The sequence below is a fragment of the Anomaloglossus baeobatrachus genome, chromosome 1 (genome assembly GCF_048569485.1).
Source record: "Anomaloglossus baeobatrachus isolate aAnoBae1 chromosome 1, aAnoBae1.hap1, whole genome shotgun sequence".
NCBI lineage: Eukaryota > Metazoa > Chordata > Amphibia > Anura > Aromobatidae > Anomaloglossus > Anomaloglossus baeobatrachus.
In genome coordinates this window covers 85,204,620-85,276,708 of record NC_134353.1, presented here as the reverse complement: position 1 = coordinate 85,276,708, position 72,089 = coordinate 85,204,620, and positions in this window count along the sequence as shown.

Below are 72,089 nucleotides of genomic sequence, written 5' to 3'. Positions count from 1 at the left end.
CTGCCACCCCCCCACCTGCGGTGCAGACGGCCCCCTCCGGAACTTGAGGATGCTCAACAGGGGTGATAGTCCATAAAACAGTCAACGTTAAACTTGAGGGTAGCCGTCCATGCTCCGCTACCACCGCTGCTGCCGCCACTCCCAGTACGGGGCATGGGTTCCGTGCTCTGCCTCCTGCTCAGGAGCCAGGCCCACTCGGATGCCCTCGGCGCCGGCTACAACTGGCCTCGCTAACTACCGAGGGCTCCATCTCTCTCTGGCCTGCTCCTCTCTGCAGGTGCACTCCGGCTGTTCCACAGCCGAGACGGGGTAGCTGGGAGCGGCTGGCACCACATCTGGGGCAGACTTCGGGTCGGGTGTCACCTCCGCTGCGGCCAGGCTGACTGCCGGGGCCGACGTCATCACCGCTGTGGCCGAGCGGACTTCCAGAGCCGACGTCATCACCGTTGCGGCCGGGCGGACTGCCGAAGCCGACGTCATCACCGTTGCGGCCGGGCGGACTGCCGGAGCTGATGTCATCACCGTTGCGGCCGGGCGGACTGCCGGAGCCGGGTGACCTGTCATCGGGGTTGCGGCTACTGCTTCCAGGAACCAGATGGGTGCAGAGTCCTGGCGTCCTTGCTTTTATGGCCTCGGATTACATGCGGCCGGACACCATCCATCCCCCCTTGGTCTTTTCTCAGCACCTCCTCTTCAGGGGGCGGGGCTTCACTTTCGCGCCTTCCTTGCTCAGGGAAGACGCTCGAGTGGGAAAATCTTCGCGCCCAAGATGGCGGATTCTGAAATTTTTCGGCCGGACACCGCCGGCGGGACACGAGGCGCACATCTACCAGCCGGTAGAACGGTAAGATCCTGTTCGTGACGCCAAGTTTGTCGCGGGCGGCGGGGCACTGCGCTCACCACACTCGGGTCCGGCGCTTCTGCCATACCATACGATACCATAAGTAACGTACTCCACCGCAATGGTCTCCGTTCCAGACGAGCCCGTAAGGTACCTTTACTTTCAAAGCGTCATGTCAAGGCTCGTCTACAGTTTGCTCATGATCACTTGGAGAACTCTGAGACAGACTGGTTCAAGGTTCTCTGGTCTGATGAGACCAAGATCGAGATCTTTGGTGCCAACCACACACGTGACGTTTGGAGACTGGATGGCACTGCATACGACCCCAAGAATACCATCCCTACAGTCAAGCATGGTGGTGGCAGCATCATGCTGTGGGGCTGTTTCTCAGCCAAGGGGCCTGGCCATCTGGTCCGCATCCATGGGAAGATGGATAGCACGGCCTACCTGGAGATTTTGGCCAAGAACCTCCGCTCCTCCATCAAGGATCTTAAGATGGGTCGTCATTTCATCTTCCAACACGACAATGACCCAAAGCACACAGCCAAGAAAACCAAGGCCTGGTTCAAGAGGAAAAAAATCAAGGTGTTGCAGTGGCCTAGTCAGTCTCCTGACCTTAATCCAATTGAAAACTTGTGGAAGGAGCTCAAGATTAAAGTCCACATGAGACACCCAAAGAACCTAGATAACTTGGAGAAGATCTGCATGGAGGAGTGGGCCAAGATAACTCCAGAGACCTGTGCCGGCCTGATCAGGTCTTATAAAAGACGATTATTAGCTGTAATTGCAAACAAGGGTTATTCCACAAAATATTAAACTTAGGGGTTGAATAATAATTGACCCACACTTTTATGTTGAAAATTTATTAAAATTTAACTGAGCAACATAACTTGTTGGATTTAGGCATCTGTTAATAAATCCTGCTCTTGTTTGAAGTTTGCAGGCTCTAACTTATTTGCATTTTATCAAACCTGCTAAGTCTGCAGGGGGTTGAATACTACTTGTAGGCACTGTATATCTGGGGAATGTCACTTTGGTGGCCGTTGCCCGGTTCCGTGCCCTTGGTCCTTTTTAAAAGGGCAATATTTATAAGGAAATTAAATAGTGTTCACACATGATACCACTTGCGGTGTTGCAGCTATGTAGAAGGAGTCGGTGCTGCATAATGTCCACTACTAGGGCTGGTGTTAATGGCAGCCTGGATGTTAGACCCTCCACAAGCAGGGCCGGGCCCCAGAGGGTAGGTGAAGTGATAGGTGTCGGAAAAAAGTAGTCCACACAAGGGGTTCAGTGCGACTGGTTCTTTACTCACTTTCTGGTGGTAACTGGTCACTCGAGGTCGGCTGGTTTCACCTTCAGGTCCCCTTTGTCCCAGTACCAGTTTAGTAATATGGTGTCTTCTTCCCTGCACCTGTCTCTGGTTGGTGGGTCCCCGAGGCGTAGAGCAACTGGGAGTCCCCAGCCGCTGGTTTTCTACTGCAGTTCGTATGACGGTAGCGTGAACCCTGTGGGGTTGGAGTCTCTGGTCCTGTCCCCAGTTCTCCCTTTGCTACTGAGTCTCGGATATTTATGGTCAGCGAGGTCCTTGATGGTCTCCTCACTGTGCAAGTGTTATCAGGCCTGCCTGGAGCTTCTGCCTGACCTAGGGTCCTGTACCACATCGGTGCGTAGTTCCGGAAGTGTTCCACCGCACTCCACCGGCAACTACCCTCCAGTGGCACCAGGTTACTGTTCACTCCAAGTCAGTGCGTATCCTCACGTCCACCATCACTGCTTCACTCCTCTGACTACTCTGACTGACTACTGTCCACTGTCTTCCCCTCCCACCTGGTCAGCTAGTGGACTGGACTGGCTACACCTCTAGGTGGCCATCCATTGGTCTGACCCTAGCTTTGTACCACTCTATGGGGGGATTGTTGGGGAAAACTGGGATTAACTGGAGTCTTTGTGTGTTACCAGCACTGGTCTTCTCGGGCCCTAGGGTGTAAACCCTATATCCTGGAGGGCATGCAGAACTTTGTAGCTCCCTGATGGCTTCAGGATTTCTCAAGTGCCCAAACCGTATCAAACACTCGGAATCCCGGCCCGAGTCAGGGCATCTTTGAAACCACATTTATCCAGACTTTTACAGTCCGGGTCTGCCCAGCCCTAGTCTTGGTGCTTACAGAATGCTGCTGTACCCTTTTGTTTGTGTTTTAAGCAGGTTAATACCATAATCTGATGTGACAGGTTTCCTTTAACAACAGCATCAAAATTGGCCAGTCAAAGAAAAGTCACCTTGCCGTGGTTGATGGGTTCACAAGAATTAGCCAATTTTTGCACAAAGAACCTTCAGTATATTTCAAATAGCATTAATGCAGTTTAAATGTCATATATTCTGTTTGCATATGTCTTGGCGCTTACAGAGTGCTGTGTATCCCTTTGTTTGTGTTTTGTGTATGTCGCAGGCATCGGGGCGCTGTGCTCACCACGCTCAGGTCCGGCGCTGCTGCTGCTGCTGCTGCTGCTCGGTGGCTCGAGCGGTGGGCCGGATCCGGGGACTCGAGCGGCGCTCCTCGCCCGTGAGTGAAAAGGGGGGGTAGTTCGGTTAGGGGATTTGGTCCGTGACGCCACCCACGGGTTGTGGTGAGGTTGGGCACCACCGCTGCTATTGACGGGGATCACGGGAGCGATGGCAGGGAGCAGCTGGGATGTTTCTCTCCCCTCCGTGGGTAGGGGGTTGGTGGTCCCGGGGCCCGGTGAGGTGATGGGGTGGCAGGGTTGGCAAGGTGCAGGGTCGCTTGGACTGCGCAGCGCAGTGCCGGATGGCATGGTTGTACTCACTCAGCCACAAAGATATGCAAAGTCTCTGGTAAAACAAACGACTGGATGGACGGGTCCCGCAGCCGGCTGCAGTGTTTTTCCCCTGACCCCGGGTTGGTATTGTGAGTCCTTTCCTGCACCTCCTTGTATGCTCTTCCTGTGCTCTGGTTTCCAGCTGGTTCCCCGGTTCGGTACCGGATGGGCCACCACCCTGTCCCGGCTACCTACGGTTCCACCAAGACTGTCTTCCCGGCTCCCGCAGACGGCCACTACCGTCTGCCTGACTGGCTACACGAGGGCCCTAGGCTCCTACCTAGGCTCCAGACTGCGTCTGCCTCTCTGCAGACCTCTCTCTTCCTCTGCCTGGACTTGTCTGAACTTGTTTCCTGCCTCAGGCCAGCTAGACTCCTCGGTGGGCATGCCTATCTGCTTAACTCCGCCCACCTGGTGTGTCTGTCTGAAACCGAGGGAAGAAATCAGGTCTCACTGGGGATGACTGCTGTGAACTTCTGGGGGTGGGGGTGTGTGTGTGTTGTTACCTGTGACGACCTGGCTAGTCCAGGGCGCCACATTCCCCCTTGGTAAAATGCAGACCGTCCGCGGGCTGCCCGTCCATCACCGGTTTTATTTTCTTTTTAAACTGCAAAAAGATAAAACAAGCATATTTAGAAATCTTCCCTTAACGGGAGGCACATTACTTCAACTTTAAACTGTTCTGCCACCCCCCCACCTGCGGTGCAGACGGCCCCCTCCGGAACTTGAGGATGCTCAACAGGGGTGATAGTCCATAAAACAGTCAACGTTAAACTTGAGGGTAGCCGTCCATGCTCCGCTACCACCGCTGCTGCCGCCACTCCCAGTACGGGGCACGGGTTCCGTGCTCTGCCTCCTGCTCAGGAGCCAGGCCCACTCGGATGCCCTCGGCGCCGGCTACAACCGGCCTCGCTAACTACCGAGGGCTCCATCTCTCTCTGGCCTGCTCCTCTCTGCAGGTGCACTCCGGCTGTTCCACAGCAGAGACGGGGTAGCTGGGAGCGGCTGGCACCGCATCTGGGGCAGACTTCGGGTCGGGTGTCACCTCCGCTGTGGCCAGGCTGACTGCCGGGGCCGACGTCATCACCGCTGTGGCCGAGCAGACTTCCAGAGCCGACGTCATCACCGTTGCGGCCGGGTGGACTGCCGAAGCCGACGTCATCACCGTTGCGGCCGGGCGGACTGCCGGAGCCGATGTCATCACCGTTGCGGCTGGGCGGACTGCCGGAGCTGATGTCATCACCGTTGCGGCCGGGCGGACTGCCGGAGCCGGGTGACCTGTCATCGGGGTTGCGGCTACTGCTTCCAGGAACCAGATGGGTGCAGAGTCCTGGCGTCCCTGCTTTTATGGCCTCGGATTACATGCGGCCGGACACCATCCATCCCCCCTTGGTCTTTTCTCAGCACCTCCTCTTCAGGGGGCGGGGCTTCACTTTCGCGCCTTCCTTGCTCAGGGAAGACGCTCGAGTGGGAAAATCTTCGCGCCCAAGATGGCGGATTCTGAAATTTTTCGGCCGGACACCGCCGGCGGGACACGAGGCGCACATCTACCAGCCGGTAGAACGGTAAGATCCTGTTCGTGACGCCAAGTTTGTCGCGGGCGGCGGGGCACTGCGCTCACCACACTCGGGTCCGGCGCTGCTGCTGCTCGGTAGCTCGAGCGGTGGGCCGGATCCAGGGACTCGAGCGGCGCTCCTCGCCCGTGAGTGAAAAAGGAGGGGTAGTTCGGTTTGGGGATTTGGTCCGTGACGCCACCCATGGGTTGTGGTGAGGTTGGGCACCACCGCTGCTATTGACGGGGATCCCGGGAGCGATGGCAGGGAGCAGCTGGGATGTTTCTCTCCCCTCCGTGGGTAGGAGGTTGGTGGTCCCGGGGCCCAGTGAGGTGACGGGGAGGCAGGGTTGGCAAGGTGCAGGGTTGCTTGGACTGCGCAGCGCAGTGCCGGATAGCACAGTTGTACTCACTCAGCCACAAAGATATGCAAAGTCTCTGGTAAAACAAACGGCTGGATGGACGGGTCCCGCAGCCGGCTGCAGTGTTTTTCCCCTGACCCCGGGTTGGTATTGTGAGTCCTTTCCTGCACCTCCTTGTATGCTCCTCCTGTGCTCCGGTTTCCAGCTGGTTCCCCGGTTCGGTACCGGACGGGCCACCACCCTGTCCCGGCTACCTACGGTTCCACCAAGACTGTCTTCCCGGCTCCCGCAGACGGCCACTACCGTCTGCCTGACTGGCTACACGAGGGCCCTAGGCTCCAACCTAGGCTCCAGACTGCGTCTGCCTCTCTGCAGACCTCTCTCTTCCTCTGCCTGGACTTGTCTGAACTTGTTTCCTGCCTCAGGCCAGCTAGACTCCTCGGTGGGCGTGCCTATCTGCTTAACTCCGCCCACCTGGTGTGTCTGTCTGAACCCGAGGGAAGAAATCAGGTCTCACTGGGAATGACTGCTGTGAACTGCTGGGGGTGGGGGTGTGTGTGTGTTGTTACCTGTGACGACCTGGCTAGTCCAGGGCGCCACATTCCCCCTTGGTAAAATGCAGACCGTCCACGGGCTGCCCGTCCATCACCGGTTTTATTTTCTTTTTAAACTGCAAAAAGATAAAACAAGCATATTTAGAAATCTTCCCTTAACGGGAGGCACATTACTTCAACTTTAAACTGTTCTGCCACCCCCCCACCTGCGGTGCAGACGGCCCCCTCCGGAACTTGAGGATGCTCAACAGGGGTGATAGTCCATAAAACAGTTAACGTTAAACTTGAGGGTAGCCGTCCATGCTCCGCTACCACCGCTGCTGCCGCCACTCCCAGTACGGGGCACGGGTTCCGTGCTCTGCCTCCTGCTCAGGAGCCAGGCCCACTCGGATGCCCTCGGCGCCGGCTACAACCGGCCTCGCTAACTGCCAAGGGCCCCATCTCTCACTGGCCTGCTCCTCTCTGCAGGTGCACTCCGGCTGTTCCACAGCTGATACGGGGTACCTGGGAGCGGCTGGCACCGCATCTGGGGCAGACTTCGGGTCGGGTGTTACCTCCGCTGCGGCCAGGTGGACTGCCGGGGCCGACATCATCACCGCTGTGGCCGGGCGGACTGCCAGAGCCGACGTCATCACCGTTGCGGCCGGGCGGACTGCCGAAGCCGACGTGATCACCGTTGCGGCTGGGCGGACTGCCGGAGCTGATGTAATCACCGTTGCGGCCGGGCGGACTGCCGGAGCCGGGTGACCTGTCATCGGGGTTGCGGCTACTGCTTCCAGGAACCAGACGGGTGCAGAGTCCTGGCGTCCCTGCTTTTATGGCCTCAGATTACATGCGGCCGGACACCATCCGTCCCCCCTTGGTCTTTTCTCAGCACCTCCTCTTCAGGGGGCGGGGCTTCACTTTCGCGCCTTCCTTGCTCGGGGAAGACGCTCGAGTGGGAAAATCTTCGCGCCCAAGATGGCGGATTCTGAAATTTTTCGGCCGGACACCGCCGGCGGGACACGAGGCGCACATCTACCAGCCGGTAGAACGGTAAGATCCTGTTCATGACGCCAAGTTTGTCGCGGGCGGCGGGGCACTGCGCTCACCACACTCGGGTCCGGCGCTGCTGCTGCTCGGTAGCTCGAGCGGTGGGCCGGATCCGGAGACTCGAGCGGCGCTCCTCGTCCGTGAGTGAAAAAGGGGGGGTAGTTCGGTTTGGGGATTTGGTCCGTGACGCCACCCATGGGTTGTGGTGAGGTTGGGCACCACCGCTGCTATTGACGGGGATCCCGGGAGCGATGGCAGGGAGCAGCTGGGATGTTTCTCTCCCCTCCGTGGGTAGGGGGTTGGTGGTCCCGGGGCCCAGTGAGGTGACGGGGAGGCAGGGTTGGCAAGGTGCAGGGTTGCTTGGACTGCGCAGCGCAGTGCCGGATAGCACAGTTGTACTCACTCAGCCACAAAGATATGCAAAGTCTCTGGTAAAACAAACGGCTGGATGGACGGGTCCCGCAGCCGGCTGCAGTGTTTTTCCCCTGACCCCGGGTTGGTATTGTGAGTCCTTTCCTGCACCTCCTTGTATGCTCCTCCTGTGCTCCGGTTTCCAGCTGGTTCCCCGGTTCGGTACCGGACGGGCCACCACCCTGACCCGGCTACCTACGGTTCCACCAAGACTGTCTTCCCGGCTCCCGCAGACGGCCACTACTGTCTGCCTGACTGGCTACACTAGGGCCCTAGGCTCCAACCTAGGCCCCAGACTGCATCTGCCTCTCTGCAGACCTCCTCTCTCCTCCTCTGCCTGGACTTGTCTGAACTTTTTTCCTGCCTCAGGCCAGTTAGACTCCTCGGTGGGCGTGCCTATCTGCGTAACTCCGCCCACCTGGTGTGTCTGTCTGAATCCGAGGGAAGAAATCAGGTCTCACTGGGGATGACTGCTGTGAACTGCTGGGGGTGGGGGTGTGTGTGTGTTGTTACCTGTAACGACCTGGCTAGTCCAGGGCGCCACATGTAGTTTTAGCTTTTATCACCTATTCACAATTGCTATAGTTGAAGATGCAGTTTTTCGGGGGGGGGGGGGGGGAGGGGGGTTGCAGGTTATTAGTACTAGTTAAGTGCCCTTAAACCACATGCACACGTTGAGTGTTTCGTGAACTTTTTACCTCAGTATTTGTAGCCAAAACCAGAGGTGGGTAGAAAATACAGAAGTGGCGCCCGTGTTTCTTTGATACTTTTCCTCCGATTATTCCAAACCCTTTTTTTTTCTACAAATACTGAGGTAAACAACTGAAATACTCAACGTGTGCACATGGCCTGAATAGGTTCAGCCCTTTTGGCTTTTGTTCATTTACATCATCAGGGATTTGATTGTCTTTGTTCATCAAAAATATTATCTCATGACCCATCTTCTCTATAGGTGGCCCTGCTGGATCCACAGAGCCCCCTACAGAGATATAATCCATTTTCAGAGGTACCATGATATATCCCCCAGGCACGCATCGGTTAAAGTTTGTTTTGACATTTTAGATGGGCTGAAAGTTGGAAGTAATTTCAAGTCATTCATCTCAGTCAACACGTAAAATTAAACCTGAAACGGTTCAGCTCATGGGAGAACCAAGCTGCTCGCCAGTGGTGAAAAGCCCGGAAGAGAATAAAGTCAAAGAATGGTTTTATCGGAAAGTAGAACAGCACACAATCCACTTTATATACGGTACTTAGAGAAATACCAATCGCCAGGAGTGGATTCTATAGAAACTATTTGGCTGAAGACCTCTGGTGTTTTCATGGAGTAATATCTCCTAACATGAAGATATTAATAATTTACAGAGGTCATACACAGCGTTTCCATTAGAGATGGCGTGCGGTGGAGAAGAGAATTGCTGGCAGGAGTCCCTGAGTGTTTCTGACAAGGTCATCGTGTGTCTTCTTTAGCAGCATCTTGAGGTTAACCCATTAGGATAAGCTGGAGCTATTATACCTATTTTCTTATTAATAAAAAAAGAACAGTTAAAAAAAGATGATAGACTATATAGTAAATAAAGATAAAACAGATGTCAGATATAGGTAAATAAATAAAGATGTGTGTAGCTATATAGTGTCGCGGGCGGAGGGGCCGCGCTCGCTATGCTCGGGTCCGGGGCTGCTGCTGCTCGGTGGCTCGAGCGTTGGGCCGGACCCGGGGACTCGAGCAGCGCTCCTCGCCCACGAGTGAAAAGGGGGTGGTTTGTTTGGGGAGATAGTCCGTGACGCCACCCACGGGTCATGGTGATAATGGGCACCACCGCTCCTGGTGACGGGAATCCCGGGAGTGATGGCAGGGAGCAGCTAGGATGTTGGTTCCCCCTCCGTGGGTAGGGGTTGGTGATTCCAGGGCCCGGTGGTGATACGGGGAGGCAGGGTAGCTGGGGTGCAGGGTTTGCGGAGGCAGCGCGGCGCGGTGCCGGATGGCACTGTTGTACTCACTCAGGCACAGATTCACAGAGTCTCTGGTAAACCAAACGGCTGGATGGACGGGTCCCGCATCCAGCTGCAGTGTCTTTGCTCTCCCCGGACTGGTTGATGGTGGCTGTCTTTCCCTGCACCGTCGTGTATGTACTGACTCCGATGGTCACCCAACGGTAGTCCGCTCCCTGGCGTGTATGTACCGAAGGAGCCCCTTTTGCCCGCAGGCGCTGGCTCTTGGATCTCTAGCCTATGGCGGTGGCTTTTTATCCTCACTGTGTGGACGGTTGCCTTCTGTCGGGTCTTGGGTGTTAGGAAACCCCTGGGGTTCCGGTTACTCTCAGATTTGACCGTTGTCAGCGGCTCCTAGCCTAGTCGGGGTCCGATGGCCCTGCCTTTGTGCTTGGTGCAGATCTGCTCCCCGGCTCGGTACCGGCGGGCCACCGCCCGTCCCCGGTCCTACGGTTCCGCTGACTTGCACCACCTCCTGCAGACGGCCACCACCGTCTGCCGACCTTGCTGACAGTGCCTAGGCTCCTACCCAGATACCAACAGTTTCTGTCCTGTCACTTTCAACTCCAACTCTAATCTACTGCTTTTCCCGCCTCCAGGCCTGTGAACTCCTCGGTGGGTGGGGCCAACTGCCTGGCTCCGCCCCACCTAGTGTGGACATCAGACCCTGGAGGGAGGCAACAAGGGTTTTGTTTGACTGATGTAGACTATCCAGGGGAGGGTGTGTGTGTGATGTTATGTCTGTGACTACCTGGCTAGTCCAGGGCGTCACAATAGCTATATAGAATTTTTTATATATATATATATATATATATATATATATATATGCTGGTATTATAGTGTATGTATTAATATACTCACCTACTTCTGCTTTCTTCGGTATCCAGCACAGTTCTGCTCCTCTTCTCAGTGACGTCACGGCTCTGTAGACTCTACAGGTCACAATGCACGCTTCATGATCTGGAAGTGGCTTTTACAATGTAGGTATATAGAGCTTCAGAACGAGGCTCCATAGATTTACATTGTGGAAGAAACCCCATGCTCATACATAGGGTATGTCAGAAAGCCTGAATAGCGATGACATCCCTGAGATGAGAAGCAGAACAGGGCTGAGTCCAGGAGAAAGCAGTGTCAGATGCTATATGCTGCTGCGAGTGTGATCCGTGTCATCTGCTGTGATTCGATTCTCTTGCATGCGAGAGTCAGAACAAAGGTGAGGAGAAGGAGAGAGATTAATGTCTACATCTTCTCCATTGCCTGTCCTTGCGTATATTGCATTGCACTTGGATGTCATCTGAGTGCAGTCCCATGTTTCACACACACCCATAGGCTTGTATGTATGCATGTGACCCGAGATACGATGCCAAGTACAGCATGCTGCAATTTTTTTTCTCTTGCTGGGTCTGCATGAGAAATACACAAATATGTGAACACTGCCTTATTGTGTAACTAACCATGTATCACACGGTGTCCTTATTCATCTAGAGATGTGGCTATGTGAACGTGGCCGAAACTAGAGTAAGGCCTTGTGCGCATGCTGCTTTTTTGTGGTGCAGTTTGTTGCCCAAAACTGTATCTCTTTCCTTCCAAAAACAACTAACCAATATCAGATAAAGAAGAGATCCAAATACCAATTCACAATCAAAAAATCGCTTTAAAATTTTAATTTTTAATCATGATCATTAAAACACTATAAGTGCATGTACAAAAAACACTCCATAAAAAGAGAGTGGACTAGAGAGTAAATGCAGGTGAAAAAAAGGAAAATATTTATCAATGTACCTAAGAGGCCCTGATGTTACCCCTAAAATTTCACCCTGCCTTGCTGCGGAGGTCGGCGCCCTAAATATAACGCAAATGGCGCCCCCACTCACCGAAGACTCACCCTCAGAGACCCTATGGAGTCCTACAATAAGTCCAAACAACACAAGTGATATCCACCACAAATAAATAAATAAATCATTCTGACCAAAACGTACAAAAACCTGACTCAGACACTGATAATCTCAAAAATTATATCTGTACCGCCCCCGTGTCAGCGGCCGAGCCGTTCGGATTCGGAACCGCAGTGGCTCGAGGGGTCTCTGGACCCGGGAGGGGGGTTGTGCGGACACTCGAAGTGAAAATGGGGGAATTATGTACAGGGGAATTGGAAGTTTGTGACGCCACCCACGGCGCGTGGTAAGATGGAGTACCACCGCTGCTGTTGGGAGCACCCGGTGGTGGTGGTATGGAAGCAAGGTGTTTAACCCCTCCGTGGGTAGGGAGGTTTTTGCCCCGGGGCCTGGTGATGGTAGTGAAGGGGTGCTGTTGGGGAAGGAAAGGGTTTCTGCGTACTCACTCAGTCCATGAATACTGACATTGACAGCTTGTAAACCAGAATTCTGAGCACCGCTGCAGCAAGGAGGGAGCACGCTTGGATCCGTGCCCTTGGTGTTGCTTGTTAACCTGTGACCTTTTCCGTCACACCTTCTTCACTATTTGGACCCTGTAGTGTGACACTAGTCAGGTCCCGCTCACCCGTATGGCTAACGGAGTGAGCTTGCTCTCAGGGTTCACGCTTGGGATTTTCTGGACTGCGTTTTGGGAAAGTCCTATCCCCTCGTTGCGCTAGTACCCCGATTTTGGAGCGGGTGAGGGATGAATCTTGAAGACTTCACCCCCGTTGGGTAAATTACCAGGACGCTTGAAGCTACTTCCCGGCCTAGGGTCCACGTACCCCGTCGTGCCCTGGCCCCTGCCCGGAGATGGCTCAAGGCCACCGGCTGCCCTCCTTGGCAGATCCGTGCCCCTTGACACAATCCCCTGCAACCGGGGTTCCAGCTCCGACCAGGCCCAGACCAACGTCTGCCACCTAGTAGTCTCAAGAAGCCCTGCTCCCAAACCAATGACCTCTCACTTCGAGAGTCACCACTCCACACTCCTCTCCTCTTCACTCTCAATGGGCAGCCCCATTACCTTCAGGCCCCCCAATGGTGTGTCTGGTGGGTGTAGTGCAAAGTGTTCCTAGGATTTTGACTGGCTCTGCTCTTAGCAACACCAAAGGACAGGGATCCGTAACCAAGGAGGATGTGGATACTGTGCAGAAGGGCAGGTTGCACAATACCCTGTGACGACCTGATAGGTCAGGGCGTCACATATCCACTAGCCACATAATATGGTGAGCCCTAATAGATCCAGCATAAAAAAACAAATCCAGACCGCTTGGGCTACTGGTGTACACCACAGTGCCCAGCAATGAATGGAAATGAAAATCTTTATTATAAATTTACAAGGTTTGGGTATCAAGATTGGGGGAGACTGCACGTCAGTTTTTAAAATTATTTATTTAAATAATTAAAAAAAAAAAAAAAGCCACATTCGGTTCCTCTTATTTTGATACACAACCAAGTTAACCGCATGGCTGGGGGCTGCAGCCTGTAGCCATACAGTATGTTTTCTCTGTGCTGAGTGTCATAATATGCCCTATACCAATGTATTCATTCATTTATTTATTTATTTATTTTTACAATACAATATAGACACACATAGCATCTGTGATTACAAACAGTCAGACACGCTACCACTCAGGGTGAGAGCACTGTCTGACTGCAACCAATCACAGACGCCCGGAAACCAGTGAATATGCAGGAACCTAATGAGTGGCCCCGAAAGAAGAATGAGCGGCTGTGGGAGCAGTTACAGCTGTGCCAGAGGCTCGTTAAGTATAACGCACTTGCCCCTATTCCCCTATCCAGCGTCGGACTGGCTACCGGACGAATCTCCAGTGATGGCAGGCCTGGATTCAGGTACCTGCGTTGCACTCCGGAGCTCTCACCTGAACTCCGGCGTGCAGACTAGACTGTACCGCGAGCGCCGAGTGATTGATTCCCCGGAGATTGCGGTTCAGTTCATGGCAGCTGCAGACAAGCCGGGCTGATCTCCGGAGTTTAGGTGAGAGCACTGGAGATCACCCCGTCTGTCTGTCTGCAGCTGACGTGAACTGCACCGCAATTGCCGGGGAATCAGTCACTCGGCGCTCGCGGTACAGTCTAGGCTGCACGCCGGAGCTCAGGTGAGAGCTCCGGAGTGCAATGCAGGTACCTGAATCCAGGCCTGGCATTACTGGAGATTCCTCCGGTAGCCAGTCCGACGCTGCCTTCTACTACCATTTTTAAGTGCTGGATTCTGGTTCCGGTAGACTTATATACGGACCAGCGTCCAGCCAGATGCCTGGGATCAATTCCAGGCTAGAACCGGGGTTTTTTTCAAACCTGATTAGACCTGCCGATCCTGGGTATCAGTGAACTTGCCCATCACTGATTACTAAAAGAAAAACGCACAAAAAAAGTATGCGTCTTTGGATGCGCTTTCAGGCACAAGCTGCATTTTTCTTCCAGAGGGTGTGTTTTTCGGTGAAGGCATAAAACTGCAGCGTGCGAACATAGCCTAAAAAATGTTTGTGAATTTTGCCTGAAATGTCTCTTTAAAGAAGATTATTAAAGAAATTGAATAGAGTAATGTCTTGTTTAGAACAGTCCCAGTTATATCAATATGTGCTTAATATTGAGCTTTCACAGATAACGACGATGAAAATGATGGCAAAACCCATAGTTATGTTTACCATTAATCACAGACATTGCTTTTCATGATTTTTTTTTTACATTCCCACATAAATCGGATTTTAGTTTCTATGCGCTTTACAAGTGGTTATTGATGAGAAAGATTTATTTCTTCTTTTCAGATCATTTTTTCAGTTGTATGTTTCTGTCTCAAAAATCAATGTCCTCGTTACTAAACAAAAGCTGCAGACAATGACTATAATCATTTTGTTCTGAGGCATGTGAATACGCACTAATTCGTTTTCAGATTCGCGATCCTTAAAGGGTTTTAGAAATGGAATAAGCGTGAACTTTAAGACAAATTCTACAATAATTGAAGATTACCGGTGTGGCGGATGATTGTGTATGATTTGATGGAATAAGAAAAAACAGGCATGTTTAAAAAAAGAAATGACACGTAAACCGAGCAAAAAAAATAATGGTAAGGGTCCACTCTCTGTGATTCCCTCATGCCACAGAATCGGATGGATTATGGAAATGATGCCCAACTCAAACTCTGATCTGAGTGTCATTCACTGTGCTCCGATTCTTCCGCATGCGAGAGTCATATAACAGGTGAGAAGATGATGGGGAATTTAATTTCTCCATCTTCTTCATTGCATGTGTTCTTGATAATTGGCCTGAACTTGAATGACATCCAAGTGCAGTTCAATGTTTCACACTCACCCATAGACTTGTATGGGTGCACGTGATTCAAATATTGGAGCCACTCACAACATGCTGAAACGGCATGAGAAAAAAAATCGCAGATCTGCACTGCCCTATAGTATAACACTGATCGGAGTGTTATACGGTAAAATATCGCTTGGCACTCGGATTTGTTATTCACCAGTATGAGTGAGCCCTGACATTCACATTGTTAACATAGGGTATAATTAGTGGGATGCCAAATGAAAGTCTTTAAGCTGTATAATCACAATGAGCTTTTGTGATTTTTTTTTATATTGTAGAATTTCTGCACCATTTCGGCATCTATTATGTAAATTTGGTTATTTGCAATTTTTCATTGTGTTTTTGTGTGCATTGTTTTACATGCCTTTTTATCACTTTGTTTATGCTGTTGTTTCTCTCTTTTTGGTATGTTATTTTTTAAAAAGCTGCTATTTTTATAATTTTTGGTATTTGTCTTTGACAAAGCTTTGTTGATATACAATCATGGCCAAAAGTGTTGGCACCCTTAAATTTGTTCCATAAAATGAAGTATTTATCCCCAAAAATTATTGCAATTAGGACGGGGTCCCACTTGTGTATAGCATTTAATGTGAGAGCAATGAATGCCATATGCTAATGACCCTCGGCTCAGACTCTGCTGCGAGTGTGATCTGAGTTTCAGGCAAGGCAAGGTCATCGACCTTAATCAGACCAGAGGCTTTGAGTTTAAAGCCGAAGATAAGACCGGGAATAGAGTTGAGCGCAGTTCGCGGGTCGAGTGATTTTGGGGGCTGTTCTAGATCGAGTTAGAACTCGAGCTTTTTGCAAAAGCTCGATAGTTCTAGATACGTTTGAGAACGGTTCTAGCAGCAAAAAGACAAGCTAATTACTAGCTGGCTTTCCGCTGTAATAGTGTAAGTCACTCTGTGACTCACACTATTATGACATTTCAGTGTATAGTGTGCGGGAACAGCGCATTCAGATCACTGCTGTTTGGATAATGGCGATCACCATTTTTTTTTTTTCCTTGTCTTCCTTCCCTAAGCGCGCGCGTGTAGTGGGGAGGGCCAGCATGTCAGCCAATCCCAGACACACACACAGCTAAGTGGACTTTTAGCCAGAGAAGCAACGGCATGTGTGATAGGATGTCCATGTCACATGTCCCTGCATTATAAAAACGGACATTTTCCTCCAGCACGCCATTATCTGCCTTCTGCGTCTTGGTGTCAGTCACCGCTGGCGTAGCTCCTGTCTCCGATACTGCTGTGTACGCTCTATACACAGCGCTATACAGAATAGGGATAGAAGTTTCTCCTTGTAACGGCTAATACCGGCAGGGTCAGAGCCATAGGTGACAGTCAGGTCCGTGAAAACAGAGTTTAACAGCTACACAAGATGACAGCGTCTGTGTAGCTAAGGTCAGGGATTTCCTCGCTGCATTTCCCCATTAGGAGGGATAGAAAGGCAGGCTTCCTGTCCTCTACCCAGAGACCCACAACCCTGCCACTGTACCCTCCTGCCCTTTGCACACTCAAACTCATTGTTACTAAGCCATTATACTAGCAAACACTGAGTAAACTTAGTAGCATCCTAAAAGTGGCTGTTGGACTTCCATTAGTGTCCCACTGGTGCAAAGCTATTTGCAGCACCTCTGCATTGCACACTCAAACTCATTATTACTAAGCTATTATAGTAGCAAACACTGAGTAAACTTAGTGGCATCCTAAAAGTGGCTGTTGGACTTCATTATTGTCCCACTGGTGCCAAGCTATTTCTAGCACCTCTGCATGACACCCTCCTGCTCTGTTTTTAATAAGCTATAATAATAGCAAAAAATGCTGCCATTTAGTGGCATACAAAAAGTGGCTGTTAGACTTCCATTAGTGTCCCACTATTGCAAATCTATTTCCAGCACCTCTGCATTGCACATTCAGACTCATTGTTACTAAGCCATTATACTAGCAAACACTGAGTAAACTTAGTGGCATCCTAAAAGTGGCTGTTCGACTTCCATTAGTGTCCCACTGGTGCAAATCTATGTGCAGCACCTCTGCATTCTACCCTCATGCACATTTTGCTACGCTAATTTTATAGCAAACTCAGGGAATTCCTTGCTGCACTTGATCATTCGGAGGGATAGAAAGTGAGGCTTCCTTTACTGTCCTGGTACCCACAGAACATGGCCACTGTACCCACCTGTCCACTTTTGCCACGCTATTTAATTTGCCCAAAGAGCTGACTCTTTTTCTGCCTTCCTAAAATTGTCTGTAATACTAAGTTAGTGTTCCTTTTCTGCCACGCAAGGTACAACACATGTGCATTCTACACTCCTTTCCATTTCTGGAATGCAATTATTAAATGCAGGTAGTCCATCCAATCTGTGACGAAGGTGCAGGCGTGGATATAATGTAGCCTGCATCCAATGTTGGTTTTCTCGATGTCTGACAGCTCAACAATACCATCTGTTTCCACTTCCAAAACAAGTGATGACCTGCCAATCACACTCCCTGTTGCATGTAAAGGGGTGGAAGTTCAGTGTGAAAAACCATGTGAGACTGCTGTCCCCACAGTCACAGAGGATGAAGAGCACGCAGATGCACTTGATGGGGCAGGCGGTGGTTGCACAGGCACGCTAGGCCGCATTGTAGCACAGTGAAATTCACATTGCGACTTATGCTTCATTTTAAGTCATGTACAGGGTGGGCTCCCCAGTATGCAGCAAAACCAGGCAACAGGAAAAGGACTCTAGTCAGTTGGGTTGATAAATGATTGTTTAACTTTACCAAAACAAACAATAAGAACCATGCATACAATTTAAATAATTGAACAATCTATTCTGTTGCCTACTACCTGCTAATCCCTCTGCGTAGCAGTAATTGTGTGTTTGTGCGTGTGTGTGTGTGTGTGTGTGTGTGTGTGTGCGAACACGACTTACCAGTGGCGCATCACAAGAGCTTCCCAGTTATCTACCTAAACATAGACAAAACACATTACCCCCCCTGAATACCCTTGTTAGCTGAAGCCTCACAGATAAGGCAGATGATAACAGTGTGAATGCAAACCACACAGCTCTGCAACACAGTCATGGAAATCTTGAAAATCAACAGTCAATGCAAACATGTGTCGCTGTCCCTCTATGATTTAAACTGTATGTGACAATTTGACAGTGCAGAGGCAGCAAGTCTTATTGTCTATAAATAGTCGACCTACCCAGAACAGATATGTGTTTTGCTAATAAAACAAAGTGTTGCGTGCCCGCATTATTGTCTGGGCACAGCCTACCGTACCCGGGTACTGTGATGTCCAGTTGCCAGAAATACAGACTTTACGCTCCTCTCACGGTAAGCAGTATAGACAGCACCGTAAGAATGTTGGTCTGTGGCACAGGATGCTGCTCACTGGTGTTACGGTACTCCTCACCAAACTCCAAAATGACTCCCCTCACAATTGAACGAAGTGTTTCCGCGGTGGCTCCTTGCTGTAACACACACCTTTAGCTTTTCCTTGTGTTCATAGACAGCATCTCCAAGTCCACACCCGAAGAGCAATTTCTCCTCCACGTCTAAGTGTGGAGAGGCAGCTAGTGCGCATGCGTGTGCCGATTTACCTAACTAACTACCTAATTACCTAACTACAGTGTTTCGCCTAGTGAGTATGCTCAGCCTGACTGTGCCATTCCTGAGGCTAAGTCTTCATTTTGGGATACAGCGCATGCTCCCCCACTTAGTGCGAAAAGCCTCTTTGCACAGGTACTTGCACTCCGTGCCGGGTCTAAGTCCTGTTTTGTGCCTAGACACCTTGCTAAAGCTGATAGTCTTTTTTCAGAGACTGTATTTCATGCTACTGAGCATGCTCAGGCACTTACTGCATCAGAGACTAGGTCCGGTAATGAACTCTTTGGCCCTGCCCCTGATGTGGGGGGCCCATATAGACCACAGGGCATCAGGTGTCCTGACGATGTGGCCAGGCCACTCCCAAATGGCTTGCAGAGGCCCGCCCCTATGACTTGTCACCTCATTATTGATGGTCAGACGATGACTGGTGAGGTGTTTGTGTCGTGGCAGCCATGAGGTCATTATTGAAGTTGCGGTTCCAAATAGGACGCTGGTTATGCCACTCATGACGTGTCACTCTGCTTTTGTCTCCAGGAGGTGCATTGTGGTCCACCCTGGTTTTGGGCGGACCCAGGTTATAAAACGGGCTGGAGCCAACAAGGAGGTGCGCAGTCTTCTATTATGCTCCGAAAGAGCACACCTCCATGTATTGAACCCATTGCGGCTTTAGGCCAGAGGTAGGCAGGGATAGGGCGTCGATGCAGGCCGCCACCACAGTTGGTAATGCAGAACGGTTAAGACCAGCTCCTGTACTACCAGTCCTGCTTGTGCAGCCCAGTGGCATTAACAGGCCTGCTGCTGCTGATGCGCCTGCTGTCCACAGGTGTGGCCCCAATGCACATGGTCAGCTTACTCAATGGCCCCTGTGATGTTAACAGGGAGTTCCTGGGCTGGGTGGGCGTGTGGACCCTGTGACGCTAACAGGGCTCCCAGTCTCCAGATCCGAGTGGCGTCTAACTCAGTTCAGGCTACTATTAGTTTCATAGCCACACAGCTCTATATCCTCCACCGAACCTTCCAGTTGCCAACCTCTCCTTTTCCATCTGGGAGCACGGTGGACACTGACTGCTGATGGGGATATATACCTTTCTCTTTCTTTTCTTATTAATTTTCGTTATATAGCGGTAACATAGTATATGCCACCTTATCCAAATCTGCCAGTCCCACCGTAACAGATGGTGTTTCTTCAGCAAATGTTACTTTTGCTTAACCACCAAACCCACGGACAAAAACTTTTTTCCCCTTTCCAACACACCTGTTCCCCTTTCCACCAGCATCTGTCCTATTTCAACTCATTTTGTATATGACCAAAAGTGCAACTCTGCAGGGACACCGTACTCAATGCCATCTCAGCACAGCAGCCAGCCCTCGGTCCCTCAGATGTGGACAAGTGAAAGACCATTTCCTCCTATCCATGACAAAGCGTTGAGATTCACTCTGTGCAGCACTGGTGTTTAGTGGAAAAGCAGATCTAAGATTGCGTACCACCTTTTGCAGATACTCCTGTATACGTGCGTCCCTTTCTATGGCAGGAATTATTTCGCCAAATTTTGTCTTGTACCGGGGATCTAACAGTGTGGCAACCCAGTAGTTAGCATTACTTCGAATTCGTACAATCCGAGGGTCATGTTGTAGGTAGTGGAGCAAGAAGGTGCTCATGTGTCTTGTGCATCCAGGAGGACCAAGTCCTTGGTGTTTTGGTGGCAGAGAGGTGAGAATCGTGCCTCCTTCCTCTGCCCTCTCCCCCCAACCTCGCACAACCGAAATGTGAGCAAGCTCTCACTCATCTGCTGAGTCTTGCATGCCCATCGCCAGTTCATCCTCCATTTCTTCATGGGCTCCTGCACCTTCCTCAACACTTTTTGCTGATACTATGCGCCCTTGTTAATCCCTCTCCCCCACCATGACTGCCGCCTAGGTGCCGCTGACCATCTGGACCTCGTAGATCTTGTTATCCTTTCCGCATATGACTCCTCCTGTACTTCCTCCCCTTCCTCTTGTCCCAACATCTGACTCCGAATAATGCTTACAGTGTGCTCCATCATGTAGATGACCAGAATTGTCACGCTGAGAATGGCATTGCCAGTGCTAAACATCTTCGTCGACATTTGTAAACTATGTAGAAGGGTGCATAGGTCCTTGATCTGACACCACTCCAGCAGAGTGATCTGCACCACCTCTGGATCAAGTTAGGCCAGGCTATATGTCATAACGTATTGCAGCAGGGTTCGGCGGTGCTGCCACAAACGCTGCAACATGTGCAGATTCAAATTCCTGCGTGTCGGCACATCGCATTTCAGGCGTTTAACCACCAGACCTAAAGACTTCTGGAGCGACGAAAGTTGTTGAGCTGCTGTGTGCGAACGATGGAAGTGAGCACATAGCGAGCGTGCCCTCTGCAGAAGGCCATGTAGGCCGGGATGGTGTTTTAAAAATTGCTGGAGAATTAGATTCAACACGTGAGCCACACAAGGCACGTGTGTCACATTGTCACGGCGAAGGGCCGCACCCATGTTTGCATCATTGTCACACCCGGCCTTCCCTGGCTGCTGGTTGAGTGGAGACAACCATTGATGAAATTTGGTCTCCAGAGCTAACCGTCCACAACTTCTCAGCGGTGTGACTCACATTTCCCATACATGTCAAAGTAAACATTTGACCGCATGATGGCATTGAGCTCTGCTGCCAGCATAGTAAGGAGGTGTGTGGTTTTCCTTGTGCGCAGTTACAAGGAAGGGTGCCCTGACCACACAGGGTTTGGGCCAAGGTGAAGGACCCACACGAGGTTGAGGAGGCAGAAGCAGTGTATTAACTTCTACATACAGAGGAAGGATTGATACAACTTGTGGGGACAGCAAGACTTGTACAGCAGACCCTTCTCCATCTCTCCCCATAGTAACCCATTGCCCAGTCAGCGACATGTAACGCCCCTGTCCATGCTTACTGGGCCAAGTATCTGTGGTGAAATGCACCCTGTCACACAGTTTCTCAAAGAAGCGGTGATGTTTGGTGCGACATGCTGGTGTAGCGCGTGCACGCCTTTGTTGGAGAATGAGTGGCGCCTGGGCATTGGCTCTTGGGGCACTGCGATGGGCATAAGGTCTCGAAAATCCTCGGTTAAAAAGGTTGGAAAGGAAGCATTTTGGTAGCCAACAGTTTCCAGATGCTGAAAGTCAAGCTCTAAGCCATGTCATGCCCTTCTAAAAGCATGTAAAACACAGCAAGGGGACTCCAACCACAGTCTCCCTCGTTTCCACTAATTGGGCCACACACACCCCACTTGACTGGCATCAGTTAACCCCATTTTCAAGATGAAAAAGATCCTTTGCATGAAGCACTCTCAAAAATACGCGTGCCTTTCGCCTCCCCTGGCTGAGCCATGACTTGTTCATCTTGGTGAACGTTAGTCTGTCCACATTGTCAGTGGACAGATGCGTGTGCTTAGCTGTCAGCACACCCCCAGCAGCACTGAGGACACGTTCCGAGAAAACGCTGGCTGCGGGACACAACAAGATCCCCAAGGTGTACGTGCTGAGCTCAGGCAATTTATCCAGATTGGAAGCCTAAAATGAGCAGGGCTCAAGTTGCACAGTAATGGCATCGACGTTCCCTTGCATATACTCATATCTGTGTCTCCTCCTCTTTTTCCTTGTCCAGCTCCTTTGTTTTCGCATGAGTATATGTCCTTGTCACTTTCCCATGTGTTTGTGTTGTGCTGTGAGTTGTTTGTCACCTTTTGGACAACTTTGAGGGTGTTTTCTAGGTGTTTTTATGTGTTTGTGATTGCCTGCCATTGTTTCCTATGCGGTTCGAGTGGTTCGTCGAACGTTCGCTGAACCGAACTCGAACGGGACCTCTGTTCGACGAACCGAACTCGAGCCGAACCGCGACCGGTTTGCTCATCTCTAACCGGGAACCTTGTATATGTTAATCGGGCCATGATAAAACTGGATACTTTCCCCGCTTGTCAACAGACCCTGTATGTGGGGAAATGGTGTTGTTCATGTGCCTGTGGTGCCGCAAGGGGTGGTATGCGTTGGGGTTAACCCAGTCCGCCACTGAAGAGGAGGTCGAGAGGTGGGAGCAGGAGGCCGAGGAAAAACAGCAAAGCCGGGGACACAGGAGGACCCTGTCTGTCAGCCGCAGGGTGACCTCTCGGCAAGAGGAGCCTGTAGCCCCATCTCCAAGGATCTCTGGATCCAATGTGGCCAAACAGGTTTACCAGCAATCTGCCGTCCCTATCAGCACTCTTCCCGGTACTACAATAAATGTTTCCGTGAACCAGAAGGCATAACTATGTTATACCGGCACCAACATTCTCTGAGATGACTGTGTCCAGAAAGAATACTCGGACCAGCCGTAGTAATGGGTCAGGCCCCCATCCTCTAAATCCTGGGAGACCTAGAAAAAAAAAAGGGGTCTGAACCGGACAGATTACCCCTGTCTGTTCTACTGATTGCCAATAGTCAAGTTGAAAATTTAGCTAGCTACAGAGCCCTTTTGTAAAGGAAGGACTGGGGCCAGTCGGGCCGCCATCAGGACCCTCGATTGGGCAGGATGCCACGTTGGCCAGAAGAGGTCGTGAGATATAGGTTTTTTTTGGCGTGCTGTTGTCCCCCCTTTCAAGATTTGCAATTGTTGCGCCTTCCTCTGCTGGATTTGAGAATTTGTAGGAGGATACCCCCTCAGACAAGGACTTGCCCCTTGTAGCTCTCAGGAACTGTGCTCCAAACTGCCATTTGAAGTTTGCCCCCATGGACTTTACCCATTTACACCATGTCCCTATGGATTTTGCCCTAACCAACCTCTGAGAGACCATGGCCTGTCCCGTGAATCGTGAGTGGAGGGAGGTTGGATGGATGACTGATGTACCGACCTGGATGGGAAGTGTTTTATTCTTTATTGATGAAGAGTTTTAAGGACTATACCACCACCATTGCAGCAGGTAGGAGACATGGACAAAACCACTTGGTGGTCTTCGTTACGGCATCTGGCGAAGGACTGTGACTTTGGACTAGAAGGGTAACTATTGGCCCACGGGCCTGTTTTTTAGAACACATACTTTGTTTTTTTTCCAGAGATTTAGGCCGGTCGGGCCTGAAGAATGAAACGATGAGACCCCAGAGAAGAAAAAAGTTGATAGAGATTTTATGTCGATGTGGAGCCCCATATTGCCTTCAGGTCGCCTCAGGGTCTTCAGGGACTCCATGTGCTGGGATTCTTCTGACAACAGGCAGGTCAGGTTAACTTCTATGGGAATCGTGACGCCACGCTCGGTATTTGCGGTCAGGGGGTGACCGCCACTGCAGTTTAGGGAGCGCCTGGGGCTGATGGTAAATGCATTCAGTTGTTGTGGCCTCCCAAGAGTGAGGCTGGCCCCACGGCCCAGTGTAAGCGTGTAGTACCACAAGTCGCAGAAGAACTCACACACAGGCAGCAATGTCTTTCAGGGTTTTTACTCACTTTCAGATGGTAGCTGTGAGTCAACCCGGGCGATGCTATGATTAACCAGGTGGAACCAGGTATCCCTTCAGCTGATGTAGGGGTGACTGCTGACTCACCTTCCTAGCCCTTCTTGTTTGGGGTGACTCCTTACTTGTAGTACTGTGGGGTTCATCCAGGGAAGTCGCAACTGCCTTTCTCCCCTTTCTGGCCCGTTTGCTGGCAGCGTGGACCAAGGATAAGATGGCTCCAGGCTCAATCCTCCTTATGAGCCCCCTCGTTGCTGCTGATGCTCCGGACTCTGTGTGGTTTGGCGAGGCACATACAGCACCCTCACCAGAAGGTTTAGCAGGCCAAGTAAATGGGTTCCTGCTCTGGGGACCTGTTTCCCCGTGCTGGCTTGGTCTACCGGTAGTCTCCTTACTCAGCCACCTCTGCACTAGGTGGATTTCAGGCAGCACCACTCGGTAGCCTCTTTCCCTCGCCAGCAGCCACTACAGGTGCACGGTCTGACAGGGTCCTGCTCCTCTGTTCTATCCTCCAGACGCAGCTCATCCACTCCTTCTCCTTTGGCTGCCACTGCACAACTCCGTCTCCAGTCCCACTACCCACCACTAGCTGGGATGCGAGGGCCACGCCCCCTCCCTGGGTCTGCCCAGGGGTCCCCTCTAAGCTGTGTGTGTCCTGGTTACTTCGTGTCTGTGTGTCCACACCCTATTCAGCCTTCGGGATTACCTTTTTTGTACTGCCCCAGCATGGGTGCAGTACTCAGTTGTGCCTGACCAGGTCAGGGGCGCCACATCAGCTTTATTGCTTGATTTTAGTGTTGCAGATTTCCACATGTCCGAAGATGGCCACGGTTAAAGAGGGGAGGAATATAGGAAGGTGGACTATGACCACCAACCACATGAAGACCTCCATGTTTGTATTTGTGGAGCCCCGCATTACCTTCAGGTCACCTCAGGGTCTTTAGGGACTCCACGTGTTGGGAATCTTCTGGCCGCAGGTAGGTCAGGTTAACTTCATGGGAATCGTGACGCCACTCTCGGTAATTGCGGTCAGGGGGGTGACCGCCACCGCAGTTTAGGGAACGCCTGGGGCTGATGGTAAATGCAGTCAGTTGTTGTGGCCTCCCGAGAGTGAGGCTGGCCCCAGGGCCCAGTGTAAGTTTGTAGTACCACAGGTCACAGAAGAACTCACACACAAGCAGCAATGTCTTTCAGGGTTTTTACTCACTTTCAGATGGTAGCAGTGAGTCAACACGGGCGATGCTATGATGAACCACGTGGAACCAGGTTTCCCTTCAGCTGATCTAGGGGTGACTGCTGACTCGCCTTCCTAGCCCTTCTTGTTTTGAGGTGACCCCGACTTGAAGTCCTTCAGGATCACCCAGGGAAGTCACTACTGCTGTTCTCCCCTTTCTGACCCGTTTGCTGGCAGCGTGGACCAAGGATAAGATCCTTCTTATGGGCCCCCTCGTTGCTGCTGATGCTGCGGACTCTGTGTAGGTTGGTGAGGCACATACAGTACCCTCACCAGAAGGTTTAGCAACCAAGTAAATGGGTTCCTGCTCTGGGGACCTGTTTCCCCATACGGGCTTGGTCTATCGACAGTCCCCTTACTCAGACACCTCTTGCTACTGCCCTAGGTGGTTTTCAGGCGGCACCACTGAGTAGCCTCTCTCCCCCGCCAGCAGCCACTATAGGTGTAGGGTCTGACAGGGTCCTGCTCCTCTGCTCTACCCTCCAGACGCAGCTCCTCCACTCCTTCTCCTTTGACTGCCACTGCACAACTCCCCATCTCCAGTCCCACTACCCACCACTAGCTGGGATGTGAGGGCCACGCCCCCTCCCTGGGTCTGCCCTGGGGTCCCCTCTAAGCTGTGTGTGTGTTCCTGGTTACTTTGTGTCTGTGTGTCCACACCTTAGTCAGCCTTTGGGATAACCTGTACTCAGTGGTGCCTGACCAAGTCAGGGGCGCCACATATTAAGTGTATACTGTATATTTATATGTGTAGTAATGATAAGGTTTGCTATCAGCAAAATGCAGCAATGTTTAAAACGTGTGTTCAGTAAAGCATTTAAAGTTTGGAACCGTTGTGGAATCATCTGTAGTAACGCTGAGTATAACATCACAGAGTGTGAACAAGATCCAGAAATCCACACCCACTGCAGTACACACTCCACTACACACTCTCTCTGTTCCGTCTGTAGTGTGCCAGGGCTGGATCAGGACTGCATCTGTGACACCCTGGACTATGCAGGTCGTCCCAGGTAGTCACACACAACACCACACCCTCTCCCGATTAGGTGACATCAGTCAAACTAAAACCCTCCAGGTTTGATGTCCACACCAGGGGGGGTGGAGCCAGGCAGTTGGCTCCACCCACCGAGGAGTTCACAGGCCTGGAGGCGGGAAAACACGGAGACTAGTTCAAGGTTGTGAAGAGAGTAGTCTAGAGGAGGGAGAGAGCAGTCAAGTTCGCGGGCAGTCCTGTGTCCAGGCCTGCCAACAGACTACCAGGTGGCTGGGTCGGAGCCCAGTCACCATTGACAAGGAGGCAGACGGTGGTGGCCGCCTGCAGGAGCTGGGATTACAGCCGGTGGAACCGTGGGGACCGGGGTCGGGCGGTGGCCCGCCGGTACCGAACTGGGGAACCGATTGGAAACCGGAGCACCAGGATGGGTACTCAGACCCAGTACAAAGCTCTGAACCGACAGGGCTGACTCAAATCAACTGATTGCGGACTGGACTTTAGGACCTATCCCACATAAGCCCCGTTAGAAGACAACAGCCCAACCATACAGGGTAAAGCCACTGCCAAGGCATAGAGACCCAAAGGGCCAGCGTCTGCGGGCAAACGGGCTCCTACGGCATATACAAGTCGGGGAGCGGACTACCAGTGTCTAGACATAGGAGACAAACATTTACACACAGAGGTGCAGGAGAAAGGCGGAAACCACCAACCTATTCTGGGAGAAGCTGCTGCGAGCCCCATTCATCACTCCGTTTGGTTCACCAGAGACTCCGGTGTCTTGTGTCATAGTGAGTACAACAGTGCCATCAGGCACCCCACCGCACCGCAACACTTCACCCTGCACCCCGGCCCTCGCCAACCGGGACCCGGGACCAACACCCCCTACCCACGGAGGGGTCAACACCTAGCTGCGCCATTACACCTATGGAGCCCCCATACCTTCACCGCAGCGGTGGTGTCTATGTCGCGGGCGGAGGAGGGGACGCTGCGCTCTCCCACTGCTCGGGTCCGGCTGCCGCTGCTGCTGCGGCTGCTGCTGCTCGGTGGCTCGAGCGATGGGCCGGATCCCGGGGACTCGAGCGGCGCTCCTCGCCCGTGAGTGAAAGGGGATTGGTTTTTGGGATTGTTTATTGTCCGTGACGCCACCCACAGTTGTGGTGATTTTTGGTAACACCACCGCTGCTCTGTATGGGGATCCCGGGAGCGGTGACAGGGAGCAGCAGAGTTGTTAATTCTCCCCTCCGTGGGTAGGGGGTGGTTGTCCCGGGGCCCAGTGATGAGGTGGAGGATGAGGGATGGCATGGCCGGTGCAGGGCTTGGATAGGTGCAGGGTTGCGGGGGCAGCGTTGTGACGCACGGCACGGTGGTACTCACTCAGCCTGAGACGATGACACAGTTCTCGGTAAAACACACGGCTGGAAAGACGGTTCCCACGGACGTCTGCTGTTGCTTTTCCCCGGTAGTTAACGGTTACTGTCTCTTTCCCTGCACCTACGTTCACTGCTGGTAGCGATGGATTCCCACCGGTAACCCGCTCCCCGACTTGGATATGGGCCGGAGGAGCCCCTCTTTGCCCGCAGGCACTGGCCCTGAGAAACTGGTGCCTTGGCGGTGGCGGTGTCTCTCTCATACGGTTGGACGGTTGCCTTCAATCGGGACTTAGTTGTTTGGAGACCCGGAGGTCCCCTTCTCTGACGGATTTGGCAAATTCACGGCGACTCCTAGCCTTGCCGGGATCCGAAAGGCCCCTGCCACTGGTGCTGGCTTCTCCTTGTGTACCGGTCCGGTACCACCGGGCCACCACCCGTCCACGGTCCTTATGGTAACTCCGATCAGCCTCCACTGCAGACGGTCAGTGCCGTCTGCTAACCTTGCTGTCTCAGTCCGGGGCACACACCCGGACCAACTTCAGGCTCCTCTTTTACTACTTTTCCTCCTACTACTTCAACCTCCACAACTAATCTGCCTGGTTTTCCCGCCTCCAGGACTGTGAACTCCTCGGTGGGCGGGGCCAACCGCCTGGCCCACCCCCTGGTGTGGACATCAGCCCCTGGAGGAGGGCAACAAGGATTTTTGGTTTAGCTTAGATGTGCCTAACCGGGGTGTAGGGTGTGGTGATGTCATTACCTGTGACCCCTGGCTTGCCCAGGGCGTCATATTCCCCCTTAGGAAAATGCAGACCGTCCGCGGGCTGCCCGTCCAACACCGGTTTTATTTTTCTGAAAAGATAATAAAAACACAATACAAATAAAATAACATCATCCCACAACGGGAGGCACTTTTCTTAAACGTTTCAAATGGTTTTAAACGGTTACGGCTTCCGCTCTCACCCACCCAAGTAACCTGGCCCTGATGCTGCCCCTAAGAAAACAGGCAGCACCCCTTGACCCCAGTCCTGCACCAAGTTACCCGAGCGGGATCTGTCCTTTCCAGGGGACCCACGTCCATGGGGAGCCCCTGGAACCCCCAGAGGGTAGCCACCGGTTCCTGTGGTGGCTGGGCCCCAGCCTGCTCCCCTGCGGGCCTTCCCTCCAATCTGCCTCTCCGGAGGCTGCAGCGGTAAGCTGCAACAAACATATTTACAACCCACTAACGTTTGTGGTTGCCCTGCAAGTTCTCGGGCCTGTTCATAGGAGTTCCTATGCAAAACTTGAAAAAGGTGTCCCAACGGGGACCAGTTGCCGGCTACGACCGGTTCCAAATCAGTAGTAGTAAATCAGGTGACTTTTTCACGGTAATCATTGACTTATCATTCATTTTCATTTTTCACAACTTTCAGAACTTTTGAACTTGTACACACATACTTCCTTCCCCCTTTAAAGGACGGTTTCCCTGTACCTAAGTGGGGGTCTACCTAGGTTGGGACGGGTGGACCTCCGGGGTCCGGTGTAGGTGGGGCTAGGCAGTGGGGCAGAGGGAACAATCAGCTCCTCCTCCCTGCTATCGTGAGAGGCAGGCGGAGGCATAGGGGAGCTGGGTACAGGTTCATCCCTGGGCACTGGCACTGGCTCATGGTTGACCGCCTCCATCACTTCTTCATCCACGGGTTGTGGGAACAGTATCACTGGAAGAATCACCGCGCCGTTCTGTGTATGCCAGTCCGCTGGGAAGTCACCCATCACGGTGTGGATTACTTTTTCTGCCTTCTCCGCTGGTGGAGGAACCGGAACTTCAGCTGCTGCCCTCAATGCTGGTGGGCACCTCTTCAGATGGTCCCGGGAAACTGTGGCCAAAGTGCCCCCTTGGTCACGACTGATCTGGTAGGCCTTTCCATCTTCCCATCCTGTGGGCTGTATGACGTATGGAGTTTGTTCCCATTGGTCATCCAGCTTGTGGGTCCTCCTTTTCCGCTTCAGCACTACATCTCCAGGCTGGAAAGGGCCAGCAGACGCCCTCTGATTGAAGCGCTGCTCCTGCTGTTCCCGACTCCGACTCAAGTTCTTCTCTACATATTCTTGAATCTGCCGGTATTGCACCCTCCGCCGAGTTTCCCATTCAGCTGTCAAAGGGAGTGCTTCTGGGGCCTCCAATCCCATGTCCAGATCCACCGGTAGCTGACCGGGCTGAGCCCTCATCAGGTATGCTGGGGTGCACTTCTTTGAGCTGGAAGGGATATTGTTATACATATCGACCAAGTCGGGTAGCTTCTCCGGCCACAGGTTCCGCTCTTCCAGCGGCAACGTCTTGAGGAGTCCCAGGACCAAGTGGTTCATCTTCTCACACATGCCGTTGGTCTGGGCATGGTAAGGGGTGGTCCGGATCTTCTTGCAGCCGTACAACTGGCAGAACTCATGGAACACCTCCGCTTCAAAGGCCGGGCCTTGGTCAGTAAGCACCTTCTCAGGGTATCCATGTGGTCGGCAGAAATAAGCCTGGAACGCTCTAGCGGCAGTACGATCAGTTAGGTCCTTGACTGGGACAACCACCATGAACCTCGAATAGTGGTCTACTATGGTCGGAGCGTAGGTGTACCCACTTCGGCTGGGGGTGAGCTTGACATGGTCCAGGGCGACCAGCTCCAGCGGCTAATGTGTAACGATCGGGTGTAGGGGTGCCTTCTGGCTAGCCTCGTCCTTCCTCCTCAGCGTGCAAGGACCGCACTCTCGGCAACAGGCCTCTACAGACTCCCGCATAACACTCCAATAGAACCGCTCTCTCAACACCATCTCCAGCTTCTTCCATCCGAAGTGTCCGGCACCATCATGGTATGCCTGCAGAACGGTGGGCACATTAGCCTGGGGAATCACCAACTGGCAGATTTTCTCATGAGTCTTCGGGTTGATCAGCTCACGGTACAACTTCCCTTGATATAGATACAGCCGGGTCCGTTCCTTCCACAAGCGTTGGGCTTCAGCTGGGGCGGCAGGGTCCATCCCAGCAGCGCCTTGCTCCACCAGGGTCTTGACTAGGCGGACAGCGGGCGCCTGATTTTGAGCTTCCTGCCACTCCTGACTGGGCAGCGGGTCCAGGTTCACCCGTTGTTGGTGGACATGTACCTTCTCAGTTGGCGGCTGGTGAAATGCAGGCAACTCGATCTCTTCGAGGTTGTCATCCTCGCACCCTTCTTCTGACAAGTGGGGCATCCGAGAGAGTGCATCAGCATTAACATTGACACGACCGGCCCTGTATTTGATTGTGAAGTCACAGTTGGCTAGCCTGGCCACCCACCGCTGTTCCAATGCACCTAACTTGGCCATGTCCAGGTGGGTCAGCGGATTGTTATCCATGAAAGCGGTGAATTTTGCTGCAGCCAAGTAATGGCGGAACCGCTCGGTGATAGCCCACACCAGCGCCAGGAGCTCGAGCTTGAAGGAGCTGTAGTTCTCAGGGTTCCTTTCGGTCGGTCGGAGCTTTCGGCTAGCATAAGCAATCACTTTTTCCTTCCCGTCCTGGACCTGGGATAGGACTGCCCCCAAACCCACATTGCTGGCATCAGTGTAGAGGATGAATGGGTGGCTGTAATCAGGGTACGCTAAGATCTCCTCTCCGGTCAAGGCCGCTTTCAGCTGGCGGAAGGATTCCTCATGCCTCTCTTCCCACACCAGTGGGGCTCCGAGGGGTCTTCCGCCTTTGGTCTGTCCCACGAGGAGGTCTTGCATGGGGGCAGCCATCTTCGTGTATCCTTTGATGAAGCGACAGTAGTACCCTGCTAGACCCAGAAACTGCCTTACTTCCCTCACCGTGGTTGGCCTCGGCCAGTCTTGGATGGCAGTGACCTTCTCGGGGTCGGGGGCGACACCTTCTGCTCCCACTACATGCCCCAGGTACTGCACTCTGGGTTTCAACAGATGACACTTGGAGGGCTTCAACTTCATCCCGTACTTGGCAAGAGACGCGAACACCTCGGCCAGGTGTTCCAGATGGGCTTCATATGTCTGTGAATACACAATTACATCATCCAGGTACAACAGGACGGTCTCAAAATTCAGGTGCCCCAAACAGCACTCCATCAGCCGTTGGAAGGTACCAGGGGCATTGCACAGCCCGAACGGCATACTGTTGAATTCACAGAGTCCCATAGGGGTGGTAAAGGCAGTTTTCTCTCGGTCTTTGGGCGCCACGGCCACCTGCCAGTACCCACTGGTGAGGTCAAGGGTGGAGAAGTAGTTTGCAGTCCTCAGCGCGGACAAGGACTCTTCGATACGGGGCAGAGGGAAGGCATATTTATGTGTGATCTGGTTAATCTTCCGGTAATCCACGCACATCCGCATGGTGCCGTCCTTCTTCTTAACCAGCACCAACGGGGCGGCCCAGGGACTACAGCTGTCCCTGATAACCCCTGCCTCCCTCATGTTCCTCAACATGTCCTTGGCGCACTGGTAGTGTGCAGGGGGAATGGGCCTGTACCTCTCTTTGATAGGGGGATGTCCACCGGTAGGGATATGGTGTTGGTCCCCTTTAATCTGCCCAAAGTCTAGGGGATGTTTGCTAAAAACTTGCTCATACTCCCGTACCACCCTGTATACCCCTTCTTTGTGATGTGTAGGGGTGTTGTCAGTGCCTACGTGTAGCTGTTGGTGCCACTCGTCAAACTCTCCTTTGGGCGGGTGAGTGCTGGTAGCAGATGGTGAAACTGGAGGAGCTGCCTCGTGGATGGTGTGGGGATCTAGGGTGAGCAACTTGGCAAGTGTAGCATACCGGGGAAGCCTGACTTCTTCCTCCCCACAGTTCAGCACCCTCACGGGCACTCTCCCCTTCTTTACATCTACCACCCCTCGGGTGGCCATTACTGTGGGCCAGTGTTCGGAGGGCATGGGCTCTATCATGGCAGGGTAGTCAGGCCCTTGAGGCCCTACTGCTGCCCTACACCAAATCATCATCTCACTCCTAGAGGGCACAATCAACGGGGCAACATCCATCACTCTCACCCCACCAATCTCTCCTCCCGTCGATTTTACATGCTGGCGGTACATCAAGGCTCGGATCTCACGCTGCACAGCTCTCTGTCGGCTCCCCGCCGCCGTGGCGGCCAGCTGCTGCAGTAGGGTCAACACATCACTCATACAGTGCTCCATCACATTGGTTCCTAGCACTATCTTCGGGTTATGATCACTGGGTTCATTCATGATCACAATCATACCCTGGTGTTGCAATTCAGCTCGCCCCACAGTCATGGCCACTTGTTTATATCCCACTTGAGTCAGCGGGAGTCCGTCAGCAGCAATCAGTGTTATACTAGCATCTGGGGGAGCCAGCTCGTCTGTCCCCCAATACCGTTGGTACAATGTGTATGGTATGGTAGTTACCTGTGATCCAGTGTCCAAGAGAGCCATCACCGGTATGCCGTCCACAGCCACGGGGATGATGGGCCGGGCCCCGATATACCGGTCCCACCAGTCTGGGGGGCCACAGGGTTCTACTCCTGAGGATTGGCCCGTGGCCCCAGGGGTTGCTCGTTTAACGGGCACTGTCGGAAGTAATGGCCAGGCTTGCTGCACTTGTAACAGATTGGAGGTCTGTTCCGCGGATCATTAGCCCTTCTCCGCTGCATCCAGGGAACATCCTCAGGGCTGTCGGCGAGCTGTATTTTTGCTGGAGGCTGGGATCTGGTCAGAGGCTGGAGTGCGGCGAGAATCTTGGCGAGGTCTCCATCCATGCGGCGGACCTGGGCAGCCAGTTCTTCCATCGTAGTGCTTGGGGCTGTAGGTACTGGAGACGCTGGTAGGGCAGGGGCCACCACGATGGGAGCCGTCTCAATTGGACATGGGGCTGGCTCCAAGACTTCCGAAGCTGGGGGTTGCAGAGCTTAAATGGCCCGCTCCTTTAACACGGCAAAGTCCACATCAGGGTATTCCAGGGCCCACAGCCGGAGTTGTTTGCGATCCTCGGAGGACCTCATCCCCTGCACAAATTGCTCTACTAACATTTTGTTGCTGTCCGCCTCATTGATGGGATTTACCGGCTTCAGTGTGCGGAGTGCGGTTTGCAGATGTAAAGCATAGTCCCGAATACTGTCCACAGGTCGTTGCCGACATTGGTAAAACTGCATTCTCAGCTCAGCTCCGGTACGGGTCTCAAAGGCAGTCTGTAGTCTCTCAAAGATGGTGGCTACAGAGGACCGGTCCCCCTCGGCCCAGGTCTCCGCCTCCTGCTCAGCCGCGTCGGTTAGCTGCCCCAGCACTACCGCTGCACGTTGCTTATCAGTCAGGGGGTACAATTCCAGGAGTGGGCTAAGCTTTTTCCGGAAGACCTGTAACGCATCAGGTTTCCCATCGTACTGCGGCAGCCAGATAGCTCCGGGCACATAGGGCAAGGAGAACGGCATCACCTGAGCGAGAGCTGGGGCCGCGGCACCCCCCGCCAGTGCGGCCAGGATCTGGGCAGGCCCATTCCCATCCACGGGTGCCACTGCAGCTGCGAGCACCACTCCTCCAGCGGCTCCGTCGGGCGCAGACATCTTGTTTCCGTCCCCCTTAGCCTCTTTCCGGCTCCTCCTCTATCAGGGCGGGGTTTTGGCCTTCGCGCCTCCACTACTCGAGAAGACGCTCGAGCGGGAACTTTTTGCGCCAAAGATGGCGGCTTCTGAAATTTTTCGGCCGGACACCTCCGGCGGTAACAAGGCGCACCTCTACCCAACGGCAGAGCGGTAAGATCCTGTTCGTGACGTCAAGTTGTCGCGGGAGGAGGAAGGGACGCTGCGCTCTCCCACTGCTCGGGTCCGGCTGCCGCGGCTGCTGCGCCTGCTGCTGCTCGGTGGCTCGAGCTATGGGCCGGATCCCGGGGACTCGAGCGGCGCTCCTCGCCCGTGAGTGAAAGGGGATTGATTTTTGGGATTGTTTATTGTCCGTGACGCCACCCACGGTTGTGGTGATTTTTGGTAACACCACCGCTGCTCTGTATGGGGATCCCGGGAGCGGTGACAGGGAGCAGCAGAGTTGTTAATTCTCCCCTCCGTGGGTAGGGGGTGGTTGTCCCGGGGCCCAGTGATGAGGTGGAGGATGAGGGATGGCAGGGCCGGTGCAGGGCTTGGATAGGTGAAGGGTCGTGGGGGCAGCGCTGTGCCGCACAGCACGGTGGTACTCACTCAGCCTGAGACGATGACACAGTTCTCGGTAAAACACACGGCTGGAAAGACGGTTCCCATGGACGGCTGCTGTTGCTTTTCCCCGGTAGTTAACGGTGACTGTCTCTTTCCCTGCACCTACGTTCACTGCTGGTAGCGATGGATTCCCACCGGTAACCCGCTCCCCGACTTGGATATGGGCCGGAGGAGCCCCTCTTTGCCCGCAGGCGCTGGCCCTGCAAATTTACGGCGACTCCTAACCTTGCCGGGATCCGAAAGGCCCCTGCCACTGGTGCTGGCTTCTGCTTGTGTACCGGTCCGGTACCGCCGGGCCACCACCCATCCGCGGTCCTTACGGTAACTCCGATCAGCCTCCACTGCAGACGGTCACCGCCGTCTGCTAACCTTGCTGTCTCAGTCCGGGGCACACACCCGGACCAACTTCAGGCTCCTCTTTTACTACTTTTCCTCCTACTACTTCAACCTCCACAACTAATCTGCCTGGTTTTCCTGCCTCCAGGACTGTGAACTCCTCGGTGGGCGGGGCCAACCACCTGGCCCACCCCCTGGTGTGGACATCAGCCCCTGGAGGAGGGCAACAAGGATTTTTGGTTTAGCTTAGATGTGCCTAACCGGGGTGTAGGGTGTGGTGATGTCATTACCTGTGACCCCTGGCTTGCCCAGGGCGTCACATCTACAATCACCACAACCCATGGGTGGCGTCACGAACTTACATCCCAAATCAAACCACCGCGGCCCCGGCCGTGGAACCTCTCACCCAAGTCCTTGCATGTAGCGCCAACTCCCTTGCAGAGCGACGTGACCCCCGGATCCGTGAGAGGCTCGAGCCACCACCCGCAGTACGAGCACGGATCCGAGCGGCTCGGCGGTCGCAGCCGAGCCCGCGGGGCGGTACACATCCTTTCCCCACATATTCTGCCCCTGGCTAAGTTACACTCCGGCAGTCACTATCACTTCCAAAGTGAAGGTGGACTGCATGGCACAACCCTGGCCCGCAGTCCTCTCGCCCATTGAAAGTGACTGCCGTAGTGCGGGACATGTTCGCACACTGCACTCCGCCTCCACTTTGAGGGTATGTGCCCACGATCATTAATAGCAGCATCCAAAACACTGCACTGTACAGTAGAAACACAGTGGATAGGATTTATAGAAAGAAAGCAGACTGTGCTTCTTTTCGTTGCAGCATAAACTAACATTCAGGGTGGCACTCAGAGCCGCAGCAGGAGAATTTATGCTGTGCAGACGCGAGTGTTCTCCGCAAGGAGAATAGACTGAAAGACTGCAGTGCCCCAAACCTTGATTTTGGGCATGGACAACTGCGGTCTAAGGCCATGTGCGCACGTAAGTGCGTTCTGCACCGCAGCGTTTAGTCACTGCTTGTGCGATTCAGAGCGCAGCTGAAAAGCTGCGTTCTGAAAGTTTGATATCTGCAGAATTCATGCAGATTTCGTGTGTTCTCGATGTGGCCTCTCCCATACACAGAGTGGAGAAAGCATCCAGAACGCACAAAACAATTGACATGTTACTTCTTTGAACGCAGCGTTTTGCAAAACGCTGCATTCTAAAAAGCAATGTGCGGATGGAATTTGCACAATCTACATAGATTGTGCAGGGGGCGCAGGACGCATGCTTTGACGCTGCAGTGCAGAACGCAGCGTAAAAGCATGTAATTACGTTACGTGCGCACATGGCCTAAGGACACAGCTGTGGTTCAAGATGCAGCATGTCTTGAACAAGTGAAAGTGAATGTCACTGCAGTAGTGTGGGGCACAGGCACAAGCCGCACTATGGCAACACTTCTACTTTCACTTTGAACTCAGACTGTCTGAATGTAGGTCATTTCCTTGCAGAGAAATGCGTTCTTTTAGACAAGATACACAGATTTGGTGCTGAAATTTATACACTAAATTCCTACACCAAATCTGCATCTTCTGGCAAAAAAAATCACATCAATACCGCATCACTACCATATCGTATTTTAATGCATTTTCTTTGCTAGAAGATGCAGATTTGGTGCAGGAATTTGCAGTATATATTTTAGCAAGAAATCTGCATCTCCTGGCAAAAAAAACCACTTAGTTTTTGTGCGCATTTTCTGCCAAAAGATGCAGATTTAGTGCAGAAATTTCTCCCTACAAATATCCCAGCAGCTAGGAACTCTAGGAACATTAAAGGCTCTCTTAGGCCCCCTTCACACGTCCGTGAAACACGTGCGTGTTTGGTCCGTTTCCGTATGTACCGGAGACACGGCCAAACGTGCACCAATGTTAATCTATGTTTGAGGGCACACGTGCGTTATTTCATAATGTCCGTGTGTCCGTGTCCATGATCCGTATGTGTTACCGTTTTGCACAGAAGCATGTCCGTTTTCTGCACGAACACGCACACGCGGACACCATGAAAGTCAATGGTTATGTGCACACAATACGTGACACAGATGCTTCTCTGTATGCTCCGTGTACGTTTTGTGCTTTTTTCTAGCGATGTCGGTCATTTTTTCTTTTCCTGTCTATGTCGGTCAATCTCCCTCAGTCCGTCGGTCGGACTCTCTGTCTGTCTGTCGGTCTCTCTCTGTCTTGTCTGTCCCTCTCTCGCTGTCTGTCGGTCAGTCTCCCCCCTCACTCATACTTACTGATCCCCGATCACCGTCGTGGCGCTGCACGGCTGTTGTCTAAACTCCGGCAGCTTTTCCTCTTTTGAAAAAGCCAGCCGCTCATTAAACAATCTCGTATTCCCTGCTTTCCCCGCCCACCGGTGCCTATGATTGGTTGCAGTTAGACACGCCCCCACGCTGATTGATAGATGTCTCACTGCAACCAATCACAGCCGCCTGGGGGCGGGACTATACTGTGCAGTTAAAAAAATAAATAAATAATTAAAAAAAAATGACGTGCGGCCCCCCTCCATTTTGATACCAGCCAGGGTAAAGTCACACGGCTGAAGGCTGGTATTGTCAGAATGGGGAGCTCCACGTTATAGGGAGCCCCCCAGCCTAACAATATCAGCCAGCAGCCGCCCAGAATGGCCGCATCCATTATATGCGACTGTTCTGGGACTCTACCCGGCTCTTCCCGATTGGTCCTGGTGCGTTGGCAATCGGGGTAATAAAGAGTTAATGGCAGCCCATAGCTGCCACTAAATCCTAGATTAATCATGTCAGGCGTCTCCCCGAGATACCTTCCATGATTAATCTGTAGGTTACAGTTAAAAAACAGACACACCCGAAAAATCCTTTATTAGAAATAAAAAACACTAACAAATTCCCTCGTCAACAATTTATTAACCCCAACAAAGCCCTCCATGTCCGGCGTAATCCACGGACCTCCAGCGTCGCATCCGGCTCTGCTGCATGAAGGTGACAGGAGCAGCAGAATACACTGCTGCTCCTGTCAGCTCCACACAGCAAATGAGGTGAGTAGCGCGATCAGCTGAGCTGTCATTGAGGTTAATCGCGGCCACCACTGGATCCAGCTGTGGCCACGATTAACCTCAGTTACAGCTCAGCTGATTGCGCTACTCACCTCATTTGCTGCGTGGAGCTGACAGGAGCGGCAGTGTATTCTGCTGTTCCTGTCACCTTCATGCAGCAGAGATGGATGCGACGCTGGAGGTGCGTGGATTACGCCGGACATGGAGAGCTTTGTTGGGGTTAATAAATTGTTGACGAGGGAATTTGTTAGTGTTTTTTATTTCTAATAAAGGATTTTTCGGGTGTGTCTGTTTTTTAACTGTAACCTACAGATTAATCATGGAAGGTATCTCGGGGAGACGCCTGACATAATTAATCTAGGATTTAGTGGCAGCTATGGGCTGCCATTAACTCCTTATTACCCCGATTGCCAACGCACCAGGGCCAATCGGGAAGAGCCGGTTAGAGTCCCAGAACAGTTGCATCTAATGGATGCGGCCATTCTGGGTGGCTGCTGACTGATATTGTTATGCTGTGGGGCTCCCTATAACGTGGAGCTCCCCATCCTGACAATACCAGCCTTCAGCTGTGTGACTTTACCCTGGATGGTATCAAAATGGAGGGGGACCGCACGTCATTTTTTTTTAATTAGTTATTTATTTTTTTAACTGCACAGTATAGTCCCGCCCCCTGGCGGCTGTGATTGGTTGCAGTGAGACAGCTGTCAATCAGCGTGGGGGTGTGTCTAACTGCAACCAATCATAGGCGCCGGTGGGCGGGGAAAGCAGGAAATACGAGATTGTTTAATGAGCGGCCGGCCTTATCAAAAGCGGAAAAGCCGCCGGAGTTTAGAGAACAGCCGTGCAGCGCCGCGACGGTGATCGGGGAACGGTGAGTATGCGAGAGGGGTACTCCATTCAGTCACTCTGGTGATTAGCGGTCACCGGTGAGTCCTTCACGGGTGACCGCTAATCAGGACGCAACACAGACAGAGCCGCGGTATGACAATGAAGTCGGGTGAAGTTCACCCCAGTTCATTCTCTACGCGCGACTCTGTCTGCTGTCAGCGGGTATGTATCTACGACATTGTGCATCACAAACACGCATAAATTCACACGGACAACACATACACATGTCAGTTATTTCTCTCACGCATAAATGGACAACCAACACACACACACACACGGCTAGCATACGGCATTCACACAGATGGCACACGGACACAAAAAAGGACACAAAAACGGAAAACGGACCCGAAAAACGGACGTAACACACGTGCGTGTTTTTTCACGGACGTGTGAAGGGGCCTTAGAGACTCTCTTAAAGGCTCCTTTAAGGTTTCCGGGCCTCACAGCTGCTGAGAGATCCAATGGCCGTGAGCTCTGGTAACCTTTAGTTTTCTAGAGCTCACACACATTGGGTCTTGTAGCAGGTTATAACCCGACAACTTTAAGGGAGCCTTTGACAGAGCCTTCAACATTCCTTGAGTTCCCAGCTGCTGGGACATCTGGAGGCTGTGAACTGTTACCAAAGTTCAAAGCCTCAAGGTGTCCAAACAGCTGGGAACTGCAAAGGCAGTGTGAGGACCGTAACCTTAAAGGAGTCTTTAAGAGAGCCTTTACATTTCTTGGAATTCCCAGCTGTTGGGACACCTGGAGGCTTTCAAATCTGGTAACAATTCACAGCCTCCAGATGTCCTAGCAGCTGGGAACTCAAGGAACAGTAAAGTCTGTCTTAAAAAATCCCTTAAAGTTACCGGGTTGAAAGCTGTCACAATATCCGATGGCTGTGAGCTCTGGTAACCCTCATTTTCCTTGTTTACTCGTTTCTACCTCTCTGTATCTCTCGCTGCACCCACCACCCAAAGGTCCTGGTCCCAGAACCCTTCTCAGGAGGCAGGTCACCGGTTCCACTGGTGACCAGGTCCGGGACCATCTCTGTCCCGGACCTTTCCTGCACCCGGCCTCTTCTGGTGGCGGTGCACACAGCAATGTCCGCTGGATGGGAGTACCGTGGTGGGGCACAACTGGTGCAACTATGTACAAGAACACAAGATTGTGTTGGCTGCTGCCAGTCCTGCAGCCTGGATCCATTTTTATCAAAGCATTAACTGCTAACTTTTTCAATTTTTAAAGCATTTTTAAGCACACACATTAACTGGAACAGTCAACAGTAAACAGTTTAACTGGTAGCATATCATGTTTTAGCTACCATGGTGCTGGGTAGGGGCCATCAGGTTCATTTGGCCTCCTGGGATCAGCACTTAGAGTCTGTGTGCACTGGTCCCGTGCACCTGCACTGCTTCCTGGTGGCAGCTGAGGGACTGGTGCTGCAGCGTATGCTGAAGTGGGAGCAGGGGCTGACTTTTCAGCAAGGACCTCCACATCAAGGGCATACGAGCCCCGCTCTCCATAGTGCCTGGTGTAGGCAACCTTGTCACCCACATGCAAGTCCCGATCAGGGTGCCCATTGGGGAGATGGGGTCTCACATCCCGTCGGGAGATAAACACTCCCTCCATCAGGCCTGGTTCTGCAATGAACCCCCTGCTGAACTGTTCAACAACACCCTGGTACATCTGGTACATCAGGCCCCGGGCACGGTAGATGGCGATCCGCAGGCGCTGCTTCTCCTGGAGGTCTCTGGCCTCCGCCTGTGCTCGCCACGCCTTCCACTGCTCCTGCTCCCGGGCCAACTGGGTAATGGTAGCCTGGCAGCCTCCACGGGTGTCCTCCTGGACATGGGCCCATTCCCAGGTGATGACCGCTGCTTTCCCGCTACCTGGATCAGGGTAGCTCGCTGCCGGAGCCCCAACAGTGACTAGGCACAGTACCTGAGGATGTTCGTCACTGCCGACGGCGGCCTCCTCCGCAGCTTCTGATGACTCAGCAGGCTGGGCGATAACCACTGGTGAAGATGGTGCTTGCTCCTTCTCCAGCGGAGAAGGTGGTGTGACCGCTTCTGGTCATTCCGGCGGTGACACGGCCTGGTCAAGCGGCGCTCCTCTCTCTAGGGCCTGCATGGCTGCCACCACCTCCATCATCTCAGCCTTCCACTTCTCGACTCGCTGCAAGTGCTTTGCACGCAGAGTCCAGCACAGCCGCTGGACCTCAGCCTCTAGCCTCTACGCGGTCCAGGTCACTGGTTGGACTGGGACACTGGCACGATCCCCTAGGGCAGACATGTTGCTTGTCGCAGTCCTAGAGGCATTCTGCAGCAGCTCCGCTGATTTTCCTTCACCACTCTCACAGGACTGGAGCACCTCGGGAACTTCCGGGTCAGGTTACTGCCCCCTTTCACCCGCGTTTACAGCAGTTGTGGGCAGGGTTTTCTGTTCTCGCCTTTTAGCCTGCTGTGACACAGCTATTTTTCACAGCAAAAATGGTGGCAATTCTCAAACAATAGAGTTCAGTCCATATAATACAGTTCTTAAAGGCACACGTCACCCGGTTTGACTGGGTCGAGTTCAATCCTGTTCGTGACGCCAGGAAAAAGGGTTGTAGCACCCAGGGATATGGGTACTCGGTTCCATGCAGTGTCTCTACAGGGAATGTCACGATGGTGGCCGTTACCCGGCTCCATGCCCTGGGTCCTTTTTGTAATGGGGGATATTTACAACGGAGTTGTGAATAAAGTTATTCATAACGCCACTTGCGGTGATGCGGCTAAGTGCAGGGACCCGCTGCTGCAAGTTTTGCTGGGGCTGATATAATATGCAGCTCTGATGACTTGGGCCCTCAACAAGTAGGGTATTACCCCAGCAGGTGTATGGTGTGGTGGACGTCGGAAGGAGTCCAGACAGGTATTCAGTGCAACTGGTTTACTCACTTTACTTGTTAACTGGTTGCCCGAGGCCGGCTGGATTCTCCTCCAGGTCCCTGTCGTCCCAGTGCCAGTCTAGTTCTCTGGTGCTTTCTTCCCCTGCACCTATCTCTGGTAAATAGGTCCCCGTGGTATGGAACACTGGTGATCCCCGGTTTGTGGTTTGTCCACCTCTGTCCGCCTGATGGTAGCGTGAACCCTGTGGGGATGGAGTCTCTAGTCCTGCCCCGGCTCTCTCTTTGCTACTGAGTCTTCGGATTCTTTAGGGTCAGTAAGGTTCTTGATGGTCCCCTTTGCTGTGCAGGTATTCACAGGTCGGCTTAAAGCTCTTTCCTGTCCTTGGGTCTTGTACCCCATCGGTGCGTAGTTCCGGGAGTACTCCACCATACTCCACCGGCAACCACCTCTCCTGGGTACCAGGTCATCGTCAACCCGAGTCAGGATGTCACTTTGCTTCCAACTTCACACTCCTACAGTCACTGCAGTTCTCCTCCTGACTTCCTGTGTTCCCGACTACTCTCCACAGTTTGCCCCTCCCACCTGGTCAACTAGTGGACTGGAGTGGCTCCACCTCTAGGCAGCCATCCATGGTCCCACCCTAGCTACGTACCATTGTATGGGGGATTGTTGGGGAAAACTGGGAATACCTGAGTTTTTGTTGGCACCGGCACTGTGGTTCTGGGTCCCTAAGGGGGTAGGCCCTGCATCCTGGCAGGGATGCAGAACCTTGTAGCACCCTGATGGTCTCAGGGGCGCTACATATGAATGAATTGGAACACCATCTATAAAAACATTTAATACCAGTTAGTATTTTTGGAATGCGTTGTGTTAGGATAACTTGGTGCTACAACAGAGCTTAACGTAGGGGCACGTTTGGACATCACCCTACAATCCCTTTTTAGAATTGATGCTATATTAAGATCTTCTATTATTGATAATTTCCTATAAAAAGATGTCTGATTTTAAGAAATTGGTTGAGAAGTGATCTATTATTTGTTTCATTATTTATTCTGACTTACGGATATGTAGAACGTGATAGTGCCTGAACAGACTGTATCCTCCTGGGCCCTTCGTATTGACCTGTACTCACGTTCATATCGGTCCCTCAGATAGTTTAACTTGGCCACAATCTCACTGCAAGAAGACTCCAAGAAAAGATGAATGTTTTTGTTGAAAATCATGTATTGATGACAATGCGGCAGCTACAAAGAGTAATTCTTCTCCGGAGAGCATACAACATGTACATAAGATGGCTGGTACTACACACTACATAAAGAAGAAGGGCGGGGAATCTGACATCACAGAGCTACAGGGAGAATGTAGGGACAATACAAGGAAAGTCAAACCTTCTACCTAGCAACAGAAAAGACAATACACAGTAATACACAGTAATACAGTAATGCAAAACAGTAAACAATTCCCATGTCATAGGACATGACATTATTGCTGCAATCTGATTGATCTCTGAAACCCATTTTCCTATTCTTGCCACTCTAAGGAGCATCCAAGTGGTATAGCCTTTATTCATCTTTTATGTACTGTATGTGTTTGGCTCCTTGTATGTAGCTATCCTCATTGCTAAAATTGTGTTTTGCACGCATTAATTTCCCTACATGGTGTTGCACAGCTTCTAGCTTCCAGTCACAGAAGAAATTTTACTGAGGAGATTTTATGGGCTAAACAAGCTTTTACTTCTCAGAACATGAGGTAAATGTGTATCATCATTCAGCACTGCAAAAAGAAGAAGGAATCAGGAAGTACAAGGATAGAGTGAGTGAAAAAAGTAACAACATCGCCATCTACTGTCAGATCAGCATAAAGTCCTCATTCACACAAACAAGTCCACAACTGTTGCATATACCAACACATGGATGGTGTATGTTTCCGATAAAGGCTGTGGGTGTGCTTTACGTCTTCCTTTACCTGTGTTAAGTTAGCAGCTGTCCTGGCATCAGAGCAACCCAGTTGGTCATCTGTTAGCTTCTGAATGGTGATCGGCCTTCAGTCTTTTGGTGTTGACTAGGCCACACATCACCCCATGCAGTCACATGGGGCACACTGCACGTAATAACATATGATGAGTGTGATGCCCCATATGGTTGTGTGGTACGATTTGAGGCCTAGTCAGAACCAGAATATCGATCAACAGTCAATTTGGCAGAGGACCAGGTGGAGAGCCATAGCACCTGTACAGGTGAAGGAGAACAAATGTATATATTTTTCCGTTTTTTAACTATCTTTTTGACTCTATAAGTAATCCACCTATATGGCGGCTGGTTAGCTGGCAATTTGCTGTATTTGTGAAAATTGAATCCAAGAAGATGTTTGATTCTTGCAACACTTAATTTTTCAGATATATTTGTCATTTAAATTAATTTAAAATCATGGTCATTTAAAACAAATCAATTTAATTTCTGTTTGTTTTAAAGTCATTTAAAACAAATCAATTGGCTCATCTCTAATGACAATATCACCAATAAAATCACAAGAGACCAGCATTTATTACTTTTCTGTTAGGCCTCTATCACATGTCTGTGGAAAATACACATTTTTTAAGGATATATTGAAGGTGCGTATGGCTCTCCAAGTGTGTTCTCCGTGTGCTGTCCATATCCATAATAGCTCACAGAGATCAGGAACGTTTTACTCACCTGTCCCCGATGCTGCTGTCCGTGGTGCTGCTGTCTCCGGTGCTGCAATCACACATGCTTCCAGGTCTACGATGCAGTGAATATGCAATTAGCATAATGAGCGGCCCTGAAGCAAGTGACAGCAATGCCGAAAACAGCATTGTTGGAGAAAGGCGAGTATAGAAATTAATTTTATTTCAAAGACACGTGTTTTCTCCAGTACATGTCACATGGGTCACACCACTGTGTGGTTCATGTGACATCAATGCTGCCGGAGAAAAATGGACTTGTCTCTATTCGGAACTCATGGGCACCCATGTGCTCCATATGGACACTCGGTCCTTGTGAAAAGTGTGCACAAACCCATTGATTTTAATAGGTGTGCTTATGTTCGAGATTCTGGTACGTATGAAAACGGCGTCAAACATTCCGGAATCACTGACATGTGAGGGGGGTGAGAACCAACATTGCACACCGGAAATATATTTGGCACTGCAGATATATGTCATGAGTTCAAGCAGGATTTAACTAGAAAGACAAAAGGCTATGCATTTCGGCACTGAATCAGTCCTGAGAGACCCATTATTTAATTGCCAAAATACATAGCCTTTTGTTATTCCACTAAAATCCAACTTTTACCTATTACATCCGAGATCGATGACAGTACAGTACACCAACAGTGTGGGAGGTGTTTCCTTTCTCCATGGTTCCTCTCTACTCATCATAGGTTTCTTTTGGAAGGACACCATAGGATTACGGCACTGGCTATAACCCGACCCCTATGCCTCATACAAATCTATACTGGTGTTGTGCCCATCATTATCACAACTGGTATACTGTAGGTAAGCAGTCCTGCTATTTCACTTACCTTCTACCTACTCACTACTGTCACGTCCCCACCAGAGTCCACTCCTGCGCCTTCTGCTTCAATCACTAGGCAGTGCTGTGTTCCCTCTGTGGATAGTGCTGGTGATAGAAGAGGAGTCGGTGCCCGTGGCTCTAATGGGCGCAGGCTCCGCTCATCGACTAAGCTAGGTTTCCCTGGGATCTGCAGTACCACTGACTGACTGTAGGTGGCGTGCGTCTTCCATCTGAAGTTACCATCATTCAGCTACAGCCAATGGGAAGACACCACACCTTTCTAATTCCCCCTCCTGTCTGCTGCTTACTGTCAGAGATAGTTCTGAATTCCTGCTTTCTGGTTCCCGCTCTGTTCTGTATAGTGACCCCTGTGTTTTGACCTCTGCCTTTCTCTGACTACCCTCCTGCCTGCCGTTTTTGTACCTCGCTACCTGATCCAGATTTGACCCCTGCCTGGTTTCCTGATTACATCCTTGTCTGCCTGATTTTGTCACTGTTCTGCATTTCCTGGATTTACCCTGCCTAACCGCTACTCTCATCGGACTGCAGCCTACCACAAGTAGTGATCTCCGGGGCCCTGTGTAATTCTAAATCCCAGTATAGTGGTTAAAGGGTTTCAGGGTTCTCGGGGTCCTGCTTTGTGGGCGGCTTTCCTCTAGCCTGTCCGTTACAGCGAGTCCGAGTCTGTGGTTGCAGACAACTACTAGTGTCACGCCGGGGTATAGGAAGATATTGGATGGGGACTCCTGAGCTGGCCCTCAGACTAGTTGCACACTGAGCTCACCCTCAACGTAGAGGTACACTAGATGGTAGTGAGGTCTGGGCCCCCAGCATGTCCCTGATTCTTGTCCAGGCCCTGGTGTAAATCCCTCCACACCCACCACCAAAGGGACGGACTGAGACAGAAGTCACAGCCCCCCAAAAGGACATACAAAATGGGGGTGCAATCCAACTAAGCAAACCACTGCTAAACACACAAGGGATCTCACAAATAGTTTACAAGAGGTAAATAAAGAGGGAAAGAAAGTTACAAACACACAGAATGCAACATACAGAAGCTCAAACACAACCTTCACCCTCCTGGCCAAGCTCCAGAATGAAATCTGAATTTCTAGCACCCTCTGTTGGGAGAAGAGGATATTTATCCAGGTTGGGAGTGGTTATCAGCGGATACACCTGAGCCGAGGTAATCAGCTTGCTGCTAGCAAGAAAACTGGCATTAACCCTGTGATTGCAAAAAGGAAAAAAAGACACTTTTAATGTGTAGAGTCTCTGAAGGTAATAAGAGACTCTGAGCCTGAGCCTGTCAAAGAGAGACGACCATGACTACGTTTGGATAGCGACATTTTTTATTTTCTACCACCTCTTTTTACAGGGGCTTATTTTCAGCTATTCAGTAACATTGATGACAAATATACCCTGGAATATCCCTTTAAATAACTGCTATATATCAGAGACTTTATACATTTGCTTTACAATTTTTTCATATTTGTATTTTTAGAATGTTGTACATTCCCTGATTATCCAAATATCTTATGCATCTTATTCAAAAATTATATATCACCTTTCTCGGAGTGACTAATCTTATCATCAATCATAAAAGGGACTTAGATAAATAAATATACAAGAAGTCACTTGGACCGCTGAGGCTAATGATAAGCAATTATGTAAAGTCAAATCAAGGCTCAGATCTCGACATGGGCCAAATGAGATAAAGTAAGCAGAAAATGCAAGTAATCCTAATTCCTCCATTCATTCCCCTGCTCTTTTCAGGGTGGTTTTATCTGTGGTAGGCCATGCAATTAATATGAAAATGAGAAAATCACACCATTTAGTAATGGAGGGTCAGAGAGGAGGAGCTCATCCACAGCAGCAATGATGCATTCGAGTGGCAATGATTGGACTTCGCTTAGGTAGGTTGATGCTAATTTAATGCATTTAGCGCACATACAATCTCCATTTCCAGCTTTGCTTTCCCATTAATTTCTCATTAGGATGACTTGTGTTTAACATGTGCTAGATTTTATTACAACCTAAGAATAGAATGCCAAATGATACTGTGCTAAATTGAATTTGAGCCACTTTCCGACAAGGTTTAATTACAGATATCATCTAAGAATATGCAATAATTTCAATATGTGTTATTTTTCGTGGATAGATTTTTTTAAATGGGATAAAAAAAAATTAGATAATTTTTCCCTGACCTTTAAAATAATACATATTGAATTATAGGAGCATATCTGTGAGTGTTTAGGATACTTACAAAAGTGCGGCTGGTGAGAGACAACTTCATGTGTAGAAGAAGGGGTGTGGAGAGCATGGGGGAAGGTCGGAAGAAATCATGAAAGTGCTGATAGCAGGAGCAGATAAAACAGGAGAGAAAAAGGACTTTCAAGCATTGAAGATTATGTGTTAGAAGTTATCGGGAGATTAGAGCAGAGATGTATGGCGATGGCAGACTGGGCACGGCTGTCCTGCAATGTTCAGCTCTGCACACACCTGCTGGCACGGTGGCCTCAGACTACGTTCACACTACAGAGTCTGACAAGCAACCTGAGGCTTCTGGGTTGTTCAGCCAGATCCGGGCGTTGGCTGGTTCAGGTTAACTGGTCCTCAGCTCTTCAGGAGTTAATCTCTGCAGACTGGTGAGCAGGACATAATGCTCAGGTTGCTGATTGCTTAGGGCACCTGTCTCCTCCCTATTTAAAACACAGCTTCCTTCCTATATTTGCAAATGATAGCTTCTCAATCCTGGTCTCGGCGTTTCTCCTGTTCATGGTGATCCGTGCTGCACTTCTGAGTGGTGTGAGCGTTTCCTTGTTGTGCGTTACTTCCTTCCCTGTTTTGTTGTTTCCCTGTACACTTATCGTCTCTCCTGTGTGTGTTGAGTGTTGTGTGTACGAGTTTCCGTTCTCCCTTGTCCGTGGGGTTTTGTCTTTGTGTTTACCAGACCGCCCCAAGGGTGGGGGAGTAAGGTCAGGGCCTGTACATGAGTTAGGGTCACGTTGAGGGCTCAGACCCGGTTACAATCAAACATATCTCTGAGATAAGGGATCGCGCAGGGTTGCAAGTCTGAGGGCCAGTTTAGGATCCCCTATCCTATCTCCATATACCCCGTGTATGTCATTGTCGGTATTTGAAAATACATTTACTGAATGATGAGTAGCCACTTCACACATAACCTGTTTCATTAGGAAGTGAGCACCTCTCAATGAATGAGGAAACTACACTCCACCCACACCCCCTCATCAAGACTGGTGTGAAAAACGCTGGTCTGGGTGAATCAGGGCCATAGTGTATGAGAGGTGGCTTAACTGGGCAACTCAGCTGAGTATGACTTGGAGGGGTTACTGATCCTTTTATTCAACACAGAGAAAAGTCACTGTCAAAGGAGCCTGGCAGTAGCTCTCATACAGAACAAAGGAGCATTTGGCCAAGTGGTCCTGTTTATGGGGGAGTCCGGGGAGATAGCTGTCCACCAAAAGAATGTTTGACCAACAGTTATTTAAGCTGTGTCAGGGCCTTTAGAGGGCAGGCCATAATGCCATGAAAACAGTGGTAATCTTGATACACAGACATGACATCCAGCAGTTATTACTGGGATAGTAAGAGAAAAGTCAAACTAAGCAAAGTAATACTGCAGTGCCCTAGTGTCGCACAGAGATTTTTACAAACATCACCAACTGTCATGGCAGCACGGGATCTGCTCAGTCTACAGATTCTGGCACTCTGACTGATAACTTCTCTGATGCCAGTGATCAGCAAAGGCAGACTCAGTCGTCAACCAACAGTAGTTTATAGGCAGGCTAGCAAGAGTTAACCTGCTGGTCTTCTTGTGAGTCTCATTTGATCACATGTTGTGGGGGAGCCAATCCCATCTTCTACCGTCCTATTTATGCTGGCTACATCCTTCCTTCTATGCCAGCTATAGTTTATCTAATCTAGTCTGGTGACTTGTTGTTATCCAGACTATCAGATGGTTGTAGTACTTGTTGCTGTGTTCAGTTGTGGTGTTAATGTCGCGGGCGGAGGGGAGGACGCTGCGCTCACCCACTGCTCAGGTCCGGCTGCTGCTGCTGCTGCTCGGTGGCTCGAGCGATGGGCCGGATCCCGGGGACTCGAGCGGCGTTCCTCGCCCGTGAGTGAAAGAAGGGTGAGGTGTGGTTTTGGGGATATTGTCCGTGATGCCACCCACGGTTGTGGTGAACTTGTGACACCACCGCTGCTCTGGACGGGGATCCCGGGAGCGATGACAGGAAGCAGCTTAGATGTTGGTTCTCCCCTCCGTGGGTAGGGGGGTTGGTTGTCCCGGGGCCCCGGTGAGGTTTTTAGGGATGACAGGCGGGTTACGGGGCCTGGTGAGGTGCAGGGTCGCGGGGGCAGCGCTGTGCCACACGGCACGGTGGTACTCACTCAGCCAGTAATTCACACGGAGTCTCTGGTCAAACAAACGGCTGGATGGACGGGTCCCACAGGCGGCTGCGGTTGTTCTCCTCCCAGTAGGATGATGGTTACTGACTTTCCCTGCACCTGTGTTGTGTTTATGGTTCCAATGGCTTCCCACCGGTAACCCACTCCCTAGCTTGGATGGATGCTGAGGGAGCCCCTTTTGCCCGCAGGCTCAGGCCCTGGGAACTGTAGCCTTGGCGGTGACTGTGTTTCCCTTTACGGTGTGAGCTGTTGCCTTCAATCGGGTCTTGACTGCTGGGAAACCCCGGAGGTTCCCTTCGCTAACGGATTTGACCGGTTTTACGGCGACTCCTAGCCTGGTCGGGGTCCGTAGGCCCTGCCGAATGCTGCTGGCTTCTCTTCGCTCCCCGATCTGGTACCGACGAGCCACCGCCCATCCCCGGTTTGTACGGTTCACTCCAATCAGCCTCTCCTGCAGACGGTCACCACCGTCTGCCAACCTTGCTGTATGTGCCCGGGCCACACACCCGGACACGGTCAGTCTCCTCTACTACCACTTCACTCTCCAAAACTTATCTGAAACTCTTCTTGCCTCCAGGACTGTGAACTCCTCGGTGGGCGGGACCAACCACCTGGCCCACCCCCTGGTGTGGACATCAGCCCCTGGAGGAAGGCAACAAGGATTTGTGTTTCACTTAGGTGTGCCTAGCCGGGGTGTGGGGTGTGTTGGTGTAGTTCTGTGATGACCTGGCTTGTCCAGGGCGCCACATTCCCCCTTAGTAAAATGCAGACCGTCCGCGGGCTGCCCGTCCATCACCGGTTTTATTTTTGTTTAACTGCAAAAGAGTAGAAAACGGTAAAAACACATGGAAAGACATCATAAACATTTTCAACGGTACGGCTTCTGCTCTTCTCCCACCCAAACAACCTGTCCCTGATGCTGCCCCTAAGAAACGGGCAACACCCCTTGACCCCAGTCCAGCACCAAGTTGCCCGAGCGGGTTCTGTGTCTTTCAGGGGACCCGTGTCCATGGGGACCCCTGAACCCCCGGAGGATCGCCACCGGTTACGGTAGTGGCGGGCCTGGGCCATCCCTTTCCTCCAGGCCCAGCCTCCCAAATCAGCCTCTCCGGAGGCGGCAACGGTATAAGCCAAACATTTTTATTTACTTTCCACTAAGTTTGTGGTTGCCCTGCAAGTTCTCGGGCTTGTCCGTAAGCAGTTCCTTACGCAACGGTTGCAGGCAACGGCCGGTTTAATCACGGTTCAATCAGGTAAACTTCTTCGGTTGATTATTCTTCACTTATCATTCAAAACTTTCAAACTGGTACACTCAACACATAAAGTCCCCCCCTTTTTTTTTGTTTTTAAAGAGTAGTTTCCCTGTACCTAAGTGGGGGTCTACCTAGGTTGGAGCGAGTGGACCTTCGGGGTCCGGTGTCAGTGGTAACAGGCAGTGGGGCAGAGGGAACAATCATTTCCTCCTCCCTCCTATCATGTGGGGCAGGCGGAGGCGGAGGGGAGCTGGGTACAGGTACATCCCTGGGCACTGGCTCGCGGTTAACCATTTCCATCATTTCTTCATCCACGGGTTGTGGGAACAGTATCACTGGAAGGATCACCGCGCCGTTCTGTGTAGGCCAGAAGGCTGGAAAATCACCCATCATGGTGTGGATTACCTCTTTTTCCTTCTCCACTGGACTGGGAACTGGAGCCTCATCCGCTACTCTCAATGCTGGTGGGCACTTCTTCAGGTGGTCTCGGGAAACCGTAGCCAAAGTCTCCCCATGGTCACGGCTGATCTGGTAGGCCTTCCCATTCTCCCATTCTGTGGGCTGGACCACATACGGGGTTCTTTCCTATTGATCATCCAGCTTGTGGGCCCTTCTTTTCCGCTTCAGCACTACATCCCCAGGTGGGAAGGGACCGGCAGGCGCCTTTTTGTTGAAGCACTGCTCCTGTTGTCCCCGACTCCGGCACAAGTTCTTTTCAACATATTCCTGGACTTGTCGGTACTGTGCCCTCCGCCGAGTGTCCCATTCAGCTGTCGACGGAAGCGCTTCTGGAGCTTCCAAGCCCATTTCCAGATCCACTGGTAGCCGGCCGGGACGAGCTCTAATTAGGTATGCTGGGGTGCATTTCGTAGAGCTGGAAGGGATGTTGTTATACATATCGACCAGGTCAGGTAACTTCTCCGGCCACAGGTTCCGCTCTTCCAGCGGTAACGTCTTGAGGAGGCCCAGGACCAAGTGGTTCATCTTTTCACACATGCCATTGGTTTGGGCATGGTAAGGCGTGGTCCGGATTTTCTTGCAGCCGTACAACTGGCAGAATTCCTGGAATACCTCTGCTTCAAAGGCCGGACCCTAGTCGGTAAGCACCTTCTCGGGGTACCCATGCGGTCGACAGAAATAAGCCTGGAAAGCCTTAGCGGCGGTACGGCCGGTTAAGTCCTTAACTGGGAAAACCACCATGAACCTTGAGTAGTGGTCTACAATGGTCAGAGCGTAGGTGTACCCACTTCAGCTGGGGGTGAGCTTTACGTGGTCAAGGGCAACCAGCTCCAGCGGTTGGTGCGTAATGATCAGGTGTAGGGGTGCCTTCTGGCTGGCCTCGTCCTTCCTTCTCAATGCGCAAGGGCCACATTCTCGGCACCAGGCCTCCACAGATTCCCGCATTCCACTCCAATAGAACCGCTCTTGCAACAACATCTCCAGCTTCTTCCACCCGAAGTGCCCAGCACCATCATGGTATGCTTGCAGGACGGTGGGCACGTTAGCTTGGGGAATCACCAGCTGGCGGATCTTCTCGTGAGTCTTTGGATTAATCAGCTAGCGATACAACTTCCCCTGGTGTAGGTATAGCCGGGTCCGTTCTCGCCACAGATGTTGGGCTTCAGCAGGGGCAGCAGGGTTTATCCCAGCAGAACCCTGTTCCACTAGGGTCTTGACCAGGCGGACAGCAGGTGCCTGGTCCTGAGCTTCCTGCCACTCCTATCGGGGCAGCGGATCCAGGTTCACCCGTTGTTGGTGGATGTGTACCTTCTCAGTTAACGGCCGGTGAAATGCAGGCAACTCGATCTCTTCGAGGTCATCATCCTCTGGCCCCTCTTCCGACAGGTGGGGCATCCGGGAGAGTGCATCGGCACTGACGTTGGTACGACCGGCCTGGTACTTAATGGTGAAATCGTAGTTGGCTAACCTGGCCACCCACCGCTGCTCCAACGCGCCCAGCTTGGCCGTATCTAGATCGGTCAGCGGGTTATTGTCTGTGTACGCGGTGAACTTGGCTCCTGCCAGGTAATGGTGGAACCGCTCGGTGATAGCCCACACCAGTGCCAAGAGCTCAAGCTTGAAGGAGCTGTAGTTCTCAGGGTTCCTCTCAGTCGGTCGGAGTTTTCGGCTAGCATAAGCTATTACCTTTTCTCTTCTGTCCTGGACCTGGGATAGAACAGCCCCCAAGCCCACATTGCTGGCATCAGTGTAGAGGATGAATGGGCGGCTGTAGTCAGGGTACGCTAGGATTTCCTCTCCGGTCAGGGCCGCTCTCAGCTGGCGGAAGGATTCCTCATGCTTTTCTTCCCACACCAATGGGGCTCCTAGGGGTCTACCACCCTTGGTCTGTCCCACGAGGAGGTCTTGCATGGGGGCAGCCATCTTCGTGTACCCCTTAATGAAGCGACGGTAATATCCCACCAGGCCCAGAAACTGCCTCACTTCCCTCACCGTGGTCGGTCTCGGCCAGTCTTGGATGGCGGTGATCTTCTCGGGGTCGGGGGCGACACCTTCCGCACCAACCACATGTCCTAGGTACTGCACTCTGAGTTTCAGCAGATGACACTTTGAGGGCTTCAACTTCATCCCATATTTGGCAAGGGACGCGAACACCTCGGCTAGGTGCTCTAGGTGGGCTTCATACATCTGTGAGTACACAATCACATCATCCAAGTACAGCAAGACGGTCTCGAAATTTAGATGCCCCAGACAGCATTCCATCAGCCGTTGGAAGGTTCCAGGGGCATTGCACAGCCCGAACGGCATGCTATTGAACTCGCAGAGTCCCATAGGAGTGGCGAAGGCAGTCTTCTCTCGGTCTTCCGGTGCCACGGCCACCTGCCAGTACCCGCTGGTGAGGTCAAGGGTGGAGAAGTAGTTAGCGGTTCTCAGCGCGGCCAGGGACTCTTCAATGCGGGGCAGAGGGTAAGCATCCTTATGCGTTATCTGGTTAATCTTCCGGTAATCCACACACATCCGCATGGTGCCATCCTTCTTCTTAACCAGCACCAACGGGGCGGCCCAGGGACTACAGCTGTCCCTAATAACCCCTGCCTCCTTCATGTTCCTCAACATGTCTTTGGCGCATTGGTAGTGCGCGGGGGGAATAGGCCTGTATCTCTCTTTAATAGGGGGGTGTGTACCGGTAGGGATGTGGTGTTGGACCCCTTTAATCTGCCCAAAATGTAGAGGATGTTTGCTAAAAACCCGCTCATACTCCTGTACCACCCGGTATACCCCTTCCTTGTGGTGTGTGGGGGTATCATCCGTGCCGACGTGTAGCTCTCGACACCACTCGTCTAACTCCCCCAGGGATGAGTGGGAACCGGCAGCAGGCGGTGTGATCGGGGGAACGGCTTCATGGATGGTGTGGGGATCTAGAGTGAGCAATTTGGCAAGGGTAGCGTACCGGGGAAGCCTAACCTGTTCCTCCCCACAGTTCAGCACTCGTACGGGCACTCTCCTTTTCTTGACGTCTACCACCCCTCGGGCGGCCATTACTGTGGGCCAGTGTTCGGAGGATATGGGCTCTATCATGGCGGGGTAGTCTCGTCCTTGGGGCCCTACTGCTGCCCTACACCAGATCATCATCTCACTCCTGGGAGGTACAATCAAAGGGGCCGCATCCATCACTCTCACTCCTCCAATCTTTCCTCCTGTCGAGTTCACATGCTGGCGATACATCAGGGCCCGGATCTCACGCTGCACAGCTCTCTGTCGGCTCCCCGCCACCGTGGCAGCCAGCTGCTGCAGTAGGATCAGCACGTCACTCATACAGTGCTCCATCACATTAGTCCCTAACAGTATCTTCGGGTTATGATCACTGGGTTCATTCATTATCACAATCAAACCCTGGTGTTGCAGTTCAGCTCGTCCCACGGTCATGGCCACTTGTTTGTACCCCACTTGGGTCAATAGGAGTCCATCAGCGGCAATCAGTGTCATACTGCCATCTGGGGGGGTTAGTTCGTCTTTTCCCCAATATCGCTGATATAGTGTGTATGGTATTGTGGTTACCTGTGATCCAGTGTCCAGGAGAGCCATCAGCGGGATGCCGTCCACTGCCAGGGGGATGATGGGCTGAGCTCCGATGTTCCGGTCCCGCCAGTCAGGGGGGCCACTGGGTTTGACTCCTGAGGACTGGCCCGTGGCCCCAGGGGTTGCTCGTTTAACGGACACCGTCGGGAGTAGTGGCCGGGCTTGCTGCATCTGTAACAAATCAGAGGTCCATACCGTGAGTCGTTGGCCCTTCTCCGCTGCATCCAGGGGACGTCCTCAAGGCGGTCGGCGAGCTGCAGCTTCCCCGGGGGCTGGGACCTTGTCGAAGGCTGGAGTGCGGCGAGGATCTTGGCGAGGTCCCCATCCATGCGGCGGACTTGGGCAGCCAGTTCCTCCATCATTCCGCTTGGGGCTGCAGGTATCGGGGGTGTTGGAAGGGCAGGGGCCACCACGACGGGAGCCGTCTCAGCTGGCCATGGGGCTGCCTCAGGCACTTCCGATGCTGGAGGCTGCAGAGCTTTAATGGCCCGTTCCTTTAACACGGCAAAGCCCACATCAGGGTGTTCTAGGGCCCACAGCCGGAGTTGCTTGCGGTCCTCCGAGGACCTCATCCCCTGTACAAACTGCTCCACTAGCATTTTGTTGCTGTCCTCATCGTTGATGGTGTCTACCCGCTTCAGTGTGCGGAGGGCTGTTTGCAGACGCAAGGCGTAGTCCCGAATGCTATCCGCAGGCCGTTGCCGGCATTGATAAAACTGCATCCGCAGCTCGGCTTCGGTGCGGGTCTCAAAGGCAGTCTGTAGCTTCTCAAAGATGGTGGCTACAGAGGACCGGTCCCCCTCGGCCCAGGTCTCCGCCTCCTGCTCAGCTGCGCCGGTTAGCTGCCCCAGCACTACCGCTGCACGTTGCTTATCAGTTAGGGGGTATAGTTCTAATAGCGGGCTAAGCTTCTTTCGGAAGACCTGCAACGCATCAGGTTTCCCATCGTACTGCGGCAGCCAGGTAGCTCCGGGCACATAGGGCAAGGAGAATGGCATCACCTGAGCGAGAGCTGGGGGCGCGGCACCACCCGCCAGTGTGGCCGGGACCTGGGCGGGCCCATTCCCATCCGCGGGTGCCACCGCGGCTGCGACCGCCGCTCCTCCAGCGGCTCCATCGGGCGCAGACATCTTGTTTCCGTCCCCCTTAGTCTTTTTCCGGCTCCTCCTCTACAGGGGCGGGGTTTCGGCTTTCGCGCCTCCACTACTCGGGAAGACGCTCGAGCGGGGATTTTTCGCACCCAAAATGGCGGCTTCTCAAGATTTTCGGCCGGACACCTCCGGCGGTCACAAGGCGCACCTCTACCGGACGGCAGAACGGTAAGATCCTGTTCGTGACGCCAAGTTGTCGCGGGCGAAGGGGGGGACGCTGCGCTCACCCACTGCTCGGGTCCGGCTGCTGCTGCTGCTCAGTGGCTTGAGCGATGGGCCGGATCCCGGGGACTCGAGCAGCGTTCCTCGCCCGTGAGAGAAAGGGGGGTGAGGTGTGGTTTTGGAGATATTGTCCGTGACGCCACCCACGGTTGTGGTGAACTTGTGACACCACCACTGATCTGGACGGGGATCCCGGGAGCGATGACAGGGAGCAGCTTGGATGTTGGTTCTCCCCTCTGTAGGTAGGGGGGTTGGTTGTCCCGGGGCCCCGGTGAGGGTTTTAGGGATGACAGGCGGGTTACGGGGCCTGGTGAGGTGCAGGGTCGCGGGGGCAGCGCTGTGCCGCATGGTACGGTGGAACTCACTCAGCCAATAATTCACACGAAGTCTCTGGTCAAACAAACGGCTGGATTGACGGGTCCCACAGGCGGCTGCGGTTGTTTTGTCGCGGGCGGAGGAAGGGACGCTGCGCTCACGAACTGCTCGGGTCCGGCTACTGCTGCTGCTGCTCGGTGGTGGCTCGAGCGGTGGGCCGGATCCCGGGGACTCGAGCGGCATTCCTTGCCCGTGAGTGAAAGGGGGGTTGATGTGTGGTTTGGGGAGATATTGTCCATGACGCCACCCACAGTTGTGGTGAGATTGGTGACACCACCGCTGCTCTGGACAGGGATCCCGGGAGCGATGACAGGGAGCAGCTTGGATGTTGGTTCTCCCCTCTGTGGGTAGGAGGTTGGTTGTCCCGGGGCCCTTGTGAGGGTTGTAGGGATGGCAGGCGGGTTACGGGGCCTGGTGAGGTGCAGGGTCGCGGGGGCAGCGCTGTGCCGCACAGCACGGTGGTACTCACTCAGCCAGTAATTCACACAGAGTCTCTGGTCAAACAAATGGCTGGATGGACGGGTCCCACAGGCGGCTGCGGTTGTTCTCCTCCCGGCAGGTTGATGGTGACTGCCTTTCCCTGCACCTGTGTTGTGTTTACGGTTCCAATGGCTTCCCACCGGTAACCCGCTCCCCAGCTTGGATGGATGCTGAGGGAGCCCCTTTTGCCCGCAGGCTCTGGCCCTGGGAACTGTAGCCTTGGCGGTGACTGTGTTTCCCTCTACGGTGTGAGCTGTTGCCTTCAATCGGGTCTTGACTGCTGGGAAACCCCGGAGGTTCCTTTCGCTAACGGATTTGACCGGTTTTACGGCGACTCCTAGCCTGGTCGGGGTCCGTAGGCCCTGCCGAATGGTGCTGGCTTCTCTTCACTCCCCGATCCGGTACCGGCGGGCCACCGCCCGTCCCCGGTCCGTACAGTTCACTCCAATCAGCCTCTCCTGCAGACAGTCACCACCGTCTGCCAACCTTGCTGGGTGCCCGGGCCACACACCCGGACACGGTCAGTCTCCTCTCCTACCACTTCACTCTCTCTAACTGATCTCAACTCTTTTCCCGCCCCCAGGACTGTGAACTCCTCGGTGGGCGGGACCAACCGCCTGGCCCACCCCTTGGTGTGGACATCAGCCCCTGGAGGAAGGCAACAAGGATTTGTGTTTGACTTTGGTGTGCCTAGCCAAGGTGTGGGGTGTGTTGGTGTAGTACCTGTGACGACCTGGCTTGTCCAGGGCGCCACAGTTCTCCTCCCGGTAGGTTGATGGTGACTGCCTTTCCCTGCACCTGTGTTGTGTTTACGGTTCCAATGGCTTCCCACCGGTAACCCGCTCCCCAGCTTGGATGGATGCTGAGGGAGCCCCTTTTGCCCGCAGGCTCTGGCCCTGGGAACTGTAGCCTTGGCGGTGACTGTGTTCCCCTTTACGGTGTGAGCTGTTGCCTTCAATCGGGTCTTGACTGCTGGGAAACCCCGGAGGTTCCCTTCGCTAACGGATTTGACCGGTTTTACGGTGACTCCTAGCCTGGTCGGGGTCCGTAGGCCCTGCCGAATGGTGCTGGCTTCTCTTCACTCCCCGATCCGATACCGGCAGGCCACCGCCCGTCCCCGGTCCGTACGGTTCACTCCAATCAGCCTCTCCTGCAGACGGTCACCACCGTCTGCCAACCTTGCTGTATGTGCCCGGGCCACACACCCGGACACGGTCAGTCTCCTCTACTACCACTTCACTCTCCAAAACTCATCTGAAACTCTTCCCGCCTCCAGGACTGTGAACTCCTCGGTGGGCGGGACCAACCGCCTGGCCCACCCCCGGGTGTGGACATCAGCCCCTGGAGGAAGGCAACAAGGATTTGTGTTTGACTTAGGTGTGCCTTGCCGGGGTGTGGGGTGTGTTGGTGTAGTTCTGTGATGACCTGGCTTGTCCAGGGCGCCACATTAACCCTTGTTGTCTTTTTGTTGCAAACTTCCTACTTTTGCTTTTCTCCTGAGTCTTGCATTGTTTGGTCCTGCGAGTTTCCGTGTGTCAGAGCTTTTGTTTTCTCATGTCTGCCTTTATCTGTGTTTCCATCTCACTCAAGCCCCTTCCTTCACTAGCGAGATAATTGCAGACCTTTTCTCTTCAGATGCTTCAATTAAAGGGGGTGGTAAAGCAGCAAGCTCAGTCCACCACACACCACAACAATCTGTCCTGGTCACTGGATCATCTGTACCCAAACTGCCTCTCTCCAGAAAGATTTTCGGGGGAATGCAGCCAGTTTATTACTTTCAGAAAGGCGTGTAAGTTATACTTCCGTTTACGTCCCCACTCCTCTGATGGTGAGGAACAGTGGGTTGAAATTATTGTCGCTCTCTTGAGTAGTGGGCCTTTTCCTTGGCTACCGGTTCACTTTTTTTTTTTACTATGTGCAACAGGGAATTGGACTGCAGAGGATTATTGCGCTGAATTTCAGTGCTGGTCCACGGACACTCAGAGGAGCCATTTTTAAATGTGTGCAGGGGCTGGAACTCCATATAGGGGTATTTCATTTGGAGCGCATTTCATGTTATGTTCTCAAGGGCCTTCCTGCACAAATAATATTGGGCTTTCCCTGGTTAGCATCACATAACCCCACTGTTGACTGGCAAACCTAAGAGATAATGAAATGGAGCACATCTTGTAAAGACCACTTTCTAGGAAATTGTATTTCAGTGGTTAAAACAAGTCTTCCTGCTTCTCTCTCTCATTTTAGTGATGTATTCTCAGAGGAGGATGTCAGGAGTTGACGCTACATAGGCCTTATGACTGGCCCATTAGGTTGATGCTGCGGAAAACATTGCCTAAAGGCCCTGTCACACACAGAGATAAATCTGTGAAAGATCTGTGGTTGCAGTGAAATTGTGGACACTCAGTTCCAGGATTGTGGCTGTGTACAAATGGAACAATATGTCCATGATTTCACTGCAACCACAGCTCTGCCAAAGATTTATCTCTGTGTGTGACAGGGCCTTTAGTGCAGACTCTATAATTTGCTGGGTCCTGAGTACTGATGGGCAGACCCGGACTCTAAAACTCTAGATCTACACGGTACCTGAGCACTGACTTCAGGGACGGAGTTCTCAGTACTTGGGTAATTAATAAAAATAAAGGAAAAATAAAGAAAAAAAGGAGAAAGCAGGTGTGTTATAGTTACCAAGTCTTTCGCATAGCTGTACACTGCTTCTGGGTCACTCATACTACTTCCAGGGCCGCTCATTAACCTCATTCATATGCACTCCTTCCCCCGCCCACTGGCAGTCCCCACGTCTCTGATTGGTTGCAATCAGACAGCTACCTCACACTGTGTGACAGTGTGTCTGATTGCTTTCAAATAGAGAGATTGTCTGTGTGTCTATATTGCTGTAAAAATAAATTAATAATCTAGGGCTTAGTGGCAGCTGTGAACTGTCATTAACCCTTTACATTATCCTGATTGCCACTGCACCAGGGCAATTGGAATGAGTTGGGTAAAGTGCCGGAATTGTCACATCTAATGGATGCAACAATTCTGGTCAGCTGCAGGCTGCTATTTTTAGGCTGGTGGGGCCTAGTAACCATGGGTCTCTCAAGCCTGAGAATACAAAGCCCTCAGTTGTCAGCTTTATCTTGGTTGGTTATCAAAATTGTGGGGGACCTAAAGCAGTGTTTTAAAATTATTTATGTAAATACTTAAAAAAAAAAAAGCCACATAGGGTCCCTCTTATTTTGATACACAGCCAAGATAAGCACATGGCTGGGGGCTCAAGCCTATAAGTGTATGCTTTATCTCTACTGGGTGTCACAATATCAAGGGACCCTAAGTCAATTTTTTATTTATTTATTTACTTTTTACACCACTAGAGGAATATAAAAAGATGGAAAAGGAGGAGCGCAAATTGGATCTTATCCAAAGGGGGATAAGAAGGGGAGTACAGGTACTGCTCTCCTTGAGGGGTTGTGCAAGTCACAACCAACTGTTACAACATGAAAGCACGTCTGCTGCAGCCTCTTCATCTCTGATTACACTACTGTAGGGATGTAGACAGCATGTGTGATTCCAGCCAATGACAGACATTGTCACACAGGGTGGGGGTGTGGTCTGACTGCAACCAATCAGAGATGCCGGGACTGCTGGTGGGTGAAGGAAGAAGTGAATATGTATGAGGATTAATGACTGGACCTGGAAGCAGTGTGACAGCCACAGGGAAGGTCAGTAAGTTCAACTGTCATGCTCTAATCCACCTAGCCCTTTCTACAACCATTTTACAGCACAATGTTGGGGTCCCCATGGACTTATATGGTGTTCGGCATCCAGACAGATTTTCTGATTCAAGTCTATTCCCGGACCGGATTTTTTATAAGTGCAGTTAGCTCCGCCAAATTCGAATATCTACTTGTGATCCACCATCCAGTGAATCCACATTCCCGTTCCAGCCATAACAGTCATTGCTGTTCTGCCAGTAACACCTATCCTACAAGCTGGGGGCTCAGATTGGCTAATCAGCAGAGTACACAGAGTGTCTGTGCTTTTTGCGCTGGGCAGCATACTCACCATCCCCATTATGGACTCAACGGGAGTAGCAGCTAGAGTAAAATGACAGTTCAGGAGAAAGGTGAGGTACATTAACTAAACTACACTTTGCAAATGAAAAATTTAGTTTACATGAAGTATTTTCATATGTTCTACTAGTTGCATTCTGATTATAAAGATTATTATTATTGATTCCAAACATCACTAACACGGAATATGAAGTTCTTCTCTTCTGTGCCTTTGAACGCTCTGTAGATGGCAATCAATCGTCAGCTATGTCTGTATTGCCGCTTACTCTAAGTAATATCAAACATCCTCCAGATACAAGGATCTCATTTCCCACTGAGTGAAAAAATAATTGATAGAAACAAGTACAATCATTTCACAAGAAGAATTTGCATTGAATGAAGTCTCCAACTTCCCGACACCAGGGATTCCTTGGGTTCTGTATGATGCTAACAATTGATGTCCCACTACATGATTGCACATCATCAATTCCAATTTGCCTTTATTGCTTTGAAAGTTTCTAAAGGTCCCGGTTATATGTCAGCGGAGCTTCTAAAGATTGTTTTAGAGAGGAACAAATGACTGGATGCAGTTTCCAGCTATGCCTCAGGAACCTCGCTGAGTCTACATGGCGAAATAATTGGTTTCTTCACAACAATTGAGCATTTCTTGTGTGGAAATTGGGTTTTCTTGGAATTACAATGAAACACAATAAAAGGCTGAGCGCTACTGTATTTCCTATTATGTGAAAAGATTGAGTTTATTAACTTTTCTGACTTGTTTAATATTTTCCTATTTTTCAGCTATCGGAATAGTTTATCGTCTCAAAGCTTGATAAAATGTAATCAGAGAGTTCCAGGGAAGGAGACACAGATTTAATTGACTATTCAATCCCCCACCCCAAAAACTTTACAAGATTCCTAAAGTGGTCTAAGTAGAATGAAGACTGAGCCGTCCTAATTGACAATTGTCACTGATGTTTAACATTGCCTCATAAACTACTTCCGACAGTATGTCAAGAAAGCGCACCCCTCAACCATCCCGGATACAGCAGGACATTCTCAAAGTAGGGAAGTTGTTACTCTGTCCTCGAAGGGGGCTTGACAGAATTCCAATGTTATCTGCATCTTCAGGATACTGATACAGTTGAATACAATGGTGGAGGAAGGAGCCTTTAGCTCCATGTTGCACCTTTCATCTTGAGCACCTGAGGCAAAATAATGTGTGAGGGTCACTGTGGAGGCATAGTGTGGGCATCATTATGTTGAAGGCGCATTGTGGGAGCATCATAATGTGTGTAGGGGCACTGCGCAGGCATCATACTGTGGTAGGGGAGTTGTGGGGACATCATGGGTGGGGGCACTATGAAGGCATTATACTGTGTGGCGGATGCTGTGAATGCACCATAATGTGTGGGGAAACAGTGTGGTCAGCATTATATAGGAGGGGCATTGTGGGAGCACCAAAATGTGTGTGGGGGCTTAGGCAGACATCATATTGTGTAGAGGCACTGTGGTGGTATCATACTGTGGGGTGAATGCACTGTAAAGGGATATTGTGTATCAGACATCATAATGAGTGGAGGTACATCATACTGTGTGGGAGGACTGAGTGGGGGTATCATTGGGGACATCATACTGTGTGTGGGGTGCCATCTTTGTGGCATCACAATGAATGGAGTAACACAATGGGGCATTATATTGCATGGAGAGGCATTATATTCTATGAGGGCCATAAAAGGAGTATTGTGATGGGTGGGAACACAAAGGAGAATAACTAGCAGCACTATTTCTATGTGGGCACCCAAAAAGAACTAAGCAGGGTTAAGGGGGCGGTTAGCTTAAAAAATACAAAAACATACTGCCCGACAATATATCCCACTTTTTCCTGTCCTTAAAAGTTGTGAATATGGTACCAAAACCTTTTTTTCTTTTAGCGAAAAGTTGTGAGGTATGAATCAGCCAGGAATATAATTTTAGAGGATGTCAATGTAGCAGTCATGCCCATTTCTTGGTGTCTGTGGTCCCCCTTAAGCCCGTCTGTCACATACAGTCATATGAAAAAGTTTGGGCACCCATATTAATGTTAACCTTTTTTCTTTATAACAATTTGGGTTTTTGCAACAGCTATTTCAGTTTCATATATCTAATAACTGATGGACTGAGTAATATTTCTGGATAGAAATGAGGTTTATTGTACTAACAGAAAATGTGCAATCCACATTTAAACAAAATTTGACCGGCGCAATAGTTTGGGCACCCTTATCAATTTCTTGATTTGAACACTCCTAACTACTTTTTACTGACTTACTAAAGCACTAAATTGGTTTTGTAACCTCATTGAGCTTTGAACTTCATAGGCAGGTGTATCCAATCATGAGAAAAGGTATTTAAGGTGGCCACTTGCAAGTTGTTCTCCTATTTGAATCTCCTATGAAGAGTGGCATCATGGGCTCCTCAAAACAACTCTCAAATGATCTGAAAACAAAGATTATTCAACATAGTTGTTCAGGGGAAGGATACAAAAAATTGTCTCAGAGATTTACACTGTCAGTTTCCACTGTGAGGAACATAGTAAGGAAATGGAAGAACACAGGTACAGTTCTTGTTAAGCCCAGAAGTGGCAGGCCAAGAAAAATATCAGAAAGTCAGAGAAGAAGAATGGTGAGAATAGTCAAGGACAATCCACAGACCACCCAAAGACCTGCAGCTTCATCTTGCTGCAGATGGTGTCAATGTGCATCGGTCAACAATACAGCGCATGTTGCACAAGGAGAAGCTGTATGGGACAGTGATGCGAAAGAAGCCGTTTCTACAAGCACGCCACAAACAGAGTCGCCTGAGGTATGCAAAAGCACATTTGGACAAGCCAGTTACATTTTGGAAGAAGGTCCTGTGGACTGATGAAACAAAGATTGAGTTGTTTGGTCATACAAAAAGGCGTTATGCATGGAGGCAAAAAAAAACATGGCATTCCAAGAAAAGCACTTGCTACCCACAGTAAAATTTGGTGGAGGTTCCATCATGCTTTGGGGCTGTGTGGCCAATGCCAGCACCGGGAATCTTGTTAAAGTTGAGGGTCGCATGGATTCAACTCAGTATCAGCAGATTCTTAACAATAATGTGCAAGAATCAGTGACGAAGTTGAAGTTACGCAGGGGATGGATATTTCAGCAAGACAATGATCCAAAACACCGCTCCAAATCTACTCAGGCATTCATGCAGAGGAACAATTACAATGTTCTGGAATGGCCATCCCAGTCCCCAGACCTGAATATCATTGAACATCTGTGGGATGATTTGAAGAGGCTGTCCATGCTCGGCGACCATCACACTTAACTGAACTGGATTTGTTTTGTAAACAGGAATGGTCAAATATACCTTATCCAGGATCCAGGAACTCATTAAAAGCGACTAGAGGCTGTTATTTTTGCAAGAGGAGGATCTACAAAATATTAATGTCCCTTTTATGTTGAGGTGCCCATACTTTTGCATCGGTCAAATTTTGTTTAAATGCGGATTGCACATTTTCTGTTAGTACAATAAACCTCATTACAATCGAGAAATATTACTGAGTCCATCAGTTATTAGATATATGAAACTGAAATAGCTGTTGCAAAAACCCAAATTGTTATAAAGAAAAAAGGTTAACATTAATCTGGGTGCCCAAACTTTTTCATATGACTGTAAGATGCCAATATATGGTTTTGAAATGTTCAATAAGAAAATATGTTTTAAAAGAATGTAAGTAGAGCACCTAACTTGAATTCTGCATTTTCATCAGTTTTCCATTCTGCAGGCTCTATCTCTAATTTTCAGTTGCCTCTGAGTTAATAGGTGGTGACTACCTGCCATGATGTCTTCCATACACAGCACTCACCTACATTAAGGGTTCCTTCTCTCTTGTATCTGTATAGCACGAGCATAGCCTGCCTAGACAGGGTTGCACCAATTATTTTCCTGATAGCAGGACCTGCTCATAGGGGGACCGGTCCGACCCTGGTACCACACACACTCTGCTCCTCAGTCAGCCATCTTCTTTTCTCTGTACTTCCTCTTTGTCCCAGACACACTAAAATCTATATTTCCCAAGAATCTATTTGTTTTTGCATCACCATATTTTGAGACCTATAACTTATTTATCATATTTTTCCGATTATAAGACGCACTTTTCCTCCCAAAAATTTAGGAGGAAAGTGACGGGTGCATCTTATAATTTGAAGGTAGCTTACCGGGGTGCTGGAGATGGGTCTCAAGGGGCTGGGGGAATGCTGTAGTGGCTGTGCAGGGGCTGCAGTGGCTGAGCTGGTGTGGGGTCTGCGGAAGCTGGTGCTGGGGCGGCTGTGCAGGTCTCCGGCTGCTGCACCAGTTGCGCGGGGTCCGTGCATGGTCTCCGGTGGCTGGTGCTGGGGCTGCTGTGCGGGATCTCTGGTGGCTTTATTGGCGCTGAGGGTCAGGCGGTGAGACTCCAAATAATGCCGCCCGGAGGCGGCGCGTGCACAGTTGGAGCTCTCGGCTCAAGCTCTCATCTGCGCAGGTGCCGCCTCCGGCATATTGATCTCTCTCCAGTGGACTTCAGGAAAATGGTGATCGAAGGTGGCACTTGCGCAGATGAGATCTCGACTTGCAATTGAGCCTAGAGCTCAAGCTGCGCTGATTCTGGGTGCCATTTCTGTGAAGCTCTCATCATCTGCAGCTGCCGTAGCCTGAGTCGTAGCACAGCAGCACCAGCTTTTGCCGAGCCCAAGCCCCAGCCTCCGCCGCTGCCCCAGCCTCCGCCGCAGCCCCAGACTCCGCCGCAGCCCCAGTTTCAGCCTTTGCTGCAGCCTTAGTCTCTGCCGCAGCCTCAGCACAGCCTCCACCACCTCTACTGTCCCCTCCGGTAAGACACCACCGGATTACAAGACTGACCCCATTTTTTTTTCACCTTTTCCCTCTCTAAAATTGGGATGCATCTTATAAGCCGGTGTGTCTTATAAAACGAAAAATACAGTAGTTTTTTTTCCCCGAATAATCCAAATTAGAGCTTGTTTTTTGCAGGATGGTTTGGCGTTTTAATTTCTATAATTTTTTGTTTACTTCTTTGTGTGTCAGTATCATGAAAAAATACTATTTTTGGCATTTTTTTGTGGGGGGGTTTTTTACGGTATTTGTCATATGGAATAAGTAACATGACATGACAAGATTGGGTCTTTCCGGACGCAGCGATACCAATTTTTGTTTGAACACAAAAGTTGTGTTTTTAGTAGGGAAACTGGTTTTTGTGATTCGTGTGCTTTTTTGTTGTGTTATTGTAAACTTATTTTACACATTTTATTTAACTTTTTTTATTTTTTCACTTAGTCTCTCTGTGGGACATAATTTGTTTGCATGTGATTCAGTGAAACAGCCTATAAGTCCCTGATTACAGGTGAATCTTATAAGCCACTAGCTGTAGTACCCGGGCGTTGCCCGGGATAGTAACTGTCTCTCTATCTCCCTCCCAGTCTCTGTCTGTGTCTTTCTTTGTCTGTCTGTGTCTTTCTTTGTCTGTCTGTGTCTATCTCTCTGTCTGTATTTGTATCAGTCTGTCTGTCTCCATCTCTGTGTGTGTCTGTCTGTCTCTTTCCCCGTCTGTCCTTGTATGTCTCTTTCCAGGTCTATGTGTTTCCAGATCTGTCTCTTTGCCCGGTCTGTCTCTTTGCCCGGTCTGTCTCTTTGCTCAGTCTGTCTCTTTGCTCAGTCTGTCTCTTTGCTCAGTCTGTCTCTTTGCCCGGTCTGTCTCTTTGCCCGGTCTGTCTCTTTGCCCGGTCTGTCTCTTTCCAGGGCTGTCTCTTTCCAGGGCTGTCTCTTTCCAGGGCTGTCTGTTTGTCCGTCTGTCTCTGTCTGTCTCTTTTCATGTCTCTCTCTCTCTCTGTCTGTCTGTTTGTCTCTATCCGTCTCACCACTGACATCTTATTACCTAACAGTTAACTAAACTAACAGTTTATTTTGCTCCTATAGCAACCACTGACAGTTGCTATTAATAGCTTGTAGCTCCCACCTCTATTCAGTTTAATGGAGGCAGTATTTTGGAGATTAACTGTAAAGGGCGGGGTTAAATTTTCCCGTCAGAACATAGTCTATGACGTTCCCTGAGTCACATGAGGCGTCTGTGCAAAATTTCGTGATTGTAAATGCAACGGTGCGGATTCCTTTAGCGGACACACACACACACACACACACACACACACACACACATATTTACATACATACACTGAGCTGTATTTATTAGATTGCAGCCTGGGGTCATCAGATAACCCCCACAGTACCATGGCAATGATTGGCACTTGCGATTAGGGCCCCTCCTGCCTTAGGAGGCTTTTAACCCCCATTTGACCACTTAGATAGCGATGTCGCAATTTACAGCGGTAATACAGGGTTTAATCGGCCCTAATCAGTTCCAAAGCTGGTTTTGGCTGATATCTGTGGGTGTCAGCTCTCATGTACAGGGATTTCAAGCGAGGGGCACTGGTATTTAGTTATTGCTCAGCGCCGTTAAAAAATGGTGGGGAGGAATAAAGGGTGCTTTACACGCTGCGACATCGCTACCGATATATTGTCGGGGTCATGTCGTTAGTGACGCACATCCGGCGCCGGTAGCGCCATCGCAGCGTGTGACACCAAGGAGCGATGATCAACGATCGAAAAATTGTTCAAAAACGGTGATCGTTGACACGTCGCTCCTTTCCTTAATATCGCTGCTGCCACAGGTACAATGTTGTTCGTCGTTCCTGCGGCACCACACATCGCTACGTGTGACACCGCAGGAACGACAAACATCTCCTTACCTGCGTCCACTGGCAATGAGGAAGGAAGCAGGTGGGCGGGTTGTTACGTCTCGCTCATCTCTGCCCCTCCGCTTCTATTGGCCGGCCGCTTAGTGTCGCTGCAGTGACGTTTCTATGACGCCGAACGCACCTCCCCCTTGAGGGAGGGATTGTTCGGCGGTCACAGCGACGTCACTGACAAGGTATGTGTGTGTGACGCTGCCGTAGCGATAATGTTTGCTACGGCAGCGAGCACCAAATGTCGCACGAACGATGGGGGCGGGTACTATCGCGCTCGACATCGCTAGCAATCGCTAGCGATGTTGCAGCGTGTAAAGTACCCTTAAGGCTCATGAATGACCACCGTTAAAAGTCATAAGGGGTTAAATAAAACTGTGGTCATTTTGACAACCAAAATAATGTGTTTTATGTATTTCTTCCAGTGTCTAGATTTACCTTCTTTAGGGTTGTTTTAAGGTGGAATGGGGGTCCAATCTATATACAAAAGTCAAGTGTGCAAATGTAACGGCTCTTGATTTACATTTAACGATAGGTAAAAGAGGCAACAGTCCTAGAGCGTATGTAAATGTCAACTGATTCAAGATGCAACGACGCAATAAAGGCAACTCAGTTATGACTCACAACGGACGTTTATTTACAGAAATAAAGAGCTAGCAGTAATAAAGTATGATCCTGAAACAGTACTGACAACTATAAAAAGGCAGAGCAATGCACAGTCAGTAATACAGTCACGGTCAAAAGTGTTGGCTTCCTTGAAATTGTTCCAGAAAGTGAAGTATTTCCCCCAGAAAATTATTGCAATTACACCTTTTGTTATACACACGTTTATTTCCTTTGTGTTTATTGGAATAACACAAAAAAACAAAGACAAAAAAGGCAAATTAAACATAATTTCACACAAAACTCCAATAATGGGCCAGACAAAATTGTTGGCCCCCTCAACCTAATAAATTGGTTGCACACGTTTTGGAATAAATAACTGCAGTCAATCACTTCCCATAACCATGAACAAGCTTCTTACACCTCAGCTGGAATTTTGGACTCTTTTGCAAACTGCTCCAGGTCTCTCATATATGAAGGAGTCTTCTCCCAACAGCAATTTTAAGATCTCTCCACAGGAGCTCAATGGGTTTAAGATCCGGACTCAGACCATTTCAGAACTCTCCAGCACTTTGTTTCCATACATATCTGGGTGGTTCTTGAAGTTTGTTTGAGGTCATTGTCCTGCTGGAAGACCCAAGACCTAGGATGTAAACCCAGTTTTCTGACACTGAGCACTACATTGTGACCAAAATCCATTTGTAATATTCATATTTCATGATGCTTTGCACACAGTCAAGGCACACAGTGCCAGAGGCAGTAAAACAGCCACAAAACATCTTTGAACCTCCACCATATTTGACTGCAGGTATTGTGTTCTTTTCTTTTTAGAGCTCATTCTATTTTTGGTAAACAGTAGAATAATGTGCTTTACCAAAAAGCTCTGTCTTGGTCTCATTTATCCACAAGATGTTCTGGCTAATTCACGTACATTTTGTAATAATGTTTCATTTAATTCAAACATCGATGGATAGTTTACACTGACACTGGTGCTCCCTGACCAGCTTGAATTTCTTTGGAACTTGATTAGGGCTGCTTATCCACCATCTGAATGATCCTGCATTGCAACCATTCATCAATATTTCTCTAATGTTTACTTACAGGGAGATTACTTGCCATGGGTTGTAAACTTCTTGATTATGTTATGCATCATGGATCTCTGGAGATGGACTTGTAACCTTGAGATTGTTTTTATTTTTCAACAATTTTGGTTCTCAAATCCTTAGACAGTTCTCTTCTCCTCTTTCTGTTCTCCATGCTTAGTGTGGCACACACAGATACACAATGCAAAAATTTAGCCAACGTCTCCCCTTTATATCTGGTTTCAGGTTTGATTTTCATATTGCCCACATGTGTTACTTGCCATAAGTGAGTTTAAACGAGTGAGTTTTGTGTATAACAAAACATTTAATCGGAGTAATTTCTTGGACAAATACTACATTTTCTGGAACAATTTTAAGGGTGCCAACACTTTTCGCTATGACTGTGTATAAAGTGAAATGTAAGATTTCACATACAGGTTCTAATTAACAAGTATTATACAGCCCTAACTGAATCCCGGTCTTTCTGGGGGAACATCAGTGTCACCCAAATTAGTCACCATTTCCCCTCAATTGGATTGTTCAGTATTAGGGATAAGCGAACTCGAACAGTAAAGTTTGGGGTTCGTACCAGACACATAGTGTCAGGGGCTCAAACTCAATCACGGACTTCTCACGCAAATCCTTGTCTGAGTTCGGATGCTGTTTTTGGAAAGTTTGCTGAGTTGAAAGGCTGAAATGCAGCTAATCAACAAGCTTTGAGCATGGGGAAGAAGCATGGATGCTGCTGGGAACAAAATAAAAACAAAAATTACTTGGGGTCCTCCCTATTTTTTATGATAAACCTCGGCTTGGGATCCAGACTTGAGCTGTTGTTACCCCCAGTGTGAGCCCTTCAAACACTGTAAGCGGCTTGCACTGGGCTGAGCACCGAGCGTACCCAAGCACAGCAATGCTCACTCGGGTGGTTTGGATACGTAAAGCATCCGAACTCTACACTCTGGGTTTTTTTTAAAGTCTGTGTTAGGTTCGAACATCAAACCTTGGGTTCGCTCATCTCTACTAAGGGTTAGAAGGATGTTTATATACTCTTTCACAGAGGCACCCACAGAGTGAGGGAGAAGCTGATGTGTCTGCATCCGATGGATATATAATAATACGGGTCCACGTGTTTCGTTATGACTATAACATCCCTGGAACTGCTATGTTACGTAGCAGGGACTGCTCTTACAGCAGATATCCCCGTGCCACTGTCCTAAATCAAAGTGACCTTTTTCTCAAGGTCCCCTCTATTCGCTGCCTGTTAGGAGCCCTCATTTTCTGACACCTCTGTAGAGTTAACCCTTGATCCTGAGTCCAGTGTACTCGCACAGCTTCTCTACATGTCTTCTCTCCTTTGCTTCTACTTCTCAACTCAACGTCTTACAAACAGGAACCTGGTTCTTCCTATATAACCTAACTTTTCCCCCCTTGTAGGCTAATCCCAGTATTCACTTTGTCTGCCCCTACAGCCTTTTGCTAGGCAAACCTAACCTTTCATCTACATTCAGCTTGCATTACTCTTCTACTGTATATCTATGTATAACATTACACCTTATTATACCTACAAACAGTGCCATACATTATACCATACTTTAACATTATTTATCCTACATAGCATAAAAATGTGACGCCCTGGCACCCCCAGGTGGTCACACAAAGAATAGACCCCCGCATAACACCTTCCCTCACAGGGATACCTCAGCCAACAAAACCCTAGTCACCCCCCCAGGGTAGGACAGGCACACCAGTGGGCGGGACCAGGTGGATGAAGAACGCCCACCTAGGGGTCTAGAGAATCCGGGGGCGGGAAAAGAAGAAGATTAAGATTAAATTTGAAGTTGGAGTTAGAGTTTGAAGTTGGAATGGAGAGGAGTAGGAGTGAGAGAGGAGAAAATGCAAGCAAAGTCTGAGAGCAAACGCGTCGGGGTTGGAGCGTTCTGGCTAGGTGGCAGATGGTGGTCAGTGTCTGACAGGAGACGGGAAGACGGCTACCGGAGATCCGAGGTGGACCGGGAAAGCGTTGGAGCCCGCCGGTAGTGATACCGGAGAACCGACCCGGAAACCGTGCACAGAAGGGGTACTTGGACCCTGAAGCCAGGACCGGAACCAACGGCCTAGCTAATTAACCAATTGAGGGTAGGATTATAGGTCCTGTCCCAACCAAAGTCCCAAAAGCAGACAACAGCCCACCGCGGGGACAGGGCATCCGCCAGGGCCCGG